Raw genomic sequence first — 72,089 nt, 5'->3', positions numbered from 1 at the left:
GGCGCTTTGAACGAGAAAGTGATGGCTTTCTTGCAAGAATCGTTATTGGGGATGAAACCTGGCTTCACTTCCACCAACCGGAAACGAAGAGAGCGAGCTAGCCATGGCGCCATTCCTCACCAACAAAGTGATTTCCATATGTTTGGACCACTCAAAGACGCAATGGGAGGAAAGAAGTTCCGTTTTGATGAAGAGGTACGCCACGCGGTGCATGAGTGGTTGCGCGGACTACCAAAATAATTTTTTCTAAAGGAATTTATGCACTATGTAAGCGCTGGAGGACTTGCATTGAGCGTGGGGGAGATTACGTTGATAAGTGATACAGCTTTGTACCACGTCTGCGCAATAAATACTATTTAAATAGATATTTAAGCTTTTCATTTGAGTCACCCTCGTATAAGACTCGCGCCTGAACTCTACTGACCAGTGAACGCGATAGTTCACCGAGTTCTAACACTGCATTAACGGAGGACAATTCCCTCAGCAGTGGCTGCACATACCTCCGTCAGTTGAAGGCGCAGCTGAACCACTGTGGGGTCGACCACTCGTGCAGCCACTGCATGAGCATGGATGTGCTTCTCTCGGTATCGGCAATAAGCTGCTCCGTGACTATGAGTAATCAAATGGAACTGCATGGTTCCGGAGACTTTTTCAAGTCTCAGACATCTATTTTCGTACATGCAGACTGAAGTGACGCATTAAAATTTGTACCAAGGTAGGGATTCGATCCCGGGGCTCCTGCTCACAAGGCAGATAGGCTAAACACTACGCTACATTGGCACAGTGGCTTTGCACAACTGTATGGAATACCCTAGCAGGCATCCTTCTTGAATCCAAATTTCCATTGCATAATATTGGGCTAAAATGTTGTGCAATATGTATACATCTACATCTACAATTATACTCCGCAAACCACCCAATGGTGTGTGGCGGAGGGCGCTTTGCGTGTCACTGTCATTACCTCCCTTTCCTGTTCCAGTCGCGTATGGTTCGCGGGAAGAACGACTGCCGGAAAGCCTGCGTGCGCGCTCGAATCTCTCTTGTTTTACATTCGTGATCTCCTCGGGAGGTTTAAGTAGGGGGAAGCAATATATTCGATACCTCATCCAGACACGCACCCTCTCGAAACCTGGACAGCAAGCTACACCGCGATGCAGAGCGCCTCTCTTGCAGAGTCTGCCACTAGAGTGTGCGAAACATCTCCGTAACGATATCACGTTTACCAAATAACACTGTGACGAAACGCGCCGCTCTTCTTTGGGTCTTCTCCATCTCCTCTGTCAACCCGACCTGGTACGGATCCCACACTGATGAGCAATATTCAAGTATACGAGTGTTTTGTAAGCCATCTCATTTATTGATGGACTACATTTTCTAAGGACTCTCCCAATGAATTTCAACCTGGCGCCCGCCTTGGCAACAGTTAATTTTATATGATCATTCCACTCCCAGATATTTTACAGAAGTAATACATTACATCTGTCTATGTTAAGGGTCAGTTGCCACTCCCTGCACCAAGTGCCTATCCGCTGCAGATCTTCCAACATTTCGCTGCAATTTTATAATGCTGCAACATCTCTGTATATGACAGCATCATCCGCGAAAAGCCGCATGGAACTTCCGACACTATCTACTAGGTCATTAATATATAGTGTGAAATGCAGTGGTCCCGTAATACTCCCCTGTGGCACGCCAAAGGTTACTTTAACATCTGTAGACGTCTTTCCATTGAGAACAACATGCTGTGTTCTGTTTGCTAAAAACTCTTCAATCCAGCCACACAGCTGGTCTGATATTCCATAGGTTCTTACTTTGTTTTCCTGGGGACGGTGCGCAACTGTATCGAACGCCTGCCCGCATCTCGTGGTCGTGCGGTAGCGTTCTCGCTTCCCACGCCCGGGTTCCCGGGTTCGATTCCCGGCGGGGTCAGGGATTTTCTCTGCCTCGTGATGGCTGGGTGTTGTGTGCTGTCCTTAGGTTAGTTAGGTTTAAGTAGTTCTAAGTTCTAGGGGACTGATGACCACAGATGTTAAGTCCCATAGTGCTCAGAGCCATTCGAACCATTTCGAACGCCTTCTGGAAGTCAAGGAAAATGGCATCTACCTGGGAGCCTGTATCTAATATTTTCTGGGCCTCGTGAACAAATAAAGCGAGTTGGGTCTCACACGATCTCTGTTTCCGGAATCCATGTTGATTCCTACAGAGTAGATTCTGGGTTTCCAGAAATGACATGATACGCGAGCAAAAAACATGTTCTAAAATTCTACAACAGATCGATGTCAGAGATATAGGCCTATAGTTTTGCGCATCTGCTCGACGACCCTTCTTGAAGACTGGAACTACCTGTGCTCTTTTCCAAGCATTTGGAACCTTCCGTTCCTCTAGAGACTTGCGGCACACGGCTGTTAGAAGGGCGGCAAGTATACTGTTGCTTCCAGACAGTGAACCGAAGATGCACATTTTAGTACCAGATCTCGGTTGTCCAAACATAGCGGATATTGATGCCAGCTCTTATTTGGCTCTTGCGCTTCGTGAGGAAAAAAGGAGGCATAAGCAGATGAAGGAGTGGTATAAGGTGATAGAAGAATTGATGCATGAAAATCTACTAAGTGAATTGAGGATAAGTGAGCCAAATGATTACGGAGGCTTGTGAGGACGGACACCTGCCCATTTTATGTAACTTTTCAAACAGCTACACCTCTGCCTGTGGTTATCATAAATTTTAAAAACAAGAAGCACACACGGCTCCAGTAGCTTGTCAGCACAGTCTCCCCTTTTCGGTGCGCTCGTTATCCTTTTCAGTTGTTTCCATAATTTTTTCAAATGGTTCAAATGGCTCTGAGCACTATGGGACTTAACATCTGTGGTCATCAGTCCCCTAGAACTTAGAATTACTTAAACCTAACTAACCTAAGGACATCACACACATCCATGTCCGAGGCAGGATTCGACCTGCGACCGTAGCAGTCGCGCGGTTCCGGACTGAGCGCCTAGAACCGCTAGACCACCGCGGCTGGCTTTCCATAATTTGTCCACAATGAATTTCATTTCTTTACTAACGGCAGCTTGTATGCTTTCGGGTACATTTCCATATATTTTGATGACAACTGATCGTATAGCTATGTTATGTTTTGGTGATTACTATAATCGTTTAACACACAATAATTTTCAAGTAAAAGTGCACTCCATTGATTTTGAAACCGTTTACAATTTTACAATATTACAAATTGCGCTAAGTAAACTGTTTAGCGTATAATACTCAGCTGAGGAAGACATATAACGTTAATCAGTCAATGTAGAATCTCATGTTTGCTAAATAAAAGTCTAATTCCAGTAAATTTGTCAGTATATTGCACAGCCTTCAATATCACCTGCAGATGGTCAATATTATTTTACAACACGAAATAATGCACAATTTTGTTGACAACCTAGGCGCCATTTTACGAATTTCTCACCTCAGATCCAGCAGCCCAGTCACTTCCCTCCCAGTCATACTGAAACAGAAATCACAACACAGTAGCAATTGCAAAAAAAGTAGCAACCTAATATTTTCAGTTTCTAAATATTCCGAAAATTAAATTTTATCTTTTTTATCATTGACAAAGACCACCACATCCAAACGACGCTCTACTAAGGGAACAACAAAGTGGGGGGTTGGGTTGAACTGTGAGTGAACATTATTTTTGAACATTTTTTATTTAAAAAAATTTCATGCATAAAAAAAGGAACCCTAAAGATGGGTTAACTTAAAGCAATAGTAAATTTCTCTTATCGTCCATCCATCATGCATCGAATTTTATTATGATTCATACGACAACATTACTTCTCCAAAAATCATTAAAACATTAATTAATTGAACGTGCTCATTCCGTACATATCAAAAACAATGTAAGTAAAGCACGTAAAACCTTAATAGTCAACAGCTGAACGAGAGGAAACAATAGTATAATTCATTCTGTATGTGGTATCACAACAACATTAATGTAGTTTAATTCTTACAAAGAAGAAGACAGCAACCAGCCACTATTAATACTGCTATTTATTTAGGTAAATAGCGCCGTTACCGGTTTCGAACTGGCAACATCATCATCAGACGGCTGTTCACAGGATTTGAAAGATCATCATCAGACGGCTGTTCACATGATTTGAAAGATAACGGTGCTGTTTACCTAAATAAATAGCAGTATTAATAGGGGCTGGTTGCTGTCTTCTTCTTTGTAGAAATTAACCTACATTAATTGTACACAGCCGCGGTCTCACTATGTCAGTTTTAGACAAAATAGCATTAGTCATACAACAAAATTAACTCTGTATTAATTCGGCAAATCACTGAGACCAGAACTTGGACGTAATTTTCGATGAATGTGAATTGCATTAATATTAGTTAAGATTAATTAAAATTATAACACCAATTTCATCAAGAAAATTATAGTATAGGAGGGGTATCATCCACTTAATTTGCACTACCCACACGCTATATTTATGAATATGTGTAGAGACGGAAGACCTCCTGACAACTTCTCATTTAGATAAACAGGGCTGCCAAATATTACACAAAGCTAGCAACAACACAGTGAAACAACACTCTGGTCTTTTTAACAAACCATATTACTAAGTGCGCATTTCCACAAAAATTGAGTTATACCCTCCCTCATGCCGGAAGAATTACACCATGAAAATATCTCTTGCCACACTAAACCATCAAAAAAATGCAACCATTACAGTGTCATTCACATAATGCCCTTCAGCCACTGTTCTAACGGCTCAGTTAAAAATACCGCTGTTTACGGAAGTGAACGCCTGCAGTTAAAGATCAGAAGCCTTTACTTTCGTTGAGTAAGTATACAAAATTTTTTTTTGCAAAACCACCATAGCCCATGCATCGACTTGAGCTATATCCCTGCACCTTGTAGACACACTACACTGTAATCTTAACCGCTACATACTGAAAGCATTTGATAGATTCACAGAGTTCACAATTATTCTGCAGTTCATAAAATATACCGACCATACAATGTATGCAGACAGTACAGTAATCCCAGATCCAAGAGATCAGCATCCTGCAAGGTGTCGACATCACGATGGGTCGGTCGAACCATCATCCTCCCACATGCTGACGATCCACACACAATTCTCGTCACGCCAATAAAAGCTCAATTTTACGATGCACACTCTCAGAGGCGAGCTCTGTCAGCCGCTCTGCTTGGCCATAGTCAACGGCATACTTCACTGCCGCTGCGCGCACATCGCCAGGGACGTGTGACGTCTCGTGGCGGCAAAATTACTATTACTGTGTAATACTGCCGTAAGCTTATAGTACACAGCAGAAAAGAAACTAAGAAAAGACAAGAAACCATCAAAAAGGCCCATATACAAAATAAACTGCAAGTCGGCGCTTATTTGTATATTTTTGTTCAATGGCAGTGCTGCTCTGCCACTGTCATCGTCATCATTGCTACTTCAGCAATTTTTTGACGTCACTTGTAATAGTGTATACGTGTAGGGGCTAGGGGTTCGCTGGTGGAGGAGGAGAGGAAGTGCAAAAGATTTAATTATTTCTTTCTTCTGGCGTACTCTCTCTATACATGTAATGCATTGTCTTTTAACATTTCTTTGAAGTTTTTATATATTTTGATTGACTACAAAATTTTGTCTCAGCATAAAAACAATAATAATAATTCTAATGATATTATAATAAAATAATGGTAATATTGACAATAGTAACACTAAGTAATAGTTAAGAAGAAAAAAATCATATATGTACACTACTGGCCATTAAAATTGCTGCACCAAGAAGAAATGCAGATGATAAACGGGTATACATTGGACAAATATATTATACTAGAACTGACATGTGATTACATTTTCACGTAATTTGGGTGCATGTATCCTGAGAAATCAGTACCCAGAACAACCACCTCTGGCCGTAGTAACGGCCTTGATACGCCTGGGCATTGAGTCAAACAGAGCTTTGATGGCGTGTACAAGGTAAAGCTGCCCATGCAGCTTCAACACGACACCACAGTTCATCAAGACTAGTGACTGGCTTATTGTGACGAGCCAGTTGCTCGGCAACCATCGAACAGATGTTTTCAATTGGTTAGAAATCTGGAGAATGTGCTGCCCAGGGCCGCAGTCTAACATTTTCTGTGTCCAGAAAGGCCCGTACAGGACATGCAACGTGCGGTCGTGCAATATCTTGGTGAAAAGTAGGGATTCGCAGGGATCGAATGAAGGGTAGAGCCACGGGTCGTAACACATCTGAAATGTAACGTCCACTGTTCAAAGTGCCGTCAATGCGAACATGAGGTGACAGAAGTGTAACCAATGGCAGCCCATACCATCACGCCAGGTGATACGCCAGTATGGCTATGACGAGTACACTCTTCCAATGTGCGTTCACCGCGATGTCGCCAAACACGGATGTGCGACCATCATGATGCTGTAAACAGAACCTTGATTCATCCGAAAAAATGACGTTTTGCCTTTAATGCACACAGATTCGTCGTTGAGTACACCATCGCAGAGGCTCCTGTCTGTGCTGCAGCGTCAAGGGTAACCACAGCCATGGTCTCCGAGCTGATAGTCCATGCTGCTGCAAACGTCGTCGAACTGTTCGTGCAGATGGTTCTTGTCCTGCAAACGACCCCATCTGTTGCCTCAGGGATCGAGACGTGGCTGCACGATCGTTACAGCCATGCGGATAAGATGCCTGTCATCTCGACTGCTAATGATACGAGGCCGTTGGGATCCAGCACGGCGATCCGTATTACCCTCCTGAACCCACAGATTCCATATTCTGCTAACAGTCATTGGATCTCGACCAACGCGAGCAGCAATGTCGCGATACGATAAACCGCAATCGCGATAGGCTACAGTCCGACCTTTATCAAAGTCTGAAACGTGACGCTACGCATTTCTCCTCCTTACACGAGGCATCACAACAACGTTTCACCAGGCAACGCCGGTCAACTGCTGTTTGTGTATGAGAAATCGGTTGGAAACTTTCCTCATGTCAGCACGTTGTAGGTGTCGCCACCGGCGCCAACCTTGTGTGAATGCTCTAAAAAGCTAATCACTTGCATATCATAGCGTCTTCTTCCTTTCGGTTAAATTTCGCGTATGTAGCTCGTCATCTTCGTGGTGCAGCAATTTTAATGGCCAGTAGTGTATGTGTTAAAGATAATGTGGTCGGGTGTTTCCGCATGACCACACTGTCAAATTTAATTTTTCCCTTTAAAAACGTACAACTAAACTGGATATGGTCCGTGGGACGTCAGGTAAGGTCCCATGCCCTGACTGATTCCATGGTCAAGCGCTAGGCGTTCTCAGATATACTGGAATAGATGGTTGGCTCTGAACTGTTTCACAGTTGTCTCAGTCATACTGTCATGTGTCCATTTTCCGGTTCAAGAGTCGGGCCTTGGTAATAACCCTTGCAGAAGATGAAGGCAGCCAGTGGTGCCAACTAATTCACTGACTTCCTAAGTAGACATGCGTACAAACTCCTCGCCCAAATTGGCGAGCAGCGCTGATGGTCCGGAGTAGTTTGTCGATGATGTGCTGGTGTCAGAGCTTATCGTCCTCTCGGATCGGCGGCGACTTTGGTAGCATCGTATTCCACCAGCGGTAACTCTGCTCTCATGGCTATGATGGAGCAAACAAGTAATCGATCTATTGGTACCTGTCACAGTTGCCCTGCACCGGTGGATAGAGAAGTGAACTGCTGGTGCCGTCAGACCCCATCGGTTTGGGGCTGAGTGAATCAGAGTGTGACTCCAACCCATTGAGTTTGCGGCTGGACCTTCCGAACAGCAGTCCCGTTGGGATGACGGAAACACGTTGGCGGTCTTGCAGCAGAAGCAAACACACAGCGGACGCTGATTCGAAGCACAATTATATCATGCCCAGGTTGGTGCGATAGGTAACTTCATAAGTAACTTGTTTGCATGTTGGCAGCGCTGTAGACTGTGCCAATATCGCTGACAGCGCTCTGCGCCCTGGGCAAGAGATTCTGTGGTTGGACGGACTAGCAGTTAGCGACTGGATAGAGAAGTGTATGAAGATGTTTTTCCTTAGTGGAGACTCTGTGTTGGTAGGACACGCAATGTAAAGTGAGATGAAATTTCTTATAAGAAAGTATGCAAGGAAAGGTATGGTAACGGATATATGGTAGATAATGTTTGGGTATGGATTATTGAAAACTATATAATTTTTGGAACTGGGTGTCTTATGAATAAGCTAAAATTTTCTAAATACATTGTTTGCTCTTCAACAAAATCTTTCTTTTGCTAAGCATATGACTCCTAGTAGAGTCTATAGTATTTAGAATCCTTTTATCTAACTGCTTGTTGTAACTGCTGTAGTTCGTGTTATGAAGATTTTCTGTGAGGTAAGTGACTTATAAAAAAGAATAGGATGTCCACTATCGGGATTCGTGATTGAAATGAGTTTAGGCGACTAACAGAGTTTGAGCTAGTTTCATATATCTTTAATTTCATATTTTTGGGATTTGTATTATTGTTAGGATTTCTTGCAATTCAGAGCTATTCTTTTGCATTAATTATTGGAAGTCGTGTTGTCAATGTATAGTAGACAGATTGCGTTGGGCTTGTATATTGTGGGTAATAAATGAATAGGTTTAAGTCTGAGTTGTCTCTGTCAGGGAAAATTCTGTTGATCAGTGCTTAATAATAATAAAAAAAACAGTTAAAGAGTTAGTTTCAACTTTTATACACTACAGGGCAGGTCTCGTTGCGACTGCAGTCACATACGCGGTCTGCCAAGTGACGCCGAAATATCTCGATTGCCGGTTATTGCTCCGTAAACCGGGTTGGGTTGTAATGTGAACCAGCGCGTGTCGGCAAGCAAGCCTTATTTCAGCGATAAGTTTCTTTATGTATGTCAATCGATGGAAGTCTACAGGTTTCATTTCTGGTAAGCAGGTTGCATATTTCAACAGTGAAGTCCAGATAGCTCATTTCCGGAAAGCTAAAACACATTTGTGGACAGATTCATTGTTGTGATGAAATACTTCCTCTTCACAACTCTGACTTATTTTCAAATATTTCTATCATCCACTTCATGTGATAGATCAGCGATAGAAATAGTCATTTTTTTATCATTTGAGCGATAATCAAGATGGAGTAATCACTTGAGCATCACAAAGAGCAATCCCTAATAAATTTTGAGGCAGATGAAATTACCTTCGGATTTTTTTTAAATTTTTTTTTTTGTGGGTTCGAGGCCACAATAATAATAGCTTGTTGCTTCGCTTCTCGCTTTAAGTGATACTCGCATGGCTTATTCAGAGTACTACATCAGTTCATACGCTCTAGATCTTTGTGTATATTTATACGTCCCCTGTATCAGTTATCAGGGCTTTTTCCCGTTCCATTCAACCATGGAGCGCGAGAAGAATTATGGTTTAAATGCCTCTGAGCATTCTGTAATTAATATGATCTTTTCCTCACGATTCCTACGGGAGCGATACATAGAGGGTTGTAGTATATTCCTAGTCATCACTGGAGGCCGGTTCTTGAATTTTTGTTAGAAGACTTTATCTGGACGGTTTTTGTCTATTTCCAAGAGTTTTTTCATAATCGTAGTGACACTCTCTCTCGGGTCAGACAAATCTGCGACCATTTATGCTGCCATTCTCTGTATACATTTAATATCCCCTACTGCTAACGGTCCCCACACTTGAGCAGTATTTTAAGTTGGGTCGCACAAGTGGTTTGTAAGCAATCTCCTTTGTAGACTGATTTGATTGCCCTAGAATTCCACCAGCAAATCGATGTCTACAATCTGCTCTACCTACCTACCTACCGCTACAAGGCGTTCACATAGGTGTTTGTAAGAGTTTACCATTCCAGCTGCAGCTTTTTTTTCGTTTTGTGAAGTAAACAGTTTTACATTTCCGAACATTTAAAGCAAGTTGCCAGTCTTGGCGCCACTTTGAAATCTTATCGACGTTCGACATTATTTATACAGCTTCTCAAAGACTGTACAGGGTGTACATAAAGTCCGGGAACACTTTCGATTATTTATTACACAAGAACCAAACATTGTAAAGATATCACACTGATGTCATTTTGAAGAGTAACCCTGAAAGTTTTCTTCATAGCGTAGTTTGGTAATTAGCCGATATTCAGCACTAGTCACAAACATGGCGAGTTCAGGTGCGGAACGAGCTTTCTGTGTGTTGGAGTTCGACAAAAACAAGTGAGCTACAGCTGTTCAACGGATGTTTAGAACGAAGTATGGTAAGAAGCCACGAACAAAGAAGGCTATTTGCCAGTGACAACAAATTCGTTACGACCGGTTGCTTGTACCGGGCAAAGAGAAGCAGATGCCCCAATGTGTGTGAAGTGAATGTGGAGCGCGTACGAGAGAGAGATTCAAAAGGGGTCCACAGAAATCGGTGCGTCGTGCATCTCGTGAAGTCGAAATGGCTCCTATGACTGCGTGGAGAGTCCTGCAACAGTAGCTGTCTATGAAATCATGCAAATCGGAGCTAGTGCAGAAGCTCAATGGCGACGACAAAGACAAGCGTTTGAGTTTTGTTCGCAGTTGCAACAATTGAATCTGGATGGGGTGGCATTGTTGAACGCTTAATTTTTAGCGACGAAGCCCCTTTCCACACTAATGAGAAAGTTAGCAGGCATTATTGTCGAATCTGGGGTACAAAGCATCCACACGAATGCAATGAATTTGAGCGTGATTCCCCAAAGGTAAATGTTTTTTGTGCCTTCTCACGTCAAAAACTGTACGATCCATTCTTCTTCGCCGAGAGCACTGTCACGGGATATTCCTACTTGGACCTGTTGCAGCAATGGCTGATGCCTAAAATGCAGTCGGACTCTCCGTTCATCTTTCAGCAGGATGGGGCTCCAGCCCGTTGTCATCGTGAAGTTCGTGGGCACCTGAACACGGAGCTGCCGCATCGATGGATCGGCCGTGCTACAGAAGGAGACAGCTGTTTCATGAAATGGCCTCCCTGATCACTAGATCTCACTGCGTGTCTTTTTTCTGTGGGGACACATAAGAGATCTGGTGTATGTACCGCCTCTACCACGTGATGTAGCAGGGCTCCAGGAGAGAATACGGGAAGCCACAGTCGACGATGCCATGCTGGGACAGGTATGGCAAGAATTCGATTACCGTATTGACATCTGCCGGGTCACTCATGGTTGGCACATCGAATGTTTGTAAAAAAAGTCAGACTCTCTCTTCAAAATGCAATTTGCGTGATATCTGTACAATGTTTAGTTCTTGTGCAATAAATAATTGAAAGTGTTCCCGAACTTCATGTACACCCCGTACTTCGTTGTAGCTAACTGTATCACCTGCGAAAAGTCTGAAGTTACTTTATGAGATTTATGAGAAATGATCCAAGCGCTTCTGAGAAATTCGTTTCCGCATAATCTTTTCCTTGGAGTTCACCAAATTTGGCATCTACATTGGACGAGGTTTGTCTACAGTTCGTCCTTCACGTGAAAGTGAACGATGTCCTTCGGTGTTTAATGCCTCTGGAAGCTACTATCGATATCGCCGGACGCCCAGTACCGTGGTTAGCACCCTCCCCCTGTTTTTTCTCAGTGGCTGCAGTTTTGAGACCTCTAATCGCATCATCCATCTGATATAGAGCAAAAGGAGAAGTCTAACCGGGCTTGTATCCTTCACAGTTTTTCAATCAATCGTACTCTCTATGACAGCGAGAAAATTTTACTTCCATGTAAATCTTTCGGATTTTACTCGCAGGACGCAGAGTTCGACTATTAGTGGTAGACGTTACGTACTGTAATAAAGCAGCTCTTCTGGCAGAGATAATGGAACGTATGTACAGCATTCGCTGTAGACGTGTTGCTCTACCAACGCCTTCACATTATCAGGTATGTCTGCGCCCTTTTTTTGGTTATTTTGAACTGTTGTAATAACTTCGGAAGTCGAAAGTAAATGGACGGGAGATTAGCGTTTAACGCCCCATCGACAACGAGATCATTAAAGACGCGGCAATTCGAAAGTGACTCATGTTCATCTTGTTGTGCTAGTACATAATTACGTAGCTTAACATTTTACATGTATACATTATTTGGCGCCATGTGCAGAAAAATTCAACTTACGAACATCCGTCCCAGTACAAAAAGTATTTTTTCGAAGTTACAAAACGACTTCAGCATCTGGAAAAGTCAACTTTGGACTTCTGTTTGAGTCAGACGTCCAGTTTCAAACTGTAAACTCTATAATCTATGCAGCGGTCTTATGAATGACTCAACATATTTGCTTCCACTTGAATAGGACACTTTTCGCACTTTATCTATCCGTACAACCGACTTGGAGCGATGTCAGCCCTTTCTTACGATCTCGTCATCCTTGCGTATACACGCAGCTGCTGCCAGACATTTGCGGCCCCGGCCGCTTGTTGGCAGCACTTGTCTGCTTTCACTGTGTTTGTCTCTGTCCTCAGACGTTGACGTTAGTTGCTACTCTCTCCCACAGATGTCTAGCGGTCCAAGTGCGACAATCGAACAGGGACCAAATACTAAGGTCAGTTGCTTGTAAATTTCAATATAACAATAAATTTATTAGCAGTTATTATTAAGACTGCTTTCCTCTTTTCTTCTCTTTATGAGAAGCTAGAAGCCATGAGCCAATTTAAATTTCTCCGCCTCTGTCGTTTCATTTTTCTCCAATGTTTTTTCATCCTTTCACTGCACTCGTGTATCCCAATCGTTGCCGTAATATCGTTTTCTCTTCTGCCTGCAGGAGCTCCCACCTACCAAACCTGTACAGACTGTGCCCATCTATCCCATCGATAATTACAAACATCACAACAACTCCCTCCGCCCTCCTGTTCTCATCCCAATGCTGAAGATGTTACAAAATTCATGACAACTCTATCAAAACATCCGCTCATTCCAACGACCACACACCCTCCAACCAATCTTTCTCGCAGCCCCTTTCGTGTTCCATCTAAACAACCAAGCCACGTACTTCCACCACCAAGTCTACTTTGTCTCCAACCGTGTCGACACTCCAGCCTAAATCCTCTCTTATTCTCGCCCACAGAAACCACACTCTAACAATATCACAGGACGACAGCACTGCAACATCCTACTGCACAACACCTGGTCCCCCCCAACAAACAAATCCCTCGTTTTATTACAGCAGGTCTAGATTTCAGCTACTTCATAGTCATCTTCAGTGTTAAAAATTACAAAACAGAAGAATCAGGAATAAATATGCCTAAGACAGGTTACGATGAGTTGTGAGTGTAAACATAAACACCAAACAGTAACATACCGCACAACAACAAGGGGCATTAGTTCAAAATGTCACGTAGTAAACAATATTGGCTGATGTAGAACATACAGGAGTCTAATATGAACTGTAGCGGTTGCTTACATGGTTCAACTGGAAGAAATTGTGACGTCAGAGATGTGTGATGCCTTCTATTGACGCACCGGTGTATAATCAAATAATAGCGAAAATATATTATTTTAAAAAATAAGAATGGTTAAACCACAGGAAACAAACCACATGTGTGGAGCCACACATATAACACACTTGATAACAGTAAGCACAGGATAGTATGTAATGTATTTTTGCATTAGAATCTGATGGAATAAGATTCATTAACAATTCCATGCAACAGCGAAATGTACAATATTAAAATAACGCACCAAAATAATTAAAACACAGGAATGAAAACAATATGACGTACGTATGTGTCTTCACCAACAACTTCGCCGGTTTCAGACGATCAATCACCAAGCGGTTATGTTACTGGTCTTGGTAATGGAAGGGGAAGGTTGAAAGCATTGCTCCAAGAGTTAAGAATTGTTTGACAACTGGCCAGCAGGGGTTTATTAATTTGCAATGATCGCAGTGCAGTCCGTTAGACCACTCATTAGTATATACCGGGATTATGAAAGAGCTACATCTAAAAACGCTAGAAAGAACATATGATTTTATAAAGTGTCAAATTTATGTAAACTGTGTGGATTAAAAAATTTTCTTAAAGTGTTGTTTCTTTTTTCATTGAAATTTCGGCTTGATCCAGAAACAAAAGTTTAAAATGTAGACATTTTTGGATGAGTCCTAAGCTCGCTTACCTGGGCCCCATAAAACCTATTGCCAGCCCTGTCTCCCGCTTTGTCCTACACTCCAAAGGGACATAACTGCAGTCGACCACCACAATAACGCCCCCTTTCGGCCGCAAATATTCCCACTGAACTCCTTATCCATATCCCTGCTTCAAAAAAATTAACCGTTACCTGCGTCATCATATAATTCGACTTAATCATCCCATCCAGTATGACTTCTTCACCCACACAGACCACACTTTTTTCATCTATAATACTGCCACTGACCTAAACTTTCATTGCAGATCCCCAGCAGAAGTCCAGCAGTGGTATTTGTTTACTCAGACTCTCTGAGGTGAGATAGTCCACAGCCCACAACACAAAGTAATACGGCCACAGACGTCATGCTTACATCGCCTAACTAACAGTGCTCGTCTCTGCAGACTAGGATACACTCATATGTCATCAGCAATTACAAAGACATATGAAAAACTTACTCACCGCCAGAAATATCAGGATTGGAGTCAGACATGCACCAGACGTAACGTTACAATCCTCATCAACTTTTCCAGTACTGAAAAGCTTTCCATCTATTCACAGGCAGAAACTACAATCCCAAATACCCATTCCTTTACAGTACCTGACCAATGTGGGATGCCCTGAGCAAGGCTAATCCCTTTGGATCGTACCTCTCCGACAACTTCACAATTCATGATGACCCACATTTCGACTACCTCCTTTTCCCTAGAATCCATGAACGTGCTGACACATCCCACCACTTGCTCCGGTTTCCATTACTAGGATAACATACCGTGGACAGAAATGAACACATCTATCACAGCAGATGTCATAAATAGTACACAGTGAACGCAACACTGCACTCGGCCACAATTACATTACCTGTAGACACCTAAAATTCAATCCCTTAAACACGATCCTCTCCACGAGTTACCATCCTGAGCTGTGGGAAACTTCCTAAATCCTACTTTTCCTCAAACCAAACAAACCCACTGTCAATCGTTCCTTCTTCTGAAACATCAGTCTCACCTCGGTGTTAAGTTATTCAGGATTCCGAGCATACAAGTAAGCCTGATTCAATTGCCATCAAATGGCTCTGGCAGACACGTGTACCAATAGCAGTTGTAAGATCCTCCAGTGAATGAGATGTCTGTTCCTTACCACGCTACAACGGCTACACATCGATCCTCTTGTTGTGTTGTGGTCCGTAAACAAACACCGACATACTTTCGCATAGTATTTCCATATATAGAGGCCTTTTTTTAGTTATGAGATGATAATTTTGGACATACTCACTACTGTAGCCTCAGTAGTGACGGCTCGAAGCCTGTCAAATAGTCACTAATGTGGCGTTTTCTTTTACTATCATTGGTCGAGTGAGCGATTCCTTACCAACGTTTAGTTTCATCTGGACATATCGCAGCAAAGGCTACTATTATGTGTCATGTTATGTCTTCAAGAGTCGTCGTTTCTTTGTGGACCTGTCGTTTTAATTTTCCTCACAGACAAAAGTCATGTGGTGTAATCTGGTGAGCGTGGAGGTCTTCCTGCGTTTCCAGAATGAAGTATCCAGCAGCCTTGAAATGTTCTCTTAAGAAGGTCCAAGGTCATTTATTTAGATAAACTAGGGAGGAGGGGGGGGGGGGGGGGGGGGAGAGAGCTGTGTTACTTCCGCCATGCTGGTTACACATGGGTTGCGCTGTTTTCAGCAGGCTGTCTTATCGTAACGGAACCAGCATATCTGTTAGGAACTGTAGATACTTGTGGCTTTTTTGGCGCCCTGTCAAGAAAATAGGGATCAAGAATACGATTGTTGAAAATCCGGCGCCACACGTTTACACAGCAGCGTTTATCCGCTTTTTTCAGCCAGTGTGGATTTTCAACTGGGCGGTAATGCATATTACGTAGACTAATTTTGCCATGGTTTGTAAGAGATTTATCATTCGTGTACAGAATTTTCCACAGAAAATATGCATCACTTTGCAGTTTTCTTAGACCCATTCAGAGAAGTGTAATCGATTTGTTTAGTCACAGCTACGAAGTTGTAGACGGAGTGAAATGTGTAGACAATGAAAGGCGTTGGAATTTAGTGTCCACAGGAAACTCCCGTGATTGAACCAACTCGCACATTTGAACTGTTCGTAGGAAATATCGATTGTGTGTTGCCATTATCTAAATTTTAGTTGTATTCCTTTCATCAGTTGCTGTTCATTTCTGTTGACACGTTTTATTCTTCACAAGACGAGTTTCTTGGTGATTTTTTTTATAATGTTTGCAAAGACAATGGGGATTATATATATTCGATTTCCTATCTTTTCCTATCTCACGCGAAATGGAAACCACAGTGAAATTAAAAAATGTGTTATTCGTAACAATTAGCTTCACCCTCCAGCTACTTCCCTTCATAGTTTTCGCTTAGACAGTTGTTGTAGCATCAATTCCCTACGCTAGTCTGCAGCTCATTGTCAGTGTCAAAATGCTGTCTTCGTAGCCAGCAGTTCGTGTGAACAAATAGATGAAAAATAGAGAGAACCAAGTCCAGGCTGTACGGTTGGTTATCAAGCAAAAACTTCCCATCGAAAACGCTCGAGAAGCTGTCTTTGTTGCAGCTCCAGTGTGCAGACGAGCATTGACATGAAGAAGGATAAGGCCTGACGACAGAATTCCTCTTCGCTCCTTCTGAATTGCTCTTTGTAGGTGATTTTCCTGATACGCCTGATCTACACGCTGGACAAAATCAGTGGTTGAATAAAAATGTTTTCGGGCTTCCTGCATCAATTGGTTAAAATCCCACAACGCATTCCCATTTTAACCATTTGACGTGGCTGGAACCCCGAGAAAATTTTAATCGATGTTACCACCGTGAAACTCTGCATTCTTACAAGACCATGGTTGACTGTCACTTCCTTCCCTAACAGCCTTCATCATGGACGTCTGCTTCATAGATCCTATGGCATTACCTTACTGCCTGTCACACATGACAGTTACGTTATGTGGAATGCATGAAATCAGGCGGAACCCCTCAGCGTGAAGAAATCGAATGCCTGCACGCACTTCACAGATGGCGGGAGACTATTACTCTATGCAACTTATTTCAAGCTCACTCTGGCCTCAGAACTGAAAAATGAGACGTGACGGGGTGACAGGAATACTTGGGACACTGTGAAATACAACTGATCAAAGCTTCATAGGATTTTCATTGTAGTTTTAATTCCGTAACCCGTCAGACGTTCGAAAAAATCGTAGCTCTTGTACATTGAGAGGGAGTGGCGCAATCAGGCTGCCACTTCGAATATAATAGCACCATTGCTGTTACATTCGGAGGTATTCACCATAAACGAAATCATTTCCTCTTTTTCAATTGAAATATACATTGTAAACATCTGAATAGATTCTTGGGAAAATTATCTGATCTCTAACACAAGAGAGCACAAACTAATTGGCTTGAAGAGCGCAGGTAAACCCAAGAACCATACCTGGGTTATGTGCTCTCTTACAGTAGCGTCCTCTTCTGATGTGAGAAAGTGGTTTGTGGCCTTGCTTACCTTATTACTGTTCGATTAACTTTAACCCATCTCAGGTCGTTAATTAATAGCTCCTCTAAAAACTTGTTGGTGTCTTAATTCACACTATGAACATTCCTTATCATCAGAATTCTTATGTCACTGAACAGAGTCCTTAGAAAATGGTTTCCCGCAAAATTTGTACATTTTAAAAATTTCTGTTCTAATTTTCTACAGTCAAACGTTAATGTATCCACAATCAAATGTTTATATATCTTCTTCCCTTACGAAATTTGCAATATCGTTTTTAATTTTCCTTATTTACTAGAAAGTCTATACGTTAATTTCCTTCCTCCTCGTTTCCTCTGTAGTAGAGCAAACGTCCTGAATTAATTCTATTTGGTCTTAGCGTTTTCGCTGCACCATGTTGTACAGCATTCAAATTTTTTGTCAATTCCTCTTCAAAACCTATTTTCAGATCATAAAGTTCTGCAATTCATTATTACTAAATGACACGTAATAACGGTAGCTGAACTGAGTTACATGTTATTATCTATTTACCCAAACATCGATTAGCAATGCGTGGGCGCAAAAGCAGAAGGGTGTAACCCAAATACCTTAAATCGTTACCTAAGCTTCCGCTCCCTCATAATCATGGTATTCACCAGACTGGACCGAATATCGAGGTCCCAGGAACCCACATGAAGCAACGAGCTCTCTGTAAACAATGTTTGTACCTACATCTACATCAATACTCCGCAAGGCACGTTAAGGTGTGTGGTGGAGAGTAATTTGTATACCGCTGTCGCACACCCTCCCCGCTCCCCGCACCGCCCACTCCGCCTCCCCTCTTCCCTGTTCCAGTCACCAATAGTTCGTTGTAAGAACGACTGTTGGTAAGCCTCCGTGTGGGCTCCAGTATTTCTAATTTTAACCTCGTTGTCTTCTCGCGAGACAGACGTAGGAGGGTAAAACATATTGGTTTTCTCTAAAAGGAACATACGCCTCGGAACTTTAACCGTAAAACATCCCTTGATGCAGAACGACCCTCTTGCAGCTACTGACACTGGGGTTTGCTGAGCACCCCAGTGGCGCTTTCGTGCCTCATAAATGTGCCTACACTATGTGATCAAAAGTATCCGGACACCCCCAAAAACATACTTTTGATACCTTGCTTTGGAATACACGTCACGTGCCAGTGGAGCTCACAAGTCTCAAAAAAATATTGTCGTTTGTCGGTCATTATATCTACATCAACATTTATATTCCGCAAGCCACCCAACGGTGTGTGGCGGAGGGCACTTTACGTTCCACTGTCATTACCTCCCTTTTCTGTTCCAGTCGCGTATGGTTCACGGGAAGAACGACTGCCGGAAAGCCACCGTGCGCGCTCGAATCTCTCTAATTTTACATTCGTGAGTTCCTCGGGAGCTATAAGTAGGGGAAAGCAATATATTCGATACCTCGTCCAGAAACGCACCCTCTCGAAACCTGGACAACAAGCTACACTGCGATGCAGAGCGCCTCTCTTGCAGAGTCTGCCACTTGAGTTTGCTAGACATCTCCGTAAAGCTATCACGTTTACCAAATAACACTGTGACGAAACGCGCCGCTCTTCTTTGGATCTTCTCTATCTTCTCTGTCAACCCGACATAGTACGGATCCCACACTGATGAGCAATACTCAAGTATAGGTCGAACGAGTGTTTTGTAAGCCACCTCCTTTCTTGATGGACTACATTTTCCAAGGACTCTCCCAATGAATCTCAACCTGGCACCCGCCTTACCAACAATTAATTTTATATGATCATTCCACTTCAAATCGTTCCGTACACCTAATCCCAGATATTTTACAGAAATAACGTCTACCAGTGTTTGTTCCGCTATCATATAATCATACAATAAAGGATCCTTCTTTCTATGTATTCGCAATGCATTACATTTGTCTATGTTAATGGTCAGTTGCCACTCCCTGCACAAAGTGCCTATCCGTTGCAAATCTTCCTGCATTTCGTTACAATTTTCTAATGCTGCAACTTCTCTGTATACGACAGCATCATCCGTGAAAAGCCGCATGGAACTTCCGACACTATCTGCTAGGTCATTTATATATATTGTGAAAAGCAATGGTCCCATAACACTCCCCTGTGGCACGCCAGAGGTTACTTTAACGTCTGTAGACGTCTCTCCATTGATAACAACATGCTGTGTTCTGTTTGCTAAAAACTCTTCAATCCAGCCCCACAGCTGGTCTGATATTCCGTAGGCTCTTACTTTGTTTATGAGGCGACAGTGCGGAACTGTATCGAACGCCTTCCGGAAGTCAAGGAAAATGGCATCTACCTGGGAGCCTGTATCTAATATTTTCTGGGTCTCAAGAACAAATAAAGCGAGTTGGGTCTCACACGATCGCTGTTTCCGGAATCCATGTTGATTCCTGCAGAGTAGATTCTGGGTTTCCAGAAATGACATGATACGGGAGCAAAAAACATGTTCTAAAATTCTACAACAGAGCGATGTCAGAGATATAGGCCTATAGTGTGCATCCGTAATATCTTCAGTCCAGAGGAGAGCAGGTCGACTCACCATACTGCCTGCAGGGAGGGTTGGTGCCCATGGCTCCTTCTTCGTTCCCCATAAAGTTTCCTCTGTAGGTGGTTACTTTACAGCACTAAAAGCTGCAAAGAGTGTACATTTGAAAAGGGCACTGGGGCCTACTCTCACTGCTTCCCTTAATTTTTAGTGAGGTGTAATTAATGCTTCAGTTCCTAAGTCTAACAAAGGTAGTGGGTGACCTCAAAGGCTTAGAACCACAAGAAAATGTGCTAAGAATATAAATCGCCCATTTCAGAAACAGTTACGTGAGCAATTCGCAAGCACAACTGAGCTGCTTACCACGGTCGACATTTGAAAGATCAACTATTCAAGGTTGCATTGGCAATGCGAATAAACAGAATATCTGCATAATAAAACCAGAAACACACATATTCCAAGGTTTTAATTTATTGCAATACTTCCCTCCACTCCAAATAATTACACTATCTGAACAACAAAGTTTTCCTACTGTCTTGATAGTGGTACACAGCTATTCAGTCTTCAAAATGCAGATGCCTGATTCCAACGAAATGGTCAAAACAAAGTGGAACAGAACAACATGCACATCTGATTACAGCCACTTTTTCATGTTCATTGTCACGTCTCCGTTCAAGTAGTCCAATATCATGTTTTAAAATGTAATTTGTATTGTGCTTGAGTCACCATTTGCAGGCATCAGACACTGGTATGATTCATTACGATTGCAATAACCGAAGAGAAGCTTTTCAGAAACCTGTTACGACGAAACAAATAGTTAATACATTCATTCGTTGATCTAAGGATGTGTGACTGACCCAAAACAGACTGTAGCGTATCGTATACATCAGCCGACAAATGTCGTAATAGCTCTCCATGAGAAAAACATGTGAAAAGACGATGAAAGCAATGCAAAATGCAATAGTCAACGCAGGGAAAAGAAAATTTGTTTTACCAAGAGTGTGGAAATATTGGGATTCCTCACTTCAATGAGCAGTTCGTCGCTTTTGTTAGATAGAGTTTCCAACCTTTTTTGGTAGTCGAAAGTATGTTATGTTACTTTTCTTCTTTTTCAACCCACTACTGACTTTTTCAAAATGATTATTTCATGTTATTGCCTGATAAGCTGGAAGACCTGCCTAAAATTCTGACAAAACTTAAGTTTAATGAAATCGCGGGTATGTTGTAGTGAAGTGAGTATAGCGATGTAGTCACCTTGTTGCAGTATAATTCATATTGGATGAAGTTACGTGTCATACACTATACGTTTATCTGTGAAACCAGTTCTGCTACTTATCCGCAAATGTTCAAATGTGTTTGAAATCTTATGGGACTTAACTGCTAAGGTCATCAGTCCCTAAGCTTACACACTTCTTAACCTAAATTATCCTAAGGACAAAAACACACACCCATGCCCGAGGGAGGACTCTAAACTCCTCCGGGATCAGCCGCACACTCTATGACTGCAGCGAATAAGACCGTTCGGCTAATCCCGCGCAGCTACTTATCCGCGAGATAGGGTTTATAATCTAAATATTTAATAAACTGAATAATCTGACTTATGCCTTTCAGTTTCTATGTATGTGGTTCTCTACTGACGTCGAAATTAATATACATCTCGGAAGATTACAGACGAATTCGTTATATTCTCTTTATTGTAAGAATTACATTTCGGACCGAGATATCATTTGCGCCTAAGAGAGCAACATTCTGTTATGATTTATTGCCGATGCTCCGAAGCAATACTGGCGTATGAACCGTTCCCGTCAAGTCCACGAAGCGCTGTTAGTTCACGAGACAGTACACAGATGCCGCGCGGTGCTTTCGTTGCTACCTTGGCTGCTACTACTGCCTAATGGTTTCGGAGGTAGTGTGTAACAAAAATGTCCGATTCATAATGAATATGTCAAAGGAGATATCACATCTAGTGGACTTTACTGAATAATGAAAGGAATTAGGTGCTGATGTTTGGAGAAATTAGTTGTATATCATATGCTATAAGGAGCGAAAGAAGGAGCTTCGCCTCTGTCACTAAAAATAAAATAAGTGTACATGTGCAGGATGTTTCTCAGTTGCTATTGGACGTCTGTAGGATTGGTAGAAAAAGTTTTTACAAGGAACTTCTCTCCGGAATTGGATGTAAAGTAGATTTGGAAATCGGAATATTCTCGAATTTCTCTCTTTATGGTATGTTCACAATGTGGGAAGAGGGCGCTGTCGTCAATCACAGTTACGATATAAAAATTCGGGGATAAAATTTACTAGAAACAAAGTAATGAGCTTACAGTGAATTCGATTTAATCTCCTTCAAAGTACTGCCTTTCGGTAGCAGTGCATTTATCCCAACGTTGAATCCATGAGTGGAAGCATTTATAGAAGGCTCCTTTTGGAAGGACGTTCAGTTGCTCTGTTATGGCTCTCTGTGTAGGTATTGGTGTCTATTTTGTTCTTTAAGCAGCGTTTTAATTTCTGGGAAGAGCCAGAACTTCCATGGCGCTCAGTATGGTGAGTAAGGCGGATGTGGGAAAACAGGAACACCTTTTCCGGCAAAGAAACTCGCGAAGCAAAAGCGAGGTGTGATGCGGCACCTTATCCTGATAAATAAGGAAGCCGTTGCCCCATTTTTTCTGTCTCTCTCTTCGTACGTGGTTTCGCAAACGTCGTAGTACGCCCTTGTAAAATATGGCGTTTGCTGTTGTTACCCTTGAAACGAAGTCTGATGGTACTATGCGATCAATACGGAAAAAGAAACAATGAGCATAACTTTGATATTAGATTTTGATTGTGTGCCTTTTTATGGAGAGGAGAGTCACTGGTTTTCCGTTTGGAACTGAATTTTCGTCTCAGGATCATGCTCATAGATCGAAGTTTCATCTCCATCTGCAATTTTGAACATGAAGTCCGGACCTGAATGAAGACGGTCCTTGAACTCCGTGCAAACTAACACACGATTTTCCTTGTGTTCATCACTCAAGTCTGGGAACAAATCTTGCACTCGCTCGTCTCATTTGCAAATTATGGGTTAGCATGCTTTTGTATGGACCCATACGAGGTGAAGTTCTTCGGTAAGCTGTCGAATAGTTATTCGCCTGTTTGAACAAAGAGTTTTTGCCAGTGTTTGGACTTTTTCTTCTGTTTTTGAGGTTAATCGACGTCAAGAACGTTGCTCCTCTTCTATAGATTCATTTCTGTTTTTAAATTGCTTTTACGCAATCTTCAGAGTTACAGCATTATCACCGTAGACCAGTTTCTACGTCTTGTGAGTTTCTTCACTTCTATTCAATTTGATTTGTTTCAGTTACGACGGTAGCCTATATGTAGAGGAGGGTGTGTAGAGACATTGTCATTACCTGCAACAGTCCTAAACAAATAGTGAGATCTGATCGCGTATTGTAGATACTGTCGAAGTACCAGCTTCCAGGCAACAATGTTGTATTAACTGATATAACTCCTGTCTCATTTCCATGCGAATTAAAGATTTTGTTTATTGACGCCTGACGAGAGGAATTCATGTGCATGAAAGAGCTGTTGGTGGTAATACCTAAAAGCTCTAAACTAAATAAAAAAGTAATTAACTATACTAATATAAGTAGAGTAACGCGTGTTGATCTTCACATCACTGGCAACATACATGTCTTATTAAAAAACATACGTATCTTGTACCATTGGTGCAGAATTCACTGCCGAAAAAAATAGTACATCCTTTTAGACGTTTCCAATTCATTCATGATTTATTGGTGCAACAATGCATATGGAGTACATGAAATGATTACATTTACAGATAAAAAGCACAAGCGACTCTGAGGTAGCAGGTATCGACCCATGCTGACACGCCCATATTAGTATGTGGCGCAGCCTTCTTGGGCGGCAATACAGGTCGGCAGCTCGTGGTCTCGCGGTCGCGTTCTCGCATCGCGTGCACTGGGCCGCGGATTCGATTCCCGGCGGGGTCAGGGATTTTCACAACCGTCGAGATGACTGGGTGTTTGTGTTGTCATTGTCATTCATGAAAGTGGCGAGATTGGACTCAACAAAGGTTGGTAATTTGTACGGGCGCTGATAAACGCTCAGTTGAGCGACCCAAAACCAAACATCATCATTATCATCATCGGCAATACAGGCACTGACTCTAGCAACCAGTCGATTGTACAGTTGGAAAATATTGTCCTGACATACGTTATATATTGGTTTAAGAGTCGCACAAGTCACTTCTCGTCTCTTCAAACCCCACACATGTTTAATTTGGGGGTTGGGGGGGGGGGGGGGCGCAAGTCCCAGTCTATGAACGAGACCATCCTGTTGGAGGAATACATCACCTTCCTCTTGCAAGAACGGTTAAAGTGCAAGTCTAACAACATTCCGCAGTACCGAGTGCTGTTTAGCATGCCCTCCAGAAGCAGCAATGGTAAACAAGACTGTAGCTTGTCGCAGCCCAGACGATAAGACCTGGTGTGGGGCGAGTGTGTCTTGGACGAATGCACTCTACGAGGCAGCCCTAAGCAAGCGATCATTACTTGCGTGCGGGCAGAATCTGCTTTCATCAGTGAAGACATGGCACGCCATTTCATTTTCCAAGTGATCCTGTGATGGCACCATTCGAGACGTGCACGTCGATGCCAGGCTAGAGTTGTGTGTGTCCTCAATCCCACTGCTCATAACCGGTTCTTAACAGTTCGTGTTGACATGTCCTGACTTACAACCCGTCTTACCTGTGCTGTGGCAGCTGTACGATCTGCCACTGCCGCCCTTACAATACGTCAGTGCTGCGTGGACGTCCGGAGCCTCGTTTACGTGTGTGAAAATGTTCACGTGACCACTGATACCAGCGTCATTACTCAACTGACACCGCACGTCCAACCTGTGTGGCAATTCTCTGGAAGGGCCAACCCACCAATCGACCACAATTCGACCAATTTCGAACTCGCTCAGTTGGCTGAAGGAAGCACGAGTGCATCTGTGACAAGGTTGCCTGCTTCCATCATTTGTTTGCACCACACCGAGTCGTCTGGTTCTGAGCATTCCGTATTAATGTGTAGACACAGAAGGCGCTCTGGTAGCTACCCCACTACACTATCTGTAAATGGAAGGGGGAGGGGCAGGGATGAGAGGAAAGGAAAGGGAGTACTGATGTAAGCTGGATCGGGAAATTATGCAGAATCAACGTCGACAAGTGCTGGCTCGTGATTAACCCGGGATCTCCTGGTTACTAGGTGAAAAATGGTTCAAATGGCTCTAAGTGCAATGGGACTTCACATCTGAGGTCATCAGTCTCCTAGACTTAGACCTACTTAAACCTAACTAACCTAATGACATCATACACATCCATTTTTGGACAACATGGTTGTGGAGAGAAGCAGCGATTAGTATGATTAATCAATAATTCAAAAACAGTCTTAATCGCATCTATTATTATTATTATTATTATTATTATTATTATTATTATACCGCCAACCAGACGCCACCAGTTTTATGTGTGTCACAGATTGTTTTACTTTATACTATGGCACATAATGTAATATACCTTTACGAATTTTTCGAGTTGACTTCGGAACATTAGTTATTATTTTATAATTAACACTATAATTGTAACTCCTTTTAAAAGGAATGGCTCCGTTTTCTGTTATTTACTGTCACTTAAATTTATGTTAAACCAAGGTGACTAGTAATTACACTGCTGGCCACCGTAAATGCAACACCAACAAAGACAAGAGGTAGCACAACAAAATTTATTTTGTAGATAACATGTTGACCAAGTATCAAATGATTACGTTTACAGACGTCTGTGACATGTGGTTCCTGCCAGAATCAGTAGCCAGAGTAGCCGCCATTGTTGGAGATCACCGCTGCCACACGTCTCGGCATTGAGTCAAAGAGACGTTGGATGTGTTCCTGGGGTACAGCAGCCCAAGCAGCTTCCACACGTTGCCAAAGATCATCTGGTGTGGCAGCTGGGGATGTAATCTGGGTCACTCGTTGAGCAACCATAGACCACATGTTTTCTATCTGCGAAAGATCCGGAGAGCGAGCCGGCCAGGGAAGCACTTCAACCCGGTTATTGACGAAGAACCTTTGGACAATGCGTGCCACGTGTGGTCGCGCATTATCCTGTTGAAATATGGCTGTGGCCGAGCCCTGACGGTAAGGAAGGACAACTGGCTCCAGCACCTCGGATATGTAGCGCCGGCTATTTAAAGTACCGGCAATGCGTACTAGAGGCGTGCGAGAGTAATATCCAATACCTCCCCATACCATAATACCCGGTGCAGGAGCAGTGTGGCGGTGCATAATGCAGCTGTCCAGCATCCTCTCTCCACGGTGTCTCCACACTCGAATCCGACCATCGTGGTGCTGCAGACAGAAGCGTGCCTCGTCAGTAAAGACAACGTCATTCCATTCTGCCGTCTACATCCGTCTGTCATCACACCATTGGCGACTGTGGTTCTGCGTCAATGGTAGACGAAGCAATGGACGTCTTGCGGACAGACCACTCTGCTGTAAACGGCGTCGAATGGTACGCGCAAGAACTGGATGATGCGTTACGGACGCAATGTGTTGTGCTATCGTTCGGGATGTCACTGAGCGATCCGTCACTGCCATGCGCACAATTTGCCTATCAGCACGTGCAGTGGTGCACCGAGGTGAATGCGATCGACCACGTCGGTCCGTCGTACCCTCCTGCATCCAACGGTCACATATCCGCATTACAGTTGTTTGGTTTCGTCCAACACGACTAGCGATTTCTCAGTATGATAATCCACAATCTCGGTAAGCCACTATCCTTCCTCTGTCGAACTCGGATACTTGATCAAACGATGTTCGCTGTTGTCTACGAGGCATAACTGATCGTCTTGTGAAATAACCACAAGGTAAACACACGTGCCGAACGTACACTCGTCGAAATCGCCAAGCCTTAAATGGCGCTATGAGGTGGCGCCACAGGCGCGCGTGATGTGCGTCTGCGCTGAAATTCTAATCAGTTGCATACCTCATCGCTGCAAACCCATGGTGTAAATTTCACTTGATTCGGATGCTTCCTTCAGGGTGTTGCATTTACGGTAGCCAGCAGTGTACATATAATAAACTGTATTGAATGCCGTTGATCGCCGCGGGGGGTGTTGCCGTCTATTCACGTGATCAGAGTACGCTATTTAAGCCCATACGAAAGGTTAGTCTCGCGCCCTCTCTCCCACTCCTGTCGCCCGCCACGACGACTTTCCCACCCTCCCCACCCTTCCGCCTGCAACTACCCCTGCTTCTTCTACCCGAATCACCGCCCGCCGCGCCACAGTCGCCGCCACAGAGCGACCTACCCTCTCACCCGGTGCTACTGCCTCATAGGAGGGCCTTGCCTCCCACCACCTCCCCATCCATCCAGTCCCTCATCCCTCCTCCCAGGCGCTGCAGTCTGGAACCACAAGACCGCTACGGTCGCAGGTTAGAATCCTGCCTTGGGCATGGATGTTTGTGATGTCCTTAGGTTAGTTAGGTTTAACTAGTTCTAAGTTCTAGGGGACTAATGACCTCAGCAGTTGAGTCCCATAGTGCTCAGAGCCATTTGAACCATTTGAACCTCCTCCCAGGGAACACCTGCAAAAAAATCTTCCAAACAGCCCAGTGACGACCTCTCCTCTACTCCCTCATCCAAAAAACCACTTCCCGCCCCACCTCCCTCTGACCCCGCCATGGATACCACCCCACCTCCGTCCTTTCCAGCGCCCTCCCTGTATACCTTCGTCCTAACCAACCCTGATCCCATATTACTGGATGCCTGCACCCTCACCCTTGAAATCCGGAAGCACCCATCACCCAACTTATCCCTCGCAGAGACTGTTCGCATCAAGTCCCCCTCTCCCTCCTTCCATACCGATCTCCTCCGGCGCCTCCCCCACATCACCTTAGGGCCCATTCATCCCTCACCCCTTACGTTACCTCCTCCTCTCCTCATCAGCCCCAACCGCCACGTCATCTGCCGACCCTCATTGCTGTTATCACAAAACTCAGCCCTGTGGTCACGGAGGCTGAGGTGTTGGCGGAACTGAACGCCCATCCTCCCCCAGAAATCCGCTTGGCCCACTGTATTTACAACTCCTCTTGGCCTACTTTCCTCATGCGTATTTTTACAGTGTCCGCCTCCTCCATTGACCACCTCCACACGCAGGGAGCCCTGATTTTCAACTGCCACCACCATGTTGACCCATTCTGTTCCCCTCCTCAATCCTATCGCTGCCAGCGCTGTCTCCTGTACAATGACCGTCTCACCCAATACTACAAGAATCCCCTCACCTGCCCCCATTGTAAAGCCTCCCACTTCCTTAAACAGTATCCCAACCTCGCCTCCCCCCCTTCCTGCAACACCTGCACCGAACCTCACCCCACTTACTCCTCCAAATGCAAAGCCAAAACCCCTGTCACCAACCCTGAACTGACTGTCCCTGTTCGCCCCATTGACCACCCATCCACCCTAACAATTCCCTCCACCCTCCCCCTACAGCAGAAGACATCATCCGGTTCATCACCATCATCCTGCAGAACATCCACCCTTTCCAGCGCCCCCACACACTCCAGCAGATTTCCCTTGCACCTGTTCTGTTTTCCACCTACACCACCTACTCCCACAACCAGGCCCACTTTACCTTCACCTGCCTCGACACCCTCGTTTAAGCCCCTCTCTCCCCTTCCCACATCATTCCCCCCTCCAACCACCTGGCTCATCAACAGTATCATCTCCTCTACCTCAATATTCACTCCCTCCCTGCAAACCAATACCTCTTCATGCATACCCTCTCCCAGCAACAGGTTGAATCCTCAATCTTTAATGAAACCTTCCTCCAACCCCACGATGTTATCTGCATCTCCACCTATCTCCTTCACCTCACTGATAATCCCCTTCCCCTAGCCCGAGTTGGGGTCACTATAGGCCACCTCAAGCATCTCCTTGTCCCACCACAACCCCTCCCCAATGACCCAACCGAACACCTTCTCCTCAGCCTATTTTTCCCTTCCTCACCATCACCTGTGACACTATCCATATCTGCCCAGCAGCTCCTCTCCATTTCGACTTCATTTCCCATGATGACCGTACCTTCTCCACCTATGTGATCGCCATGTTATCCTCGCTTCCCCAAACCTCCTTGGTCACATCACCATTGATGTCCTTGATCCTGTTGGTAGTGACCATCTCCCTGTCCTTCTCACCATCATCTCTGCCTGTCCCACCCCTGCAGCCACCCACCCAGCTGCCCCTTCAAAGTCTGTCCATGACTACTGCTGTGCCAATTGGGATGCATACTGGGAATCCATTGCCTTACAGGTCAAAAGCCACCCCCTCACCTTTCACCACCCTGCTTCCTTCAGAAGACCATCACTGACGCTGTGGAGTCTCATGTTCACCAAACTCATCCACCCTCACCGCCCTATGCTTCATCCACAGGCCGCCCTTCTTCTGCATGAATCCCGCAGGCTCTACTGCTCCTTCCTCCGCACCCGTGACCAGGATACACTCACCCGACACCGGCAATTACAGCGACACATTCGGAACCTCCTTACAGCAAAGAAACGCCGAGACTGGCGCCAGACATGCACACGCCTCAACTCCACCCTCCCTGTCAAATCCTCCAAGTACTGGTCAGCCTTCCACCGCCTTACTGGTAGCCATCCCACCCCACATTACCCCATCTGCCATGACGATCGGCCCTTTCCTCTCAGTAAGGCTAACGATTTTGCTTCCCACCTTACCGAGGTCTTCTCCATTCCTGGCGATCCCCATTTTGATTACTCCCTCTTCCCCACTGTCCATGAACGCACTGACACCTCTGTGCCCCTGCTCGCCCCTAGCTTCCAGTTCTTGGATCGGTTACCCCCTCAGACATCAACACTCCCATCACCACCCTCGTCGTCCGCTCCAAACGCAACACCGCCCCTGGTCATGATGGCATCACCTACCACCACCTCAAGGAATTCCCCCCCATCCTTCCTGTCTGTCCTTGCTGCCCTGTAAAATGTCCTCCTCTCCACTGGATTTTACCCTGACCTGTGGAAGACTTCCCGTGTCCTGCTGTTCCCTAAACCTAACAAACCCCTCTCTGATACCTCTTCCTAATGTCCCCTCTGCCTCACCTCTGTGTTCAGTAAGGTCTTTGAGTCCATCCTCTCTCACCATATTCACTGCCACCTTAACCAGCAGCACCTCCTTCCCTTTACCCAATGTGGCTTCCAGCTTTCCTTCTCTGCTGACGACCAGCTCCTTAACTTTACCGATCTTCTTTCCCTCCAACTTAACTCCACTATCTTTGTTTCCATTGATCTCCAGAACTCCTATGACTGTGTCTGGCACCCCCCGGGCTCCTCCTCAAACTCCAGACCTATGCTCTCCCCATCAACTTTGTCTCGTTGCTTCCTTCCTCTCCCATCGTCCCTCCTATGTGACTATCCACAATTCCAACTCCCTACTTTCTACCCCTCTGCCGGCGTGCCCCAAGGTTCTGTCCTTTCCCCTCTCCTGTACACTGCTGATATGCCCAAAACTCCCCCACCTGTTCATCTTCTTCAGTTTGCTGATGACACCGCCTTCCTAGCCCTTTATCCTGCCCTTCAACGGTCCCAACGTACCCTCCAAACCCAACTTGACCAATTCACCACTTGGTGCAACCAGTGGTTCCTCCATATCAACCCCTCCAAGACCCAGGCGATCATCATAGGCCGCACCACCCGCTCCTTCCATCTCCATGATTTCTACCTCATCATTTCTGACCGTCCTATCCACCTCACTCCTACCCTCAAATACCTTGGCCTCACTCTCGACCATCACCTCACCTGGACTCCCCATGTCCTTACCATCCAAAACAAAGCTCACAACCAACTCCACCTCCTGTAACTCTGTCCAGCCGGGCATGGGATCTGCATCCTTCCACCATCCTTCACAACTATAAATCTTTGATCCGCCCCATCCTCTGTTATGCCAGTGTAGCTTGGATTTCCGCCCCTCCCCGATTCTATAAGGCCCTTCAAATCCTCAAACGCCATGCGCTCTGCCTCGCCTTCTGCATCCGCCTTCTGTCCCCGACGCGCATCCTCTACGACCTCATCCCCTTCCCCCACCTTCTCCTTTTCCTTGAACACATCTGCACACTATATATTGTCCACTGCCTTGATCCCCCTCACCCCTGGTGTCTCCCTTCCTCTCCGCCCCCAACCCATTGCAGTGAGTTTACCATTGTGTCCCACCCTCTCTCCAACATCACACCCTCCATCTCCTTTCCCAACGCAACTTCCACCATCTCCCCCTCCCAGATGATGAGCTTCATCCTGACATCTACCCTTCCTACTTACTCTAACCCAATCCTCCTGCCTCCTCCTCAGGGCTCCCTCTCGTCTCTCTGCCTTCTCCTGAGCGGATTCCCTCTCCTACTCCCCCTCCCTCTCTTGTGCTCCCTTTCAGTGTCTCTGCACTCACTCCTGCCTTGTCTTCCATCTTCATTTCCTGTCCCACGTGTCTCCTGCCTCTTAGTGTACCTGCTGACACCCCTACTCTCTTCATCCCGCCACCTCCCCTGCTGTCCCTTGCTCTCCCCTCCTTTTTCAACCTCTCTGACCTTTCCCTCGGCAGGTCCCACATGGCAGTTTTATTCTTCATTGTGTGTGCTCCAAGTGGGTTTTAAGTGTGTTGTTCTGGAGTGTTTTTAATACTGTGGCCGACTTTTAACCTGTGCATGTGCATTCGGTGTCTTCTTTATGTTTTCCGAATCGCAAACTGTGTTTTTTAACTTTCTGGTGACTTTTTTAATTGTCCCCCATGAACGTCTCCACGCCAGTGTTTTACCTCCATTTTCCCCCCTTACTCTGTTTTATATTCCCTTTTTTATCGCCTTATATATGTAACATTTTATCTTCGTTTTAGTTGTCATGTCACTCGGCTGAAGAGCGGCGGATTGTGCCTCTGACAGCCCTCCCCTGTCCATATGGGGCAGGGGAATGAAATTACAATAAAGAAAGAGAAAGGTTAGGCTTGCATGGTTTCCTGCCATTATGTAGACAGGAGTGACACCACCAGCAGTCGACCAATGGGTTACATTTTTTAAATTTATGTTATTTTAGTTGTTGCATAATAGAGTCTTTCTGAGGGATATCTATAATATCACAGTGTAAACGGCTAGAAGATGACCCCTACGTCAGGTTGAAACCGGTTGGCGGTATAATAATAATAATAATTAATGCGATTAAGACTGTTTTAGAATTATAGACACACATCCATGCCCGAGGCAGAATTCGAACTTGCGACCGTAGCAGCAGCGCGGTTCCAGACTGAAGCGCCTTGAACCGCTCGGTCACAGCGGGCGGCTACGAGGAGAGGATACACTATTAGCGCATCTTCGTAACTATCTCGGCACGCCTGATGGCAAACCCACATTCCCACCGAGCGCCACCTGTCCGCAGTACCTGCCCAATTTCTCCATGCTCGCAGCTCAGAAATTCTTGCAGATGGTTGTTCATTCGAAATACCAGACACCACACATTTATATATTGATTTGCCTAGATGAGCAATGGATCCACCTTCAGTGCGGACGCTCCAAAAACGTCCGACCTCCTGCAGGAATCTGAGTAGCGAGCATGGAAGAAATGGACAGGAACTGCGGACACGTGGCACTCGGTGGGAATGTGGGCGGCCGTGAGGCATGCTGAGATTGTCCACAAGGGTGCGATAACACACTGTGTCCTGGATGGCATAGTGGTTAACACACGTGCCTAGTAAGCAGGAAATACCGGGTTCAAATTCCTGTTCAGCACATATTTCACTTGTTGCCGCTGATTCCGCGCAATGTTACAATGCAGCTGACATTAGTACATTCAATTTCGTTTCCTTTCTCACTCCCTCCACCTTCAATTTACATGTAATGAATCACAGCTGCGGTTTCCGCATGGTGTATTTTTTTCAGACACGTCCGAAAGAACAGACACCCCTCATTCATATAGCCACGCTGTCTGTTGGACTACGTTGATACCGTTATCAGTACATCTACTATTCCCCAGGTGGCACATGCAGTCATCGGATAAAAATCGACGTCTTCTTTCCACATGTACAACTTTTTTTTCCAGCAGTGTACTTTCTACAGTATGCTGATTTTGTCATTAGAGAGTCTTCAAACAGCAGTCTTCGGTACTGGAGACAGGTAGCTAATTGCAATTTCAGTTATAAAAGTACTTTCGACCATGAGAATGTAAGCAGGAGATGGTCGCGACTGCAATTCATCTTCAACTTTTGTGGTCCTGTCCTCCTCAGTTGCGCGTAATACTACGGTATATTGATAATTTTCACTTATAGACCGTCTGACAGCAACTGAATAAAACACAATTATAGTGCCATACGCGTTTCGCCTTTATTTTCTGCAAGGCATCATCAGTGGCAGGTTGCATAGACAGTTTCTTACATATTACGCTCCTGTTGCATTTTTGGTGTTGTTCTTCTTCCTATGAGCGCCAATTTGCTGTTTTTTCCGCATTCCACAGCACTATGCACTGAACGCTTGTTTTAATGCAATGTTTTGGTTTCTGTTGTGCACCAGGTCTCTAAGCTAAAATAAATTAACAATAAAGCTGATAACTTACAAAATCAAATATATTTTAATGAAATATCGATGGAGATTATGAAATTAGGCTTATTTATTTATTTACATATTTATCAGTTGTTATTTCTCAATAGATTTACTATTTGCTGCCGGGCAGCTACTTAGACCGAGTCTTATAAATATAAAGATAATTATTGTTATTCGTGAGAAGCTAAGTAAATTTACGTAAGTTTTGTATTTATTTCATCTCAATGCCAACGATTAGTGATTACATTAGTTAACTAAGGTTTATGGAAAGATAAAGAGATTAGAAAAGGACGGAACAGAGATGAGAAGAAGAAAAACTAAGTCTGGCGTGTAGGAGAAAAGAAAGGCAAAGTAATAGCCAGTCGCAAAATATGAGTTCCCCAAAAAAAGGAACTAAATAAAATTAATATGAGTGTATTAGCTGTAATAGCTTATGGTTCCTTTATAGTACTTGGTGAATGGTCATGAAGTAGTCGCTATCCATGACTGTGAACCGGGAGCGGCACAGCACTTGTCCACTGACAGTTGGACTCTAAAAGTGAAGCAACCATTATTCTGATAGTCTTCCGCAGTACTATGCAGGTGTTTGCTACTTGGCATGTAAAGCACATCCACTGGGAGTGATTGCGGACCTCTTTGTTGTGTGGCACTGGGTGTCTTGGTGACACTGTGTATCGATGCGCCTGCCCGGCACCCTTTACTGCACGGCGGGGTCAGGGATTTTCTCTGCCTCGTGATGACTGGGTGTTGTGTGCTGTCCTTAGGTTAGTTAGGTTTAAGTAGTTCTAAGTTCTAGGGGACTGATGACCATAGATGTTAAGTCCCATAGTGCTCAGAGCCATTTGAACTTTACTGCACCGTGCGTCTCATTTGGTTCGAATATCATTTCATGAACTCCTACAGTGATGATCTGTCACCTCACCTGACAATAATATTAGCTTGTCGTTGAGGGCATTGCATTTCTCTTCCTTTTTCGGCGGTGTATAACAGAGAACGTGAAGGCTTTAATCTTGACAGGAGAAGTAAATGATCAAATAAACGTATAATGTCATTCCATTCGAAAGAATCAGGTGACTGACCTGTTTTTGCACTTATTAGAGGCCTAGCAGAATATTACACACTTTTCTTGCGATATAGGCACTGTTCCACATGTTTTGTTGTTTTCCGGCAATCCACTTTTCATGCAGGGGTTGCAGAACCTGCGAAACGCTGGAATTATCAAGATAGTGACAGGAATGAATACCAGATTGATGGATCGCCATCCGTGCCCCAGTTTTGTATCTCGGCCGCGGCTAGAGCCGTTGATCGGAGCATTCGCGTGAGGAATTAACTGTTAATGCTGTCTTAACGATTGCAGCGCTTCCCAGGTACTGTCGCGGTTTATCGGCTGTCTAAGTATCATTCTTCCACCGGGCAATCACATTCGTGTTTTCGGAATGCCACTGTTCAGTGTAGCGGTATACGATACAGCCTCACCTGTTGAGATATGTGTCAAAGTACTAATGTGATGAGTACTGATCAACTGTATATTGAACCTTAACATGTTGTCCAGTAAAAGATAGAAACTACCAAATCCAATTCATACATGTATCAAAATCAACTGCTTAAGAGCAAAAATACTAGGCTTATTCATAAATTAACCTCCGATTGCCGATTCAAAAAAGGGAAAAATAGATACATTTCATATGCAGTCTCTACTCACTTGCTGACGTAAATTCTTCACATAGTCGCCAGCCAAATTTAAGTGTTTCTCGAATTGTGACATCGGCTTCTGTATCCATCATCAAGGGCCGGTACCGCGTGATTCGTCAGACAGTTACTGACAGCATCTTCAAATGCATCGTCAGTCGTGAAGCCCTTGCGTAGCCAACCAGGACTTCGTCTTGAGGAAGAGATGAAATTTGCTCTGTGCCAGGGTCGGACTATAGAGAAGATGCTGAAAAATCTCCCAATCAAAAAGTCAGAGTTTCTCCTTCGTTCAGTTCGCATCATGAGGTTGTGTGTTGTAGTGAAACAGAATGATAATCATCCCGCTCCGTTTCTTCGGACTGAGCTTTCCTAAGAGTCTCACACTCTGCCTGCGACGTCACAGTATTTTCACACGTTACTCTCACGAAACCTGTTGCCAAAATTACTTTACGATTCCTAGAAACTGAAAGTATCGTTTTTCCGCTTGACAGCGCCTGCTTGAATTTTTTTGGGTTTATTGCGATAGTGAATATCCATTCACTGTTTGGGCTGTTCCTGCACCCATGTCCTTTCACAAGTCACGGCTCTGTTCAGAAACAACTCTTCTCTTCATGGTAGCGCTGAAAGAATGTCAAAACCGAACCCACTCTTACAGTTTTGTAAAAATTGGCTAGACATTTTGATACTGACGGTGCATAAAACATACGGAAATCCAACCTCTCTGTGGTAATGTTAAAAAGGATTGTCAGACTCTGAGGCTCATCTTCAGAAAGTTTGTAAATTGTGAACCGAACTCTGTAAAGCTCAGTCCCGTCAAAATGGTCATAGTCGCTCATAAACCCATCCCGATACGTACGACACAGTCTACGATGATTCTCGGCAGCATGACGATTGCTACAGAGAGCTCATTCAGGCAACGTGACCTACAAAATTTCCTTTTTCGTCAAGGAAACACCAAGAAGTTACAGGACTTTGTTTATTTTTGACAGCCAATCGATGATTAATTAGTAAATCGACCTCGTACGTTATCAGACAATTAATATGCTAGAGACTTCATTACCTGTGTTGCGAAGGACACTTGTGTCCAAAATTAAAGCGACGAAAACCTAGATTTTGAAAGGTTGCGTTTATTTTGCCACAGTATAATCTGGTGATAGAAAAATAGAAATAATGTAAAGAATACAGACCGTAAACAACTGCGACATTCCTAATGGTAGACAACAATTTTCTTCGTTTTCTTCCAGCTTAACGGATTTGCACACAAATTCCGACAACTGGTTAGTGTACTCAGTATAGAGTGTGATCATCTCTGAGCAGGACACGTCATGCGTGCTATGTCTTCTGTTTCCAAGAAAACGTCAACCACCCGTGCTCCATGAGGTAGGGCATTATCGTCCATCAACACTAAATCTGGGCATACAACACTTCCCAGCAACCGCACACGAGGTCCCAAGATCTCGTCACGCTACCTCACAGCAGTTAAATCTTGCCGATTCACCCATGCAATTTCATGAAGAGGTGTTCGAGTGATCAACATAATCCCCGCCCACTCCATTAGGTATCCTCGTCGATGTCAGTTCCCAAAATTGTTCCATGTTCTACCCAGATTCGAATCCGTCGAGGCTCACTCTCCAGACCGAATAGTCACTCATCTGTGGAAAGAACATTGGCCAACTGTTCGACGTCCGGGAGGGCATGTTGTCGACTCCACTCTAGAATTTCTTGTCCGAAGACGCGTCAGAGATACACGTACAGCAGTTTTCTAACAACAAAGGCCACTCTGAGAAAGCCTTCTGTACACCGTTTGCCTCGCTACAACATGTCCACGTTGCGAGGTCAGATGCCAGTTGCCGTGCAGTACTAAGGCGGAACCGTCGTGCCCTTACAACCAAATGACGGTTCTCTCTTTCTGATGTAACACGTGGTCAGCCCGTCCCTGGTCTTCGTGATACAGTTATGAACTGTTGCCATACCCGAGAAACAACAGAACGATTCCCATTAAGCCATCGCGCCACTTCAGTCTGCGGCTGTCCTGCTTCCATTCTTCTCATGGTCCTCCACCGCAGAGAGTCTGGTAGGCGTCTTCTCTGTACCATACTGTACCCTCTGTGGCTGTTTACATAGTGACTGTGGATGTGGGACAACCCGGCAAACACTCTCCTGTTTGATAAGTACCCTGACGTCATCGTTGACGTCTTAGGTCCGTTTACCAGAATGCCATCTCCCGTGCAGGACAAGATCGTACGAAAATTTGCTGACAGTTTGTATGATTATATTGTGAATTAGACACAGGACGGGAAGATAGTGGTTTGTTGCTTTAATTTTGGACACCAGTGTATTTAGTATCACATGATAGTTGACACTGCCGCTTTTCCTCCATCCACATGTACACTAACAAGGTAGAGGTTAGGTTAGTGGTGTTTAACGTCCCGTCGACAACGAGGTCATTAGAGACGGAGCGCAAGCTCGGGTTAGGGAAGGATGGGTAAGGAAATCGGCCGTGCCCTTTCAAAGGAACCATCCCGGCATTTGCCTGGAGCGATTTAGGGAAATCACGGAAAACGTAAATCAGGGTGGCTGGAGACGTGATTGAACCGTCGTCCTCCCGAATGCGAGTTAACAAGGTAGATTCCAATTTTTTGTCCATTTATTAGTATATAATGAAGCTCATATATTAAGTTTATAATCTCATAAACATTGATTCTGTTGTAACGTTTCTTCCTCTGTTCGGTGAGAGCAGTGACTGAATGGAGTTCGTCTCGTATAGGTCGTGAGCTGGCCACTGTTACGCCAGCTAAATATACCAATAAGATGAACTTCAAGATGTGGTGCAGTAGCTGCTCTTTTATTCTCTGCTGTAGGTTTTGTTACCTTTCCTCCTACGTAAAATTTTCAAGAAGAGAAAAAGTTCAAAGTAGCTCTGATTAGCAAAATATAATATTATTCAAAGTATGGTATTAATGTGTCATCAAGAAATGAAATAAAACTTATTAGTGTTGACTGTGATTTTTACGCCACAGCTTTAACAGAAACTGAAAATCTGTTTTTGAGTCAGCTGCTTTTTGAAATTGGTGCCTGATCTTGCAGACGAAAATACGGGTAAGGAATACTCCAAAACACAGGTGGACAGTCATAAAGAAAGAACTCGATCATCGTATTTTTCAAGGGACAACTTGGAATTGATTACTGTAAGCAAGGAAACAAAAATTAGAACGACCAGAAGTCTTCTTCCTCCGAATGCAAGCAAAGACCTTCAAGTAAACGTGAACGTGAAGAGGCAATCGAGTGAAAATTTTAATGGATCATTGTAACTAGTTGGGATAACTCAGTTGTAAGAACGCTATTGGGAAACAGAGTAATCTAATCGAGTCTCGTCCATCCACACATTAAAAACTATTCATGGACAGCTCGACGCACCGAATAGTGAAAGCAGAAATAAAACAAACGCAATGTAATATAGTATAACTAAATCAGGTGATGCTGAGGGAATTACACTCGAAACTGAGACATTAAAATTAGTAGCTGAGTTTTAGTATTTGAGCAGGAAAATAACCAGTGATGGCCAAAGCAGAGAGGATATAACTGTAGTCTGGCTCTGACACGAAAAAACAGTTCGGAAAAACAGGAGTTTGTCAACATATCATCTAAATTTAAACGTTACTAATTTTTTAAAAGGTATTTGTCTGGAATGTAAGTGAAATGTGTACGTTAAACAGTTCAGGAAAGAGTCGAATAGAAATCATTGAAATGTCGTGCAAGAGAAAAATGCTGAGGATTAGATGAATAAATCATTTAGTGTGGTGGTACTGAATCGAATTGGGAAAAAAGAAATTTATGGCATAACTTGATTAAAAGAAGGGATATCTTGACGGGACATAACCTGGAGGCATGAATGAATTATAAATGTAATAGTGGAGGGATGTGCGGCAGCAAAAATTCTTTAGGGAAGCCCAGGCATTAATTAATACAGTAAGCAGGCTCAAATGGAAGTAGGTTGCAAAAGTTATGCTGAGATGAAGAGGCTTGCACAGGACAGACTAGCATGGAGGTCTGCATCAAACCACAAGACCAAACAGTTTCAAAGAGAAAGCAGCTTAATTATTTATCGAATTTATAACTTGTTCGGCACTATAACGGCGATGCTGAGACACTAGAATAGCAACCATAGGCAACAACGCTAAACTGCTCCCTCAGCTGACTCATTCACACGACGCTCTCGACAGAAGAACTCCGCACCTGAACAGTGCGGAAGCTGTGGCCGCCAGCATAAAACTGTCTGTGTAAAGTCTAGGAAGTACGAGTGGGGAAAGCCACAGTGCACGGTTGCGACGAGGAAGAGCAGCAGTTCGTCGTCATAATGTCAGGCTGCAGCCTCGGCTTACAGCAGTGCTACTTGCTCCGCATCCGCTGTAATTTATGGATGCGGGTACAAAAAACGCACATTGTAAGCATCTATCCTGAGCGTCAGGAGGACCCATATATTGTTTTATAAATGTCGCAGACAGTTCATTTTCTTAACCCGTAATCGCACCAAACTGCCGCGTTCACATGTTTAAAACTACATGTAAGTGTTCTCCAAGAATTGTGTGATGTCTGAAGATATGTTGTTACGGCAAACTCTATTTACCGACAAATATTTTTGTGCCGTATACCGACAAACTAGGCGGTTCACTGCCGTGAACTATAAGGGGCAGTTAGATGAAAACGAGACATATGAAATAAAATAAGAAAACTGTTTATTATTCCAGACGTTTTCACCATAAAACATTTATTCCTTTGGGAGACAAGACTGTCAGTGCCTTTGTGGAAAAGCGTTTGTAGTTGCCTGCGGAACTATGACTGTACCCAGGTGTGCACTTCCTCGACCGAAACAAATCGACAACCACGAATGTCTTTCTTCATAGCTCCAAAAGTATGTGGGCCCGCTCACATGTTGGCAAGATTCTTTCGAGCACGCTAAAGAAATTTCGCTGGGAAGCCCTTACACATCCTCCACAGAGTCCCGATTTCTCCCCATTAGATTTCCATATATTTGGCGTCCTCCCAAAAAAAGACATTCTTGGCCGTCGATTGCCTTTGCACGAAAAGCAGCTGACCAGGCTATGAAGCCGTTGACTGTCTTGTCTCTCACTGAGATAAATGTATTAACAAGTATGGTGATTATTTAAAAAAAGGAAGAAACAAAGAAAACGGCGCTCCCGATGCATCACAAAGGAATGATCCGAATGGAACGGAAATCGGTAGATGTGATGTACATGTATACAAAAACAAATGATTTCAATTTAAAAAGAACTGGGCGCTTCATTGAAGAGAAGGCGCTTCAGAAACTGAGTGAGTTAATGACGCATAGGTCCATCTCTAGCCCTTATCCAACCAATAATGTAGCTTGGCATTGACTGAGACACTTGTAGAGTGTCCTGCTGAGGGATACTGTACCAAATTGAGCTGAAGTGCAGCGTTAGATCCTCAAAATCCCCAGCTGGTTGGAGGGTGCTGCCCATAAAGCTCCAAATCGTTCTCAGCAGGAGAGACATCCGACGACCTGACAGGCCAAGGTACGGTTTGGCAAACACGAAGACGAGAAGCAGAAACTCTTCCCCTGTGCGGGCGTGCATTATCTTGCTGAAATATACGCCCAGGATGGCTTGCCGTGAAGGGAACAAACCGGAGCGTAGAATATCGTCGACGTACCGCTGTGCTGTAAGGGTGCAGGTGTCCTAAAGTGAACAGAAATGTTGTGGGGCGATATGGCGGGCGACTGTCAGCTTGGTATCCCATCACTCTCCGGGCGTCTCCAAACACGTATTCGGTGGTCATCGGGCTAATTTTGAAGTGGGACATATCACTGAGGACAATTCTCCTCCAGTGAATGTGATTCCAAAGCAAAGGCGGACAGCATTGGGATACCAGCGTGATTGCTGTCCGCCGTACAGCCCGACAAGGGGGTGGGGGGGGTGGGGGGTAATCGTCTGCGGTACCATTTCTTTTTGTAGCAGGACCCCTTTGTTTGTCACCCTTGGTACCCTTACAGCACAGGGATACGTTGACAAGAATCTTCGTCCCATTTTGTTGCCCTTCACGGCAAGCTTTCCTGGGCTTACATTTCAGCAAGATAATGACCACCCACACAGGGCGATGGTTTCTCAGGATGATCACAATGCAGACTGCGTAAGAGTCAGAGAAAGACCAAAGCGTTATTGACTTTTTCAGTTTGTGAAGTGCTATTGACAAGGGATTTCAGATCGATTCCGCATTCCTGGATTTCAGGATGGCTTTTGACACTACCACACAAGTGGCTCGTAGTAGAATTGCGTGCTTATGAAATATCGTCTCAGTTATGTGACTGGATTAGTGATTCACTGCCAGAGAGGTCACAGTGCGTAGTAACTGACGGAAAGTCATCGAGTAAAACAGAAGTGATTTCAGGCGTTCCACTCTTCCTTATCTATATAAACGATTTTGGAGAGAATCTGAGAAGCCGTCTTCGGTTGTTTGCAGATGACGCTGTCGTTTATCGACTAAAAATGTCATCAGAAGATCAAAACAAACTGCAAAACGATTTAGGAAAAATATCTGAATGGTGAGAAAAGTGGCAGTTGACACTGAATAACGAAAAGTGTGAGGTCATCCACATGGGAACTAAAACGAACTCGAACTTCTGTTACGCGATAAATCAGTCTCATCTAAAAGTCGTAAATTCAACTAAATACCTAGATATTACATTTACGAACAACTTAAATTGGAAGGAACACATAGAAAATGTTGTGGGGAAGGCTAACGAAAGACTGCGTTTTATTGGCAGGACACTTAGAAAATGTAACAGACCTACTAAGGAGACTGCCTACAATACGCTTGTCCGTCCTCTTTTAGATTACTGCTGCGCGGTGTGGGATCCTTAAAAGATAGGACTGACGGAGTACATCGAAAAAATTCAAAGAAAGGCAGTACGTTTTGTATTATCGCTAAATATGGGGGAGAGTTTCACAGAAATGATACGGGATTTGGGCTGGAAATCATTAAAAGAAAGGCGTTTTTCCTTGCGACGGAATCTTCTCACGAAATTCCAATAACCAACTTTCTCCTCCGAATGCGAAAATACACTCCTGGAAATTGAAATAAGAACACCGTGAATTCATTGTCCCACGAAGGGGAAACTTTATTGACACATTCCTGGGGTCAGATACATCACATGATCACACTGACAGAACCACAGGCACATAGACACAGGCAACAGTGCATGCACAATGTCGGCACTAGTACAGTGTATATCCACCTTTCGCAGCAATGCAGGCTGCTATTCTCCCATGGAGACGATCGTAGAGATGCTGGATGTAGTCCTGTGGAACGGCTTGCCATGCCATTTCCACCTGGCGCCTCAGTTGGACCAGCGTTCGTGCTGGACGTGCAGACCGTGTGAGACGACGCTTCATCCAGTCCCAAACATGCTCAATGGGGGACAGATCCGGAGATCTTGCTGGCCAGGGTAGTTGACTTACACCTTCTAGAGCACGTTGGGTGGCACGGGATACATGCGGACGTGCATTGTCCTGTTGGAACAGCAAGTTCCCTTGCCGGTCTAGGAATGGTAGAACGATGGGTTCGATGACGGTTTGGATGTACCGTGCACTATTCAGTGTCCCCTCGACGATCACCAGTGGTGTACGGCCAGTGTAGGAGATCGCTCCCCACACCATGATGCCGGGTGTTGGCCCTGTGTGCCTCGGTCGTATGCAGTCCTGATTGTGGCGCTCACCTGCACGGCGCCAAACACGCATACGACCATCATTGGCACCAAGGCAGAAGCGACTCTCATCGCTGAAGACGACACGTCTCCATTCGTCCCTCCATTCACGCCTGTCGCGACACCACTGGAGGCGGGCTGCACGATGTTGGGGCGTGAGCGGAAGACGGCCTAACGGTGTGCGGGACCGTAGCCCAGCTTCATGGAGACGGTTGCGAATGGTCCTCGCCGATACCCCAGGAGCAACAGTGTCCCTAATTTGCTGGGAAGTGGCGGTGCGGTCCCCTACGGCACTGCGTAGGATCCTACGGTCTTGGCGTGCATCCGTGCGTCGCTGCGGTCCGGTCCCAGGTCGACGGGCGCGTGCACCTTCCGCCGACCACTGGCGACAACATCGATGTACTGTGGAGACCTCACGCCCCACGTGTTGAGCAATTCGGCGGTACGTCCACCCGGCCTCCCGCATGCCCACTATACGCCCTCGCTCAAAGTCCGTCAACTGCACATACGGTTCACTTCCACGCTGTCGCGGCATGCTACCAGTGTTAAAGACTGCGATGGAGCTCCGTATGCCACGGCAAACTGGCTGACACTGACGGCGGCGGTGCACAAATGCTGCGCAGCTAGCGCCATTCGACGGCCAACACCGCGGTTCCTGGTGTGTCCGCTGTGCCGTGCGTGTGATCATTGCTTGTACAGCCCTCTCGCAGTGTCCGGAGCAAGTATGGTGTCAATGTGTTCTTTTTTCCATTTCCAGGAGTGTATTTTGTTGACACCGACCTACATAGAGTGGAACGATCACCACGATAAAATAAGGGAAATCAGAACTCGTACGGAAAGATATTGGTGTTCATTCTTTCCGGGGGCAATGCGACATTGGAATAATAGAGAATTGTGAAGGTGGTTCGATGGACCCTCTGCCAGGCACTTAAATGTGAGTTGCAGAGTATCCACGTAGATGTAGTTGTAGATGTACATGTGAAGCTCTTTCCCTTCAATAAATCTTCAATTTATCTGACACTGTGATCGTTTGTTTTTCTGTATATGTGCATCTAATCTTCCGATTTATGATCCATTCGGATAATTCCTTTGAGCTGCATGGATTGTTCTTTTCTTCTTTTTTGTCTTACAGTGTAATTAACACTTACTTTTTTGCCATCTGCCTCGCTTTCATTTCACTGCCCATTGTATGTAGTTTGTGGAGATCAAAATCGACGCTAAGTCGTTTGTCAGAAATGTACTATAGAGCCAAAGACACGATTGTGGGTACCGTGGCTGACGTTAGTAGGGGAAAAAATACCAGAATCGACTTAAACAGTAACACAGAGGTGTCAAGCCAGAGTCCGGGTTCAGACAGTGAGATAACAGTTGTACTCGAGAATACAATCTGCCGATCCACCTGCCGAGCCGAGTAATTACTTCGTGTAGGAGGCGATTGTCATCACCCTGTGATACGTCTGCACTACCACTGGAATCATGGCAGCCTAAAGTCGAGCTATGGATCACACAAATAATATCACCGTCAGTCTGCGAGCTGGTTGGTTGGTTGATTTGGGGAAGGAGATCAGACAGCGTGGTCATCGGTCTCATCGGATTAGGGAAGGATGGGGAAGGAAGTCGGCCGTGCCCTTTCAGAGGAACCATCCCAGCATTTGCCTGGAGTGATTTAGGGAAATCACGGAAAACCTAAATCAGGATGGCCGGACGCGGGATTGAACCCTCGTCCTCCCGAATGCGAGTCCAGTGTCTAACCACTGCGCCACCTCGCTCGGTAGTCTACGAGCTAAAATGAAGTTAATAAAAGAGAACAACTGTAGGTCAGGTGGGTATTTAGAGAGCTGCGGCTTTGCCTTGACGTCGTAATACAGTGGGCGCCTCAAAGTCCCTGCGTCAGACATCTAGAAATGAGAGATCATTTCATGGAAAACAATTTTATTACAGGCAAAAAGTTCTGTCGCTTCCCAGCAAAACTAGCAGTCTTTTTGTATTGGTTATGCCCCTGAGAGCTAGTAGAGTGTACGCACTCTGTGTAGTGGGTATGCTTTGTGTGTTGCTTATAATCCAGTGATATGTTCCACATGAGAGCTGGCAGCCCCAGGCAAATGAAAATACTGTTTCGCTTAGAAAATGTATTTCTCCGCTTAGAAACACTCAGTCTTGAGGCTTGTTGAAAATCACTGTATCAGTTTTGTGGGGTAGGTAGAATGCAGTACACCTGGTTGTTAGACCCTTCTGGTTCGGTGAAATCTTGTTATCCCAGGATGCTGATGGATGCCTAGAGTTGCCAGGAAGCATTAGCGAATATATATACAAGGGGCTTTCAATAAGAAATGCACACATTTTTGTGCCGGTCAATTTCGGTTTAAAAATACTGAATTTATTGTGGGACATCATGGAATATTCCCGATTGAGCCCCCACAGTTCCATGAAGTTCCGATAGGTTGGCAGCGATATACGTATTGTTCAAAACGGCGTTCCAAGCAGATAGCTGTCACTGGGTTTCTTTTGGCGGAAAATCGAAGCATCGCCGATACACGTTGGCACTTGCACAATCTCTGCTGGTACCTACCAGCGAACAAAAGCACGACGAGTCTTTGGGCGAGCCGTCTGTCATCTTCATAAAAAGGTCGCGCAACCTCCCGCGTGACGGCCGGACGCACACGGCTGGGAGTCCTGCAATGTTGGAACTTGCGGACACTCTCATCCGAGGTGATCGACGGATCACAGTCAGACATTTCGACGCTCAACTGGACCTCTGTGTTGATATGCTGATACTCTCATCCATCAGTTGTGGTACACGAAGGTGTGCCCGTTGCGCTCCTCACTTCCTAAAAGAAGAAAATGAGGAACGACGGACCATCTGTGCGACATTGCTTGGATATCACGAGGCTGATCGTAACAATTTTTTATCGAACGTCGTCACAGCTGATGAAACATGGGTTCATAACTCGCACCGGAAACAAAATGGAAATCCATGAAGTGGCGCCACACCACCTCTCCCCCGAAGAAGTTCAGAGCCGCCGCACCATCAGTCGGTAAGTCATGGCGACGGTCTTCTGGAACTCAGAGAGTTATTTTGTTTGATGAGCACCCTCTCAGTGCAACGATCAAATCGGAAGTGTACTGTGCTATCCTCAGGACACTGAAGAAACGACTTCTGTGTGTTCGTTGCCTCAAGAACTCAAACGAACATCACCTCAATGACAACGCAAGGTCTCAAGTAAATCCGCGCTTCCCACAGGAACACACAAAACTTCATCGGGCGGTTCTTCCTCATCCACTATCCACTCTACAGCCCGCATCTTACACCTTCCCACCTCCATCTGCATGTCCCAGCGAAGGAGGCACACAGCGAGAGGCAGTATCTGAATTTATTAATGCGGCAAGGCGTTGACTCCGACGTTGACCACTACACTGCTACCATGCAGGCATACAAGCCCTTCCAGTAAGGTGCCGTAAGGCCATCGCATTGAACCGAGATTATGTTGGAAAAAAAATGGTCTGTGGCCGAAAGAGTGGGGAATAATATGGTGTATTTGAATTTTGAACAAACCCAACCAGCTTGAACGCAACTTCTATAAACTGATAGGTACGCAGGAAAGGGTGGCAGTGGGGGTAAGGGTGAGGATTGTGCATGAGGCACCACACGCACGAGACGGACTTGTAGCGGCAGTAAAGTAGTCACACGCGGTTGCGAAACCCTCACCACGCTAGAACATCTCTTGCTGAGACCAGGAGTCAGATTCAGGCAGCTTGTGTGCTGTGTGATCGTTCATTCGAGCAGTAGGTTTTTTTTTATTTCTTGGAGTGGAGGCTGAAGCTATATTTTGTTCTTCTTAACATTGTCTGTTGTGTGATGCTGAACAATGTCAAGAGCAAGTTTTTCAGATCTTACGAGTGTAAATGATCTGCACCGTTGTCGAGTCAGTGGATTGATGTAGGTCAGGGCAGTGACGTACTTCGCACGTTACACGTCTGTATCGAGAAAAGAAAGCAAAGGAAGCCCACTAAACTCCCTTAAAAAACTGAACGATAGAGCTGCTGAAGCTCTAAATATAAACAAAAACTTGGTCCTGAAGAGCAGAAAGGAAATGTCCGAAAACGAAGAGGAACCTAGAAAGTCTGGGAAAAATTATCTATGCATAAATGGATTGTCAAAATGGTTTACTTTGTTGGGGATATGATATGTCGTCTTGTTTATGGTTGTATGGCAAGAAAGGAGTACCCGGCACTTAGCAGATTATCGCCCTCGAGGACGCAGATCGTTTTCAAGGCAGTCTCAAACCTTATTTACAGTTCTTCACAACGTGGGTCTTATTATATACAATTCTCTGGATATAAGCTGCTAATATGGTGAGAAGGTTCAAGCACGTGACTGAATCGTAGTACGTTTCGTACTGAAACCCAACTGGTGGTCGCTAAGAACGTTTCTTACACGCTCAACATAATAAGTCACTTCTAACTTACATTATGTCGTGTTGGAAATCTCCTACAGAGTTCCGGTTTGGAGAAGATGAAAACAAGATTTATTCTTAAAATTTGATTTCCATCTTCTAACTTTAATAACTCTCTATCCGATTAGTACCCTAGCTATGCTACTGATAAGCAAGATTCAACAGGGTGGAGATGATATACCTGCATCTACATACATATTACATACTCCATATTACGGTGCGTCGTTGAGGGTACCTTGTACCGGCACCAGACCATTTCCTTTCCTTTCCTACTCGTAAATAGAGCAAGGCGAAAACGACTGTTTATTTGTCTGTGTACGAGCTCCAGATTCTCTTATCTTCGTGGTCCGTCAGCGAAATGCACGTCGGTGGCAGTTGTAAGTAGGCTGTTTATGTTTTCTCTATGTAAGTAGGCTGTTTATGTTTTCTCTATGTAAGTAGGCTGTTTATGTTTTCTCTATGTAAGTAGGCTGTTTATGTTTTCTTATTGGCAACGTTACGTAGCGCTCAATATGAAAATCACTGGCTGTGCTGTGTGCAGTCTGTGGCTAGTTTGCATTGTTGTCTGCCATTGTAGTGTTGGGCAGCGGCAGCTGGCTGTAAACAGCACGTAGCGTTGCGCAGTTGGAGGTGAGCCGCCAGCAGTGGTGGATGTGGGGAGAGAGATGGCGGAGATTTGTAATTTGTCATGAACTGATATATATTATGACTTGTGATGATATCAAGGTAAATACATTGTTTGCTCTCTATTAATATCTTTCATTTGCTAACTATCCCTATCAGTAGTTAGTGCCTTCAGTAGTTTGAATCTTTTATTTAGCTGGCAGTAGTGGCGCTCGCTGTATTGCAGTAGCTTGAGTAGCGAAGATTTTTGTGAGGTAAGTGATTTGTGAAAGGTATAGTTTAATGTTAGTCAGGGCCATTCTTTTGTAGGGAATTTTGAAAGTCAGATTGCGTTGCGCTAACAAAGTATTGTGTGTCAGGTTAAGCACAGTCGTATATAAATTGTTCAAAGAGGACGTTTCATATGTCGACCCTTAGCCTAGGATACCTCACTGGAATCTTCTGATTTTTTCTTGTTGTTTGTGTATTTAGTGTAGATTTTGTTTATTGCTAGCGCGTAATTGTAGAGAGAATTTCCTTTGTAGTTGTAGTTTTTCATTGTTGTACAGTATAACAGTTGTGGCATGCATGTAGATTTGCAGCAAGTATTTCGCAGCTGCGCTTGCAATTAACTAGATATTATTTTCAGTGCTATGTTAATGTGTTCTCTTATTTTTGATCTTCAAATTGTGTTTTTCTGTGTTGTCGTGTGAAATACTGTGACAATAATGGCGTGTGAAAAACGTAACACTAGGCTCCAAACTAAACTGAGAAATAATAGTGATGACGAGCGTAGCTTATCAGCGCCGCCGAGTAATGAATTTACTAATGTTCAAAGTAGTAATTTGGTAACTGTGCACAGGGAAATGGAGCGGGCGTCAAACAATGGCGTGGACAGTGAAACAATTAGTGAAGAGGGAAGCATTATCGATCGATCGGTCGGCAACAGCTCGCCTCAGGAATCCGAAATGACAGGACACAATTTCGCAAATACTGTAGATTCAGGTTTTGGGTCATCACCGTTTTCTCAAATAAGTCAAGACACATTTTCTGCTTGTCAAAATGTGAATGTTGCCGGTGCAAATGCACTGCCGAAAAGCGTAGAGAAACAGATTCCAGACACTAATACATTATTATTGCAATTAATGCAACAAATGGAACAAAATCAGAGACAAACACAGCAAAAGCTTGAAAAGTTAGACACAATGGAACAAAATCAAAGGCAAACACAGCAACAGCTTCAAAAGTTAGACTCATTGGAACAAACTCTTGAACAAACGCGTGAAGATTTAACTACTGAGTTACATCACATTGAATCGAAATGTCAAAAAGTCTGTAATGACGTAAAAACACAAATTTGTGAGCATTTTCAACCTATTTTTTCGCGGCATGAAAATGCATTACAGAATCACGAAGCAGCCATAAAAGAACTGCAAACCATTGTTCATGAAAATCATGAGACCTTGTGGGCTAAAATTGACTCAGTTGCATCTACCGATTCGGTTACGCAACTTGCAAAAACTCAGGAAAACTTAAAGGACACAGTAGATTCGATTTCAACACAAATGGACATTCTGAAGCTTGGTTCAGAAAAACACACTGAGGAAATGTGTTCATTATCAGAGAAAGTAGTTGAACTTTCGGATCAGCTAAATAATTTATCTACGAAGGTAGATGATAATCTGAATGACGCAAAACCGGTAGTCTTTAATGACACAGAACAGAGCGAACAAATTAGGAAACTGAAACAAAATCTGAATCAAATTGATACACAACACCAAAGAGAAATCCGGGAAGTACAAGATCAGCTGACACAGGTAATACAAGAATTACGTATTTCAGAAGACACTCGCGCTCCAACACGGGAAGAGGGACTTAGAAATACGCAAAAGCCACAAAATAATAACACAGGGCATTTCGGTAATTATGAAAGAAATTGGCAAGGTACACCGAATTTTGAGATGGAACCGCCGACACGACGTAACTATGACCGAGATGCTACTCGCCGACACGATGATGTTGACTATAAGTTGTTCATTACTACACGTAAATTCAAAACGTTTAAGAATTCTGCCAACGACATTCATCCACAAGCGTGGCTCCATCAATTCTCTCATTGTTTCCCTCCCAACTGGTCATTGGAGCACAGGTTAGAATTTATGTGTGGCTACTTAGAGAATGAACCAGCTGTAAGAATGCGATCGGTAATTCACGATTGCCACAGTGAAGGAGAGTTTTACCATGCCTTCCTCTCAGCATATTGGTCTCAAGCTACACAAGACCGTGTAAAACATAGCATCATGATGATGAAACACTTTGAACAATCTGAATTTTCCAGTCTTGTCAAATATTTTGAAGACATGTTGCATAAGAATCAATATCTTTCAAACCCATACAGCCCCTCAGAACTCATCCGCATTTGCTTACTCAAATTGCCAGAACATTTACGACATATTATTTTGGCAGGACGTTGCAAAGACGACATTGAAGCATTTCAGGGACTCTTACAAGAATTAGAAATTGACACTGATAATCGCGGAACGCGAAAACAAGGACACAACAATTACAGGTCACATCCGTCACAATTTCGTGACGACAGAAACAATAACTGGACACGAAAAGGCTATTCTTACAACGCAAATCGTGACCAAAACAGACACCACCCATATGACAACCACTGGCAGAGTAATAATAGTTACAGAGAAAGATCGCATTTCCGTAGTAATGACTATCACAGAGATAACCACAGAAACAGACAATATGGGAACCAAAACAATTATTACCAGGGGAGACAGAATAACTTCAGACGCAACAGTTCAGCGCGGAGTTACGATTCAGGGAGAAATTCTCCACCACGTGACCGACAAGGAAGAAACTACGGATTCTACCGAAATGACGACAGACGATATGATCATAACGACAGACGTCAATTGCATCAGAACTGGCGGGATTCAAACAGAGCAGGGCCCTCTCGGCAACGCGAATTTGTAGAAGTTAGGTCTCCAAATCCCATTAACGACGCGCGCCAACAAAGAGACAATAGGCAATGACTCGCACAGCAGGCAGCCGCGTGCGCCCGCTGGCTCCGAGAAAAATAACATAAGACGCTACCCTTGAGAAAAATTTTAGCATTCTTTACCGATGTATACAACATGATAATTGCTTTGAAGTTGAAACTCTGCGTACTAGGAAGAGTAAAGGTTTACACCACATTTCACATGCAAAACCGTTTATTGAAAGATAATCTGCTTTTTAACTTAGTCTTTGTCATAAAATTTTTCGCTTCACATTACTAATATGCTTTGTCAGACTTAGAAACTGTTACCATGCAACAATGTTTGAAGTTAAATATCCAGCCAAGAACCAAGAGAAATTATTTAAACAGAAATTACGAATGCATTGTTATTGTGGACAGACGACACAGTGTTATTGTATTTGTACATTCTTGCTTGTTAGTTGCACGATTACGTAACGACTATCAGGCTTACATACTTAGGACACATACTATACTGGTACTGCTAATGAGATTTTAATGCAACATTTTGGTTTACTTGAAAATACATTCCAGATTTAAAGTACTTTCTGTGAGATACCAGATGAGACAATAGTTAGTTTATGTGACAGCTACACGATTTTATCACGACGCTACTAATGAGTGACAATTTACAATGTTGATTTTGCGGTGTTTCTGTTTTATATCTGCACAGTTTTTCTGTATTATTCTGGAAAGTAAAACATGTTTTAGTAGTAACTTTTATGGTATAGCTACAAGGAGACAGCCTTTTCTGTAGCACAACAATACGTTACAGCACAGTACTTTCTTCATCACGGCAATAAGCGTAATAAGTATGATATCTATACGCAAAGCATTTCACTTTGTTTATCATGAGGTCAGTACATTGACTTCTGCAGAACTTAGCTTTGGGGGACGATAACTACGACACTTCCACAGAGATTATCTTACAGCAAGACGCATGTTTAGCGCTACAGGACACGTATTTGAGTGATCAATTTCGTACTAAAACATTTATTTTCAAAGATATTTGAAACACAATGATACAAAGTTTTTCCGTGATATATTTCATTCCATTGGTGTAATCTGTAACACCTGAGGGTATAATTACATTAATCCTCAGGGGGGTACACACTTACCTTGTGTACCATGTGTGTGGCAACCACAAGGAACCCTAGCTAATATGGTATTTGCTTATACAACTTTACACATCGGTACCTTATTTCTCTAACACACAAATTACACAGCTATCTGATTATTTAACTGAGAGAGACAAACATTTATTTTACTGCATCAGTGACACATGTTTACGCAATTACACGGTTGGATAACTTCACACTTATGAAACTGTATTTTGTCTGTACTTTGTAAACTGTTCATATTTTTTCGGAACCATTGTGATACTATGAGAGCTTTGAATGATGTATTTGGTAAAGGGATTATGATTTTTAAAGTACGTTTGAGGCAGATGACACTTTTGACATGAGCAGAGAATTTTTTTAATTATTGGAGGAAGCTACGACGATTTTGAGATTTGACTGAGTGTTATGATGTTATTTTTACGACGACGATGTGTATTATGCTGCTGAGGTATGTTTATGATTAATAGGCTGAGGCTACATGAGTTATTTTATTATGCTTCATATTTATAATGACGAAATATTGATGAGTGTCGATGGATACGTATATGTGTAATAAGGTAAGGAGTAATGAATAGTGGGTAGGGACTCTTGACTTGTGAAACAGGATGTTGGAAACCAAGAATCGTACTTTAAGAGTTATGACATGTGTGAATCATGTGTGAATGTATCACAATGCCACTGAACATTTTTTGGACACTGTTATATTCATAGGATTTTGTTTCTACAGATTTGCAACGCTAATTCTTGACCTGTGAAGTATTTTTATGTGAGACTGTCACTTTAGCGAAAATTGCTGTCGTAAATATTTCCGTACGAAAGTTAAGTGACCACCTGCACGTAATGCGTCGCGGGCACCCAGCTGTGTCAGACGCCTGGAGAAAAAGTCATTAGCGCGTGCCTTTCAGAGCACAGGAAGATAGAACAAAAAAAAAGGGGAGGCCATTATCCTTGGAAATATTTTTACATCTGCACACCTGATTATGACAAGCGTCTTTCTACGAGAGTTGAGAGAATTTCTACTAACTTATGAAATGTCACATGACTATTGAATGATATTTTTATGCTTTGGTTTGCGTAATTGCTTATTTCATTTGATACCTGTTTTTCAGCTGTGTTGCAGCCTTGCTTTTATAAAATATAATGCATTTGCTAATGTGAACACTTTCTGTCAACAGATCTATTAAATAATTATTTTATGATCCACATTCTTTAAAAAAGGAGCACTTTGAAAGGATAGAACAATAAGAAGGAACTAGTAACTGCATTCATAATTTTCTTTTCAAGTAATTGGTAACTTTTTGGTAGAATAACTTCTTGTGGTGCACCACTTTAATTACATAGACATTAAGATGTGATTATACATTTCCCTTATCTGCATTGTTATCTTTAGTGTACTATTTTTTCTGCTTGAGCTATGTCATGTTTTGATATAAGTTATTACATTTGCTGCTGCTAGCTTTGCCAATCTGTATTTTTTGTCATTGCTGCTTGTGTTAATTGTTTTGTGCTGCTGCATTGCCTCGTTCCTTAGTTTAGCATCTGAGCTCAGTAGATTTAAGTTAGCTTAAGAGGGGGTAGCCTCTAAGAGAATGAGTTGCGATGAATTGGAAGAAATGCATTGAGAAAACAGGTTTAGGTAGGATTTTCTTGGAAATAAATGATGAGGTAAGATAATGGAAAATAAAAATGAGGTAAGAAATGTGTGAACATATAAACACAGAAAGCATGCTTAGTTAGAATTTTTTTTGGTGGAAACAAAGGATGAAATAAGAGGAAAGATATATGAAGTTTTGGGTTGGACTGCAGTACCAAATGTTACACTGAAAACGAACACTGTCCTTTCCTATTGGTGTTATCCCACTATGTGTTTGTGTACCCTTGAGTATTTGTTTTCTTCCTGTCTCTGTGTACTGTTTCATAGAATTTTTTTCTCTTCTAATACTAAGCTATATTCACTATGAGGAGGAATACTGTTATCCTCAAATATAAGTTGCATTAATAATATGTTATTTTCTTTGTAAAGTTGTTTACAATTCTGTTCTGTTTCAATGTTCATGTGTGAAATTAATGTTTCGAAAACTATTCTCATTATTTTATGTATGTACTTATGTCACTATTTTTGTAACACTGATGTATATGTTTATTTCTATTCTTTTGTAAAGCCCCTATTACTACAAATGTTATCTATATTGTTATGTTTTTAATGATGTATTGTGTACCTTTGTTATTGTATTCTCATGTTATAAAATTGTAATTGTTACCAGTTCTTCAAATTAAGTAACATTTCACTGCACACGTTTCTGTTGGTCATAGTACATGGACAATATGTGAGAAGTAGGGACTGATAGTGTTTGCAAGTGTGTTAATAATTCAGCAAGGGACTGGATAACAGCATTGCTGGTTCTAAGGACAATTCCAAAAACTTTGTGAGTGCACAAGTGGTGGTTTATGGACTTGCTATATTCTCCGCAAGACTCTTCAGTGGTGATTGTGCACCTGCACAGTCACAACAGATGGCTGCTGGCTATCTCTACAAGGACTACAGTGGGTCTGCATCTATGATGACCCACCAACGCCATTATTTCTACAAGGACTACAGTGGGTCTGCATCTTTGATGACCCACCAATACCATTATTTCTACAAGGACTGCAGTGGGTCTGCACCTCTGGTGGCCCACCAATACCGTAATCTCTACCAGGACTACAGTGGGTCTGCTCTGTGATGACCTACCTACCAATACTCTTCAAAATTTCGACTGACTCTGCTGTGGGTTTGCTCTGTTGTGGCCCATTACCTGTATGCATATCAAGAGTCAGCACTGTCTTTCCATTGGAAGGACAACACTACTTCTTCAAGACTGCATGGAAATCCACTACTTCCGTGTGCATTTTCTTTTACTGCTCAGACTTTGAGAAAAAAACACTGCTATTCTACTGTTATGTACGATTAGGACTGTCTTTATGGACTGTGAGAAAATTTGAGCTTTTGACCAACATAATATCAATAAGTGTGTGCATTTGATTTCTTTGTTATTGTAATTATGAAAAATTTTATCAAATCATTATTGGCCACTGCCCAAAAAATATTTTGTAAAATTTTTGTGGGGAGCATGGGGGCTATGTAAGTAGGCTGTTTATGTTTTCTCTATGTAAGTAGGCTGTTTATGTTTTCTCTATGTAAGTAGGCTGTTTATGTTTTCTCTATGTAAGTAGGCTGTTTATGTTTTCTTATTGGCAACGTTACGTAGCGCTCAATATGAAAATCACTGGCTGTGCTGTGTGCAGTCTGTGGCTAGTTTGCATTGTTGTCTGCCATTGTAGTGTTGGGCAGCGGCAGCTGGCTGTGAACAGCACGTAGCGTTGCGCAGTTGGAGGTGAGCCGCCAGCAGTGGTGGATGTGGGGAGAGAGATGGCGGAGATTTGTAATTTGTCATGAACTGATATATATACGAGGGTTATTCCAAAAGTAAGGTCCGATCGGTCGCGAAATGGAAACGACTATGAAAATCCGATAAAGCTTTGCACAGATGTGTTGGGTAGTGTCTCTAGTATAACCCCAGTTAGCATCACGTCGCTCTTCTCATTTCTGAGCTCGCAGTGAGTGCGTAAAGATGTCTAGAAAATAGTGTCTGCCGCCAAGTACGAGGGCCTGGTGAGAAATTTCGCCTGAAGCTATGCAGCCAACATTACATAACTGTCGTGCTGTTTCGTCTTCACGACAATTCTCAGCCGCATCTCTGGTCACATGAACCGCTGTCTTTGAAGACAACATTTTGACACAGACAACGAGGTGTAGGCCAGCGTGGAGAATTGGCGGAAAGCACTGGCGGCTGCCTTCTATGATGAGGCTATTGAAAAGTTGGTACAACGCTATGACAAAAGTCTAAGTCAGAACGGCGACTACGTAGAGAAGTAGCTGAAAGGTGTAGGTAATTGTTACAAGTAAAACATTTCTGATGTTCACTGTGGTTTCAATTTGGCAATCAATCGGACCTTACTTTTGGAATAACCCTCGTATTATGACTTGTGATGATATCAAGGTAAATACATTGTTTGCTCTCTATTAATATCTTTCATTTGCTAACTATCCCTATCAGTAGTTAGTGCCTTCAGTAGTTTGAATCTTTTATTTAGCTGGCAGTAGTGGCGCTCGCTGTATTGCAGTAGCTTGAGTAGCGAAGATTTTTGTGAGGTAAGTGATTTGTGAAAGGTATAGTTTAATGTTAGTCAGGGCCATTCTTTTGTAGGGAATTTTGAAAGTCAGATTGCGTTGCGCTAACAAAGTATTGTGTGTCAGGTTAAGCACAGTCGTATATAAATTGTTCAAAGGGGACGTTTCACAGTATCATCGTAGTGTGATAAGCTTCAAATGCCGTTTCTCTAAATTTTCTCAATAGTAAAATTTTAAACAAGGTTGCGTGGTCAGAGACTGTTTACAAAATAAAATTAAAGCAATAACAACCCTCAGTCGCAAAAAGTAAGTCTTTTCACCTAGGTTTCGGCACTACTATGAGTGCCATCAATAGAAGATGTTTTACTTCTGAACAAGGCACTTACAGTAGTGCCGAAACCTAGGTCAAAAGACTTAATTTTTGCGCCCGAGGGCTGTTACAGCTTTAATTTTTCTCAATAGTGTTCGGCGGAAGCAATATCGCCTTCTCTCCTCGGATTCTCATTTTAGTTCCCAGAGCTTCTCCGTAATATTCGCGTTTTTGTGGAACTTAGTGGTAACAAATCGAGCAGCATGCTTCTGAAATGCTTCAGTGTCTTCTTTTGAGGGGTCCCATACATCCGAGAAGTACTCGAGATTTGGTCACACCAGTTTTCTACATGTGGTCACCTTTGCATATAAGCTACAGTTTCCTAATATTCTCCCGATAAACCGAAGTCGACCACTCCCCTTCCCCACTGCCTCTCTAACATGTTAGATCCATTTCATATCACTTTGTAACGATGCGCCTATCGGCTAGATATTTAGTCGATGTAATTGTCAGGTATCAAATTACTGTTACAACCCCTCGAGCTCAGGGATTGTAATATGCCAGAACTATCGAGAAATATGGTTTGGAAGAGAGGGGTGACTCATGACAAAGCGTACAGAGAAACACAGGCAAGTGTGTCATTGACGTTATTGCATCAAAGGTACATAGCGAATCTCCCGCCCGTCCCGTGCATGGGACAACGCTAAATGCCGGAATCTGAGCATCGGCGTCCAGCCGCCGAGCTTGCAGACGTAGCGCTCCCACTCACGCCACGGCTAAGAGGCCGCCGCGTGTGTTGGCTGCGCAGGCAGCCCGGGACGACGATGGCTGCTCCCTCAAGCGCAGCTCTTGGATCCCATGTATTGCGCCGAAGGGAACAACCGATTGCCGTGGTTGTAGTGAGCCTTAGCAGCTCCAGCCGTCCGCCCAGGCTAGCTCGGACAGTGACCACAGACAGCTCTGCATCCGGGAGGCCGCGAGTTCGCGACCCGGCTCCGCCCGTGAGGTCGGCAGCTTGCAGTCCGCTGGACAATGTCTCCCAGATAGGGGAGGCCAGCAGCCCTCTCGCTCTTCACGCCAGTGCAACTCCAAGGTGCGGCCCGCTCCACCACAGCTACGGCGCGTCTGTGCAGAGGAGGTCGGTGGCAGTTTCAACGGCCTGGTTGGCAACCGATACCCATCGCGAGAAAATCGTCATGGTTGGCCTGCAACTTAAACAACTGCCATTCTCTCCGGTTCTAGACACGAACAGAATGGCGACACGACTCCCCATTTGAGCCCCCGGGCTCGCTTATTTATACGTCTATTTCCTGTGCCTCTGATGCAGTTCCTTTGGAGGGTGCAAGCAGAGCGCTCTTTAAAAATTACATCAGCTTCCCTCAGCCGACTTCGGTCTCTACACACTGGTCACTAGACAATTCGTGGACCCCATATAGTGCGCCGAAGGGGAACAACAGACCACCGGCGTAGTAGTGAGCCTTAGCTGCTTCGTCCCGTCTATCTCACAAGTCGTGCGAATAATGATTATTCCGGTTTCCTGAAACTCGTGTCCTTTTTTTTTCCAACCATGCCGGTCTTCCTCCTTCATAGCAGTTCAACTATACAGTTTCTGGCGTGCATAAAAAGTATAACCAATCTGTACTCATTCTCTGAAACTACGTTGGGGCTGGCAGAAGCTCCTTCGCCCAGAGACAAACTCGCTTCACATGACCCCACATCAGTCCGTACTTGGCCACCTTTCTAAATCTACCCGTGACATTATCAAGTGAGCCTGCCTGTACTTTGAAACTATCAATACTTCTCATGTTCTCACCTCCACCCACTTCCGGCTCTGAGCACTATGGGACTTAGCTTCTGTTGTCATCAGTCCCCTAGAACTTAGAACTACTTAAACCTAACTAACCTAAGGACATCACACACATCCATGTCCGAGGCAGGATTCGAACCTGACTGTAGCGTCGGGAACCGCTCGTCCACCCTCGGCCGGCTCCAAAATATCCCTGTTTCAATAAATACGGGTGAATGGTGTAGCAGTGAAACTCCGTGTTTCTCCCAGAAACAGGTAGAGGAACCGCTATCTGCTCTCTGACTCCATCTGTTTTCACCATAGCTATATGGAACAACAGTGCCAGATCCTGCTGGAACGCTTTGACTATATGGTGTAACTCAGTGGGAAATTGAGTTTCTGCGCGCTTCAATCTTATCGTGAATGCCTTTGGTGTAACCAACATGGGACTAAGTTCCCCAGTCAGAGCGTGAAACCTCAACCTCTGTGAAGAATCGGCACTTTACTCCTAGCATTCCGAATTTGGTCCGCTAGCCCACGGAGCAACTGAGAGCTGGGTTCTCAAGATGGGGCTGGATAAGGTTACAATTGTGGACGGGGCCATAATCAGTTACTCTCGGTTGCACAACAAATACGTAAACCTTATTTTAAGAAATTAAAATTTTAAAACAATCTCTTAAAATAGCATAATTGACTATATGACGGCTGAGGGCCTTATCACAGGGAAAAAAACCCACAATTTTGAGGACGAAGGCCACCAACAATACCTCAAACAACGAACGGCTAAAAGGCCTGAATTATAAGTCAGAAGAACAATTCCAAATAGCACATATTAAGATAAATACTTCGTTTTACAACGAACTGTAACACTGCTGAAAGCCTTATTATAAAAGAAGCGAAAATATTACTCGGCTGAAGGCCACAAACAATTTCAAATAACAAACGGCTGAAGGCCTGAATGAGAAGTCAGGAAAACAATTCCAAATAGCACATTTAAAATAAATACCTTTGAACAGTGAATTTACTTTCAAAATCTTTTCTTAAAGAATTTACTTTATTTACAAGCGATTCATCAAGAACATCAACACATTTAATCACACTAGGTGAGCGTGGAAGTAGTTGCCAGGGAGTAACTGATGAAAATGAAATCACCATTAACAAATGGGAATTTTATTCGTAAAAGACTTTTCAAAACGGATTTAAAATTTATAAGCAGAAAAGCACCTCGAAATATCAAGTTACAATTTTATTTAGAGGCAGAAACAACAATATTGACAGTATGAGCCTTCGGGCTGAGAAGCTTGTCGCTCCCTTTCAACGCGGCCGTAGTCACGACCGCTCACAACGACCTCTGAAAGACTACACTGGTGCAAATTTGCAACACACCAGATTACTTTAAACTAAAAATTTTAACAACTCGCACAAACACATTAACTATGCACCCCGTAAGAGGGATGGAAATGGTACAAACACTCACACTGAGAAATTATTTGCCACCGAAAGTGCAATTTGTTTTTAAAAGGACTATTACGGAGGAAAGGTGGAAACTTTATAAAAAGGACTATTTAAATAAAACCCATGAAATTCAGACTTACATAAAATGTACAACATGCTCTACATTACACATATACCGCCTCGCAAGATGATAGGCTAGATAAATCATGTTTCAGGAATTCGGCCTTTACACCTTAATTCTATAAATTCGTTAACACCGAATCCGAGAAACATAACAGAGGCAGCTATTAACGTACGGCAGACCGACAGACAGACACTAAATGGCTAACAAATGCGGACGAAAGCCAGGCGAGAACGCTGGGGACGAGAGACTGGCCAAGAAAATAAGTAGAATTTAACAAGTAAATGAAACAACGTATCAGTAATCACTTAACTTCTAATAAACGGCGATGTTTGGCGAAGACCTGGCGCAGCACCCCCAAAACGCTCTCCCGAACCGTCCTCTGCCAGCCGCTTCAACGGACGCAGGAAGGCGCGCCGATCTCCCGTCTCACGGCGTCGCAGCTCGCACCGGCCACACCGATGTCGTGGTTTGACTCCTGCTGCTCTCGTGTCGACCGCGAAGCCACTACGCCTCGCTACACGGCGCGGCCATTGGACTCACGTGGCGACCTCATATGCGCCGATGTTCAAGACGGTCAAGTCATCTTGTGTGCCAGTGCGCGACCGACCAACCGATCGATCCAACCGCCAATGGCCGTTGCCTGAGCAAACTCGAGCAGATTGGCGGCCTAACACATACTAACACTCCGGACGACAGACAGACATTAACCGCCTCACCAATGCGGACGAGAGACAGACCCAGACTAACTTGGCTGACCAACTGACCAGACTCGCCGAGACTGACAGACTGCCCCTTTGCCGAGTGTTTTTTTTCTCCTTTATTGTAATTTTAATCACCTATACAGGCGGGCTGGCAGGAGCACATTACGCTGCTCTTCAGCCTAAAGTGGAACAATAACATGACATAGAGGTGATACAGACAATACAAAAAACGGTGGCCAAAAAATGGAGGTACAAAAAAAACAATAAACATGCAGCCGGTCACGCTGGACGATAAAAACACTAACACTTGTGGACACGGCGCACAAAACACGGAGAACGGCGATGGCACATGTGAACAGTGGAGTCGTAACTGCACGAAACACAAAACGAAGCACACACACGAGATACTGATGTCGATGATCTCTGGCGCACGAATGTTCACTATGCGTGTGCGAGTCCGGGGACCTGCCAAGAGAGGAGGAGGAGGAAGGGGAGTGGGAGAGCGAGAGGGGAGAGCAGAGATGCCACGGGCAGGGGAGAAATGGGGGAGGGAGGAAGGGGGAGGGGAAACCCGGGGAAAGAGGGGTGGAGGGAGGGGACGTGGGAAAAGGAAAGAGAAGGAAAGGGAAGAGAAGGGAGGGAGGGTGCCCAAAGGAAAGGACACCGGAAGTGGGGGGTGGGGCAGGGTCAAAGTTGATAGGAGGGGTAGATGGAGGGGAGGAGGACATCATCAGGGAGGGGGAGCTGGCGGAAGCCACCTTGGGAGAGGGTAAGGAGGGTGGAGAGATGGAGACCGGATGGGACGTGCGAATACAGGCACGGCAGCGGGCGGGGGTGGGAGAGGATCGGGGAGACGAGAGGGTGAGGAGGATCGAGTTTGCGGGAGGTGTACATGAGGAGGAGGTGGGGGAAGGGGATGAGATTGTACAGGATCCGCGTGGGGGAGGGGAGATGGATGCGATAGGCGAGGCGAAGGGCATGACGTTCAAGGATTTGGAGGGATTTATAAAAGGTGGGGGGGGGGGTGGAGATCCAAGCCAGATGGGCATAACAAAGGATAGGGTGGATGAGGGACTTATAGGTGTGGAGGATGGTGGAGGGGTCCAGACCCCACGTACGGCCAGAGAGGAGCTTGAGGAGACTGAGGCGGGAGCGTGCCTTGGCTTGGATTGTCCGGAGGTGGGGAGTCCAGGAGAGGCGACGGTCGAGGGTGACGCCAAGGTACTTAAGGGTGGGAGTGAGGGCGATAGGACGGCCATAGATGGTGAGATAGAAATCAAGGAGGCGGAAGGAAGGGGTGGTTTTGCCTACAATGATCGCCTGGGTTTTGGAGGGATTGACCTTGAGCAACCACTGGTTGCACCAAGTGGTGAACCGGTCAAGATGGGATTGGAGAAGGTGTTGCGAGCGCTGTAGGGTGGGGGCAAGGGCAAGGAAGGCGGTGTCATCGGCAAACTGGAGAAGGTGGACGGGGGCTGACGGCGGCGGCATGTCCGCCGTGTACAAAAGGTACAGAAGGGGGGAAAGGACGGAGCCTTGGGGCACACCGGCGGAGGGGAAAAAGGTGTAGGAATCTGTGTTATGGATGGTGACATAGGAAGGACGGCGGGAGAGAAAGGAGCCGATCAGACGGACGTAGTTAATGGGAAGGGCGAAGGTTTGGAGCTTGAAGAGGAGACCGGAATGCCATACGCGGTCATATGCACGTTCGAGGTCCAGGGAGAGGAAGATTGCGGAGCGACGGGAATTAAACTGTTCGGAAAGGAGATGAGTGAGGTGAAGGAGAAGGTCGTCGGAAGAGAAGGACGGCCGAAAGCCACACTGGGTTATGGGAAGGTGGCGGTGCTGGCGGAGATGCTGGTGGATGCGTCGGGTGAGGATAGATTCCAGGACCTTGCTGAAGACCGAGATAAGGCTGATGGGACGGTAGGAGGAGACGGCGGACGGCGGTTTGCCAGGTTTAAGGAACATGAGGATACGGGAGGTTTTCCACAGGTCGGTGTAGTAACCGGTGGACAGGACTACATTGTAGAACCTGGCCAGAGTGGAGAGGAAAGAGACAGGAGCTTCACGAAGGTGACGGTAGGTGACACAATCGTGACCAGGAGCGGTGTTGCGTTTTGTGCGGAGTGTAGCAATGAGATCCTGTGTAGTGATAGGAGCATTGAGTTCCGTGTGTGCAGTGTTGTCCAAGTACTGGATACCAGGAGCGAGGGAAGGGACGGAGGTGTCAGTTCGATCGCAGACATCCGGGAAGAGGGAGTAATCGAACTGGGGATCATCGGGGATGGAAAACACATCAGAGAGGTAGGAGGCAAAGTGATTGGCCTTACTAAGGGTGTCAGGGAAAGGGTGATCATCATGGAGAAGAGGATAATAGGGGGAGGGTTTAGTTCCGGTAAGGCGACGGAAGGCCGACCAGAACTTGGACGAGTTGATTGGTAGATTAGCATTTAAACAGGTGCATGTCTGTCGCCAGTCCCGGCGTTTCTTAGCCGCGAGCAAATTACGAATGTGTCGCTGGAGTTGCCGGTGGCGTCGTAGTGTGTCTGGGTCACGCGTGAGGAGGAAGGCATGGTAGAGACGATGGGATTCACGGAGGAGGAGAACAGCCTGTGGGGGTAAGGTAGGATGGTGGGGGTGGATGGCGACAGTCGGGACCTGGGCCTCCACGGCCTCAGACAAGGTCTGCTGGAGAAAGGAGGCGGCATGGGTGACATTGTCAGGGTGGTGGTAGGTGAATGGGTGGCTATCGACCTGGGTGGAAAGGGTATCCCAGTAGGCATTCCAGTTGGCACGGGAATAGTCATGTACATACTTAGGGGGAGGGTCAGTACGAGGGTTGGGGCGAGGGCGACGACCGTTTGAAACGGTGTGGAGGACAGGGAGATGGTCGCTACCAATAGGCTCCAGGACATCGACCATTATGCGGCCAAGGAGGGTGGGGGAGGAGAGGATAACATCAGGAGTGGAGTTGGATTCGGGATGGGTGTGCTGGGGGATGGGGATTAGGTCGCCTTGAAGGGAGGAGAGGAACCGATGCCACCGCCGTAACTGTGCGGCGGAACGACTATGGATGATGAGGTCGGCGGCGATCACGTAGGAGGAGGTGGTACGGTCAGTGTGGGAGAGGAAGTCGAAGGGAATAGGGGCGTTAGGGCGGACATAGATGGTGGCGCAGGTAACGGTAAGGCCGGGGAAGAAGAGACTAAGGATCAGGTGTTCGGTGGGGTCGGGAAGGAGAGGTTGGAGCCGAATGGGGATCTGGCGGTGGTGACCAATGGCAACTCTGCCACGCGCAATTGCGAGGGGGTTATCGGAGAGGTGGAGGAGATAGGGTGAGGTGTGGATGGAGTGGTGGGGTTGGAGGAAGGTTTCATTGAGGAGGAAGGCATCCACGCGGTGGGTGGCAAGGGTGTGCAGGAAGAGGTTCTTGTTGGTGGAGAGGGAGCGGATATTGTTGAAAAGAATACGTTGCTGTCGCGCCATGACAGGGATTTAGAAGAGGGTGTCAAGACGGGAGAAGGTGAAATGGGCCTGGTGTTGGAGTAGGTGGCGTACATCTTGAGTTGGAAGATGGAACGGATGGCAAGGGAGATCTGCTGGAGGGTGTAGGGGCGTTGAAAGGGATGAACATTTTGAAGGACGATGGTGATGAATCTGATGATGTCCTCAGCGGGGGGGGGGGGGGACGAAGGGAATTTCCAGGAGGGGTGGAGGCGTCCAGGGGACGGACAGGGACAGTGAGTTCAGGAGTGGTCGAAGGGGGTTGGGCTTTACACTTTTGGGAGTAGGTGGGATGGGGGAGATTGCAGGTATTGCAGGAAGGAGGGGATTGGAGCCGAATGGGGATCTGGCGGTGGTGACCAATGGCAACTCTGCCACGCGCAATTGCGAGGGGGTTATCGGAGAGGTGGAGGAGATAGGGTGAGGTGTGGATGGAGTGGTGGGGTTGGAGGAAGGTTTCATTGAGGAGGAAGGCATCCACGCGGTGGGTGGCAAGGGTGTGCAGGAAGAGGTTCTTGTTGGTGGAGAGGGAGCGGATATTGTTGAAAAGAATACGTTGCTGTCGCGCCATGACAGGGATTTAGACGAGGGTGTCAAGACGGGAGAAGGTGAAATGGGCCTGGTGTTGGAGTAGGTGGCGTACATCTTGAGTTGGAAGATGGAACGGATGGGATGGCAAGGGAGATCTGCTGGAGGGTGTAGGGGCGTTGAAAGGGATGAACATTTTGAAGGACGATGGTGATGAATCTGATGATGTCCTCAGCGGGGGGGGGGGGGACGAAGGGAATTTCCAGGAGGGGTGGAGGCGTCCAGGGGACGGACAGGGACAGTGAGTTCAGGAGTGGTCGAAGGGGGTCGGGCTTTACACTTTTGGGAGTAGGTGGGATGGGGGAGATTGCAGGTATTGCAGGAAGGAGGGGATTGGAGGTTAGGGCACTGCCTGAGGAAGTGCGCTTGCTTACAATGCGGGCAGGTGGGGGCCTTGCGGCACTCAGCTGTGGGGTGCGCTTTATAGTGCAGACACCTCTGGCAGCGCAGGGATTGAGGAGGGGAACGGGAGGGGCCAACCTTATAACGCTGGTTAAAAAGGAGGGCACCCTCCTTCAGGAGACGGTCTATGGAGGGGGCGCGCTCAGAAAAAACCCGCATAAGGCGGGTGGGGCAGGCAGCGTTATGGATCCGGCGAACCGCACGCACCTCCAGATGGGGATGGGCCAGAAGCTCCGCCAACACCTCCTCCTCCGTGATCACTGGACTGAGCTGAGTGATCACGGCGGTGAGGGTCGGCGGACGACGGGGAGGTTGGGGTTGGTGGGAGGGAAGTGGCGAGGGAGCAGGGGTGAGAGATGCATGAGGGCCAAAGCGGGTGACAGGGATGCGGGAAAGGAGGTCTGTGTGGAGGGTAGGGCTGGGGGAGCAGATGAGTACCGAATCATGGCGAGGAGTGAGGAGGGAGATGGGGGCACCAGGACAATTCTGGCGAAGGAAGAGGGTGAGGTTCCGGGCTTCAAGGAGGGAGGGATCGGGACGGGAGAGGAGGTAGCGGTAGGAGGAGGGGGTAGAGGAGGAGGAGGAGGGGGCAGGGACGGGCGGAAAGACATCCACGGCATCAGGGGTGGGGGAAGGGGGACGAGGCAGAGCCTTTTTTGGAGCAGACGAGGCAGGGGTGCCACTGGGGCGCTTGACGGCGGCGGAGGAGGTGTGGGGGATGGGAACAACTGGAATGTGATGGGGAGTGGCAGGTCCCGGGGCTGGAGTCGGCGCCGGAGATGGTGACGGTGACGGTGAAGGCGAAGGCGACGGCGACGATGACGATGACGATGACGGTGGCGGTGGCGGCGGTGATGGCGAAGGCGACGGGGAGAGCTGGGCATGGACAGTGGCCCGACGGGCCACCACCCTAGCCGGAGCTGCAGTGACAGGCTGGGGGAGTGGGGGGAAAGGATCAGATCGAGATGAGCGGGAGGAAGAAGCTGGAGAGTGGGTGACAAAGAGCGAGGGCGAAGGGAGAGTGAGAAGAGGCGGGATGGAAGGAGGGGGGTGGGACTGGGCACACCACGTTATAGTGGTGGAGGCGGCGGAAGGGGAAGTGTAAACTATGGCGGTGGTGGTAGAGGTGGCGGTGGTGGTGGGGGTGGACATGACGTCAGGGAGAAACAATAACGCACAGAAGGAAAGGACACAAACAGGGGACAGACGAAGACGAAGACAAAGACGGAGGAAGACGAGGACGGAGGAAGACGAAGACGGCGGCGGCGGCGGCGGCGACCAGGCGTCGTCGTCGGCGGCGGTGGCGGCGGTGAGAACCGGCTGGCGGCGACGGCGGCGAGAACCGGCTGGCGGTGACGGCGGCGACAGCGGCGGCGAGCACCGGCTGGCGGCGACGGCGGCGAGCACCGGCTGGCGGCGGCGGCGGCGGCGAACAGACGGACGGACGGACTGCAGGCAGCAGCGGTAGCGGCGGCGACGGACAGCGAGCAGGCAGGCAGACAGACGGACGGACGGACGGACGGACGGACGAACGAACAGCTACAGCAGTAAGAGGCGGGCAGACGGGCAGACGAGCAGATAGACAGACAGACAGACACAAACTTCGAAGACGGAGATTCCAACCTGAGAGTAGCCCAGGCTTTGCAATCGGACGCCTTCGAATGAGGGGATCCGACCCTCTGCCTTTGTCGAGCTCATAGCGCTCCTTAAATGCACGTGAACAGGCAACTTTTCCCCTTTCCCACAGAGGGAGACACCAACGCTGCGATTGCCACAGCGGCGCCACCGCCAGAAACGGAGGGCGACTGCTTTACACTACGCGCTGCGGCGCGCTCTTCAAAACAGCATTTTTTCCACGGCTCAACCTTGGCTTTAAACCAAGTCTGCTTAACAAAACCTACTGTAAAACGGCTGAAGGCCTTATCACTAAAGAAGCGAAATTATTGCTCTGCAGAAGGCCACACAAAACTTCAAATCACAAACGGCTGAAGGCCTGAATTCTAAGTCACAAGAACAATTCCCAATAGCACATATTAAGATAAATACTTCGTTTTAAAACAAACTGTAACACGGCTGAAGCCCTTAAAATAAAAGAAGCGAAATTATTACTTGGCTGAAGGCCACGACAATTTCAAATTACAAATGGTTGAAGGCGGTAATTAGAAGTCAGGAAAACAATTCCAAATAGCACCTTTTAAAACAATACCTTGCTTTCAAGACAACTTTGCTTAAACAAAACTTACTGTAACACGGCTGAAGGTCTTATCACGAAAGAAGTGAAATTATTGCTCGGCTGAAGGTCACACTAACAATAGCTAGAAAATTACAAATATCCTTAAAATAAACATCACATTCTAAGGAATCAGGACAAGCGGTTCTCAGCAAGTCTTCCAAGGGTCGGCCTGGAAAGGTAACTCAAACATTACGTTAGGGGAGACAGGCAGCCAAGAGTTGTACCCACGTAACAGGAAGGCAACTCAAACTAGAGGCAGTTTAAGCGCCAGCCAACCGACTAACCAATGAGCCTAACGTCCGATCACTGGTACAACTATGCAATATTTTTAGGCAAGGGCGAAGAGTCAGACAGCACTACGTCTTCAGAAAACACCAAGGCCGAAGGAAACACTAGAACCAAGGTAGACCTCTCAAAATATATGCACAGTACAATACAAGAGGCTGTCGAACTACACGCCGTGTCGGACAGCATCAACACGATCAGGAAAGGTACACTGCCGGAAAAGTATGCTAACCTCAAGGGCAGGTAACTGGGGCATTAGCGGCCACAGGGCAGAAAATACCGCTGTTTGTAATTCACTAATAAGAATAATACTAAATTCAGTGATGAATAACACATAGAGAAAGACGGCTGCAATATTTCACCACCTCGAAACACTTCACTAATTACCACCAACTTCAGCGGGCCTGGGGGCAACAACCCGCCGACCAGACGTGAGATATCAGAATAGTCGAGGGCACATTAGCAGTTAACTCTTCGCTCAACTTAAACGTCCAGGGGTCGGTGTGCAACGAAGTCGTCGCTCTCGCAGCTAGGCCTCCTCAATCCGGCAGCTTGCCCTCAGGCTGCACAGACCTGCTTGCTGCTCCGCCCCAACCGAACTTATGTCCGTCCGCAACTCCCTGCTCCACACAACGGGACCCGGAAATACTACCGGTTGCTCCAAAGATAGTACCACAATACTCGTATGGATAAGCGCTGCTGCTTCCACTCACGGGCAGGCAAGCCAGCAACTCAGTGACGCGAGTACATCGAATAAGAAACGAGATGCCATAACCGCAATGACAAGATGCCAAGCAATAAACGGCATGAACACGAGCCGTGCACGACTCAGAAACCTTGCTACATTCAATTCATCGTTCAACGCACTCAGTTACCTCTGAATTTTGCCCAAACAGCTATTCAGCACCCTCTTCGGTTCGCTAGCACGCCTCCGACCTATGCACCTCATTCCGAATCTCCTAGGCTTACACTGTCGTTTTCAGCGACCATTTATGAACAGTAAGCCGCACATCCCGTTGTCTCGAGAACATCACATACATTTCTAGACGTTGGTTGTCTTCCGCCCTACCTCGCCCATTCAGAGGTACATCAACAGCAGGACCACCCTAATTCCCAAGGATGTCCTCACGTATTCACCGTGTGCAGAACAAAATTACTCTATCACCCCCTCTCTCCGTCCGAGGCGGCACAATCCACAAAGAAACAAAAAAAAAAAAGGTTCAAATGGCTCTGAGCACTATGGGACTTAACATCTGATGTCATCAGTCCCCTAGAACTTAGAACTACTTAAACCTAACTAACCTAAGGACATCATACATATACATCCATGTCCGAGGCAGGATTCGAACCTGCGATCGTAGCGGTCGCGCGGTTCCAGACTGAAGCGCCTAGAACCGCTCGGCCACACCGGCCGGCACAAAGAAACACTGTCAGTAATAACGACATGAGTATCTAACAAACCCGCAAAAACAACAAATATCCCCATAACAAGAATGTATGCTCCCTGATATAATAAACCAAAAAAAACTACAAATTACGTTTATGCTACTCACTTACGCGACCTAAACCGGCACAGCATATCACGCACCTTGCGCTGCTCACCAATTCCAGGTTCCCTCTTTTTACTCTTTGTAACTTTGACCTCCTGGTTGATTTCCAATAACTGTGGTATCCCCTCTACCATTTCTTTAAACGGTTTTTTTGCGAGTGACGTGTATAAGAGATGTTTCTGTAGGGAACTGTATCTTCACGTTAACCAGTTAGGTCATATCGAATACCTAGTATGGTACATGGTATTTTGTTGAAAATTTCTTCGTTTTCCGTTTGATGTATAGAGACGTGTAGAGGCTAGTCACCACTACCCACTGTCCCGTACGGTATTCAGGTAATTTGCCCAGGCGTCTGTTGAGTCGCTCTTGGTGTTCTAGCGCCTTCGTTTTTGCCTTTTGTACATTTCTCCAAACTTCCCTAATTCTGAAGAGGGTGAAAAAATCAGCCGAACAGTTGGAAAAGAAAGGTTTATTAGCCTTTGACTTACGTTTCGATATTTCTAAAAATTTCTTCTTCAGAATGAGTGGGCCCTGAAAATGTATGTAACCTGTTACAAAAATTATTTTTAGAAATGTAATAAAATATTAATAGAAAATTATTTGTGAGGTAAGCGTACTCACTTGTTACATCACATGATGGTGCATTAGAATACCTGAAGCCGAGAGGCTCTTGTCATACATGAAATTGACAAAAAACAAGAATTATACCCAGCCGTGGCTACAGATAGCAGCCACATTACATTTAGCGTACTTCAGAATGAATGCTCACTGGTAAATACCCTCAGGTTGAGGCTCTTGCTAACATAAATTTATAACAGGAGTCACAGGGATTTGCATACGTTAAGTGTACATCACGCCAGAGAGAGAGGCCAATTGTCACGAATAGAAAGGCTCAAGCGGCCAGAAACAATTGAGCTGCACAAGGCGCTAAATACATTCGCGTAACAACTGTGCCTTGCTTATGTTGAATAATAGCATTTTACATTAAAGTAAGCATGAAATTTCCTATACAAGGCTACTAAAGATTTAGTAGATTTACATTACATATAAAATTACTAATACTGTGCTTAAATTCAGAGTGCAAAAGAAAAGATCGCTTTACAAACGCATGCAGAAAGCAGAGCAAATATAAGCTAAACAACATCACTAAAAGGAAAGAAGAAGAAAACTTCCGCTTAACACTACGGAAGCTTAAGCGATAAGGAAAATGGGAAAGAAGTAGGTGCTATGTATATGCGCGTATGCACTGCATGTTACTGGTGTTAAGTAGCATAATTTTATATTAGAGGAATTTGACAATCTCTTATAGAAGTCCATTAATAAATGCAACGATTTTAGAGGTATACATTAAATATAAAATTATCTGTAAAACACTTATGTAGCGAAGTGATATCTCAGGGAGCTTTAATGTGCAGAAGATAACTATTAATACTTCTGCTACCAAAAAGGGTGGAGGACAGAATAAAATGGATAAAGCTACATGGCAACATAAGAAATGAGAACCTGCTGCTTAACTGCACTAATACCATTTTTGGAATATCAACTGTAGAAACACGTGCTAATAAGGCCTCGAAAAATGAAACTTAGTGATATGAAATGTCAGTAGCTTAACAGTCGAGAAACAGTATTTTAAGGAAAACGGCGCATTGACCAATATTAGTGGAAGTCGCTAAAGACGTATTATGTGACCATGAGCAGCGGTTTTAATCCATCACGGAAACGCTTACTCGCGAGTTGCAAACGATCGTTCAAAATGTTACCTTCTCTCTTAGAAATATGTTTATAAATACCAAGTTCTTGTAATAAAACAAATTTCTAGCCTTTTATTTTTTTAGGTAAAATTATGGTTTCCTCTAATTTACTCTGTGCATAGTCTGAAATAAGTAAATGTTCAGCAAATGAGGAATGATGCACAGGTGCTCCTTCTACTTGGCTTTAAAAGCTCTACCAGTGTGCTCTATATAACAGCAATCTTTACACATGATTTTATAGACACCTGAATGAGTGAAAGGATCTTGTTCAGTTTTTAATGTATGTACAATATTTTCCTTCAAAGTATTGTTCGTAGGGAAGGCAACTTTGACAACCATATTTTCTAGTCAGGAGACAGCCAATCCTGTAGGACACATTACATAAAAATGGCATCGAAATAAACCTGCCATTTCTTCTTCGTTACTCTTCAGTTTGTTATCATCTAGTGTTGAAAATTTTTTATGTGCTATTTTGTTGGTAAGTATCTGGTCAACTATGTCTTGATTGTAACCATTATTGCTAACAATAGTCTTGACCAAATTAATTTCTTTCTGAAAATCGTATGGGGAAAGTGTCTTTGGTAAAGCACTATTTATTGCTGAATGGAAAAACACGACTTCATGAGCCTATGGATGGGAAGAACTAATAGAATAATAGTATCAGAGTTGGTTGTCTTACGATGAATGTCGAAAGTGACACTGCCATTCTGTGTATTTTCAGATCAAGAAAATGTAGGTTATCGTTCTCATATAGAATTTCTTTTGTAAATTAGTTTTCTCAAAAAAAAAAAAACGGTTCAAATGGCTCTGAGCACTA

The sequence above is a fragment of the Schistocerca americana genome, chromosome 4 (assembly GCF_021461395.2).
Source record: "Schistocerca americana isolate TAMUIC-IGC-003095 chromosome 4, iqSchAmer2.1, whole genome shotgun sequence".
In the NCBI taxonomy this organism is placed as follows: Eukaryota; Metazoa; Arthropoda; class Insecta; order Orthoptera; family Acrididae; genus Schistocerca; species Schistocerca americana.
The sequence above is the reverse complement of the archived record's forward strand: the minus strand, read 5'-3'. Positions refer to the sequence as shown.